The 72,089-nt window shown below is 34.8% G+C and overlaps 2 protein-coding genes across 5 annotated transcripts in view; one reads left to right on the plus strand and one right to left on the minus strand.

Annotated features, from left to right (window-relative positions):
* The first annotated feature begins 2,297 nt into the window (after window positions 1-2,297).
* Window positions 2,298-33,838, plus strand: LOC148952940 (farnesyl pyrophosphate synthase-like). Of its 2 annotated transcripts, XM_089087470.1 has the most exons (7): window positions 2,298-2,393; window positions 4,921-5,100; window positions 7,710-7,850; window positions 10,371-10,574; window positions 15,049-15,213; window positions 23,058-23,270; window positions 33,583-33,838. In XM_089087470.1, the coding sequence occupies exons 1-7, from the start codon at window positions 2,337-2,339 to the stop codon at window positions 33,781-33,783; spliced, it is 1,161 nt and encodes a 386-aa protein (XP_088943596.1). In that variant the 5' UTR covers window positions 2,298-2,336; the 3' UTR covers window positions 33,784-33,838. The 2 variants fall into 2 exon arrangements, with proteins under 2 accessions (XP_088943596.1, XP_088943595.1); XM_089087469.1 differs by lacking the exon at window positions 4,921-5,100 and having other exon boundaries at window positions 2,322-2,393.
* Window positions 33,839-42,806: 8,968 nt separating this feature from the next.
* The window catches only part of mura (ring finger protein murashka), a 176,278-nt gene continuing 146,995 nt past the window's right edge, over window positions 42,807-72,089 (minus strand). For all 3 annotated transcript variants that reach the window (XM_089088200.1, XM_089088199.1, XM_089088198.1), the window contains exons 6-12: window positions 70,200-70,376; window positions 68,059-68,286; window positions 64,727-64,903; window positions 60,353-60,543; window positions 49,594-49,791; window positions 47,933-48,068; window positions 42,807-45,978 (exon numbers count right to left, since the gene is read on the minus strand). In XM_089088200.1, the coding sequence (XP_088944326.1) occupies window positions 45,922-45,978; window positions 47,933-48,068; window positions 49,594-49,791; window positions 60,353-60,543; window positions 64,727-64,903; window positions 68,059-68,286; window positions 70,200-70,376 (1,164 nt within the window). In that variant the 3' untranslated portion in view covers window positions 42,807-45,921. The remainder of the gene's footprint in view (window positions 45,979-47,932; window positions 48,069-49,593; window positions 49,792-60,352; window positions 60,544-64,726; window positions 64,904-68,058; window positions 68,287-70,199; window positions 70,377-72,089) is intronic.

The raw sequence follows: 72,089 nt of genomic DNA on the forward strand, positions 1-72,089 counted from the left end.
TGCAAGACCATGTCTGCCCTGCCCTTTGAGTTGTGGATGGCAATTTTCTGGACAAGATGCTGTTCCTGTTGTTTCGAGCGCTTTCGTCGGGATGTTCACAACTCTTTTGTGAGTGTAGAAAAAAGTGCACCAATAACTGTAAATGCCTTCCTCGGTTTACTGACGTTTTGTGTGCTTGTACTGGAGAGTATGGTAATTCACTCGAAGAAGCACAACATATGCTTAATTTGTGGTCATTTTGTTTAAATTCTTATTCTCTCTCTTTTTTTTCATCAAAAGCTCTTCTTCTGCAGCTAATTTTTTATTTTGGTCCTACTTCTGTCGAGGCTAGGATTCAATATCTGTGCACTTTAATTTATTCGAAGTGGCTTCTGTTTTGACGCTCCAAACGGAATGGAGTTTCGAAGGTGTTGTCACCTTCCTGTGCAGTCCCAATTGCTCTGTTCCTCCCGCTTTGAACTCTTTGCAAGTACAGGAAATTTGGTTTCTGGTGTCACCACTTAGGTATGTTTTAATCATGTGCAGTTAGGAAGCAAGATCTGATTGTGCTCATCATTTTATCTTTTCTCTCTCGGTACATTGTTCTGTTTAACATTCTAAGTTTAAACCTCTCATCTAGGTCGAAAAACAGAAAATATAACTGATGACGTAATCGAATATGCAAATTAGGCGATATCTCCTTTGGTACACAAAATCTTCGTTGCAGCCGCCTATATTCGTTTTCAGCAACCAATTCTGCCCCTGATAAATCCCTCAGACCTTGTTTAGTTCGTTGAAGCCTGTGGTGTTAGAATTTCGTTGGCTTAGTCCCTGACTAAAACGCCCAAAATGTCTGGATCTTCATCACATTTTCCTATATTCTTTGAATAATTGACCCGTTTTGGGGTTTTAACACACTCCAGATTACCGCAAGTATCCCAACAGATTATAGATCAGCTCCACTCCGACATAAGTTCATCTGCAACATATGTAAGGTAAGCTGTATGTAAGGTGAGTAATTGTGTAAGGTAAGTATGAGTAGTTAAGTAAACGTACCTATATTGCTACAGGGGATTTGTGCTCAACTTTTATAAATATAAAACATTCAGGCGGTACTTGTGTCTTATAGCCACCACACTCAAGTTCTTGGTTAGGTTAATCATGCTGAAATGTACCAAAATATGATGAAAACATAATAGTTTAGTAACAAAATTATGGAAACTATAACAAAGAATTATGGAAGGGGCACCGCCCAGACCGCATTATACGAAATACGTAACCTAAACTAACCTAACCCAGCATAAACACTAACTAAAAATTTAATTAAAAGGTACTTGTGTCTTATAGCCACCACACTCAAGTTCTGTCGAGAAGCGAAGTTTGGTTGATGCTAATGAAATAAAGCAAAATATAATGAAAATATAACATTTTATCAAAAAAATTAAGAACATTACTGCAAAGAGTTATGGAAGGGGGGCCACCCTGACCGCATTGTATTTAATTTGTAACCTAAACTAACCTAACCTAACCAAAATATTAACTAAAGATTTAATTAAAACATAGCTACAATGTAGTTTTCCACCAAGCCGAAGCTAATATTCCCTGGTAAATAACCATGAAAACCGGTTATTGTCTCATGTTCGCGATACAAGATCTTGAGTATGGGGGCTATAAGACAAAAGTGTCATTCAAACTTTTCAATTCCGGATTTAAAATGAGACTTCGAATCACAGTTATGGTTTCTCTTTTGGTTTCACATTTTGTGTGCTTAGCATGCATACTGCCATAAAAACCTGGCCAATCACCCGTGTTTTTGACCTGACTTGGTGGCAGTATTAAAAATAATGCATAAACATAATTAAACAAAATAACATAAAACAAAATTAAACATAAAGCATAAACAGTATTAAACAAAACACAGCCATGAAAGACGCCACAGTCTAGAAGTGCCCTAACGTTGGCAATTTTTCTTTTCTAAAATTCGTATAGGTTTGCTGTTCCTATCTCCAATATAATAGGTTTCATTTGCGGACAAATTTATCCTGAAACATTTACCTTTACTTTTTTTCAACTCTAGAAAGCAACATTTAAATATACCAAGTAAAAACACCTTGATCTTATTTTCTTTTTATAATTTTCAAATATAGCAGCAGGAAAAATAAAATGCACCTTTAGGTCATACAAAACCACAAAGAAAGATATATAACTTAATCTCCATTTTTCCCGTCTTGTTGTTTAACTTTACGTTTTATTTGGCCAACTATATTGTAATCTTATTTCAAGAGATTCTCTTATCAGTTTTGTGGCTAATAAATCTATTCGAGATTTAGTCGCCGGTTTTAATCACAAGAGGAACTATGTTACCATCAAGGAAACTGTTGTACGATCTTTTCAAATCTTCGCTTAAACCAGTGGTAATATGATTTGTAAACCCAATAACATTTTGAAATCTATACTGATAGTCAAACTAGGCACGTATGCATGAATTTATTACAAGGAGGGGGGATTTTGGAAAGAACACTCGATGTTTACGTGTTATAGCGACCACACCCAAGAAGTGAAGTTGAATTATGGAAAGCAGGCTGCCAAAAACGCAATATATTATGTGTACATATATATTGAATATTCAATTAAAATATACCTGCATAGTACTTTATCTCACTGAGACTAAGCCTATTGTCTCCGAATACAGACAGAGAAAGACGTTTGACTCAGATCAAGAACAACAGTTTGGTCGCTACAACACGTAAGTACCCATTTCGGGAAAAAACGATCTATATGACGTTACATAAATATTCCTAATAGTTTTATACATGACTTCTCCCCCTCCCCCTAATGCGTGGATATAGCCCTAGGTTATATACAGAAGTTTGCTAATTTTTATGATTAGCCTTAACTGTTGCTTAATAATAACGATATGAAAAAAACAGTAATTTTTTATAGCCTAGGGCTATATCCAGGTAGTACAGGGGAGAGGATGAACCGGAACGAAGTTAAACTTAACGCGACTCTGAAAATCCTGTTTCTAGAGATTTCCTGAACCTTCAATATTAAAGAAATTAGTTCAGAAGAGCCAATGCGTCAGACTACTGCCAAAATAAATGAGGAATTAAGGGAAAACACATAGATATTTGAAGATTTCAGGGGTCACACGGACCCAAAAGCCCCCACACACCCAGCGTACCTGCCTAAGCCGATCCTTCACAATTCTGATGTAATGACGATCCAATTTTGTTTTCGCATGGAGGGTATAATAAAAGAAAAACCTTAAAAAGTTGCAACACCAAAACTCGGAATGACGAAAAGTCTCAAAAAAACAAATTTGTATGCATCACAGATCAAAACTAAAAACACCCAACAAAGGACAAAAGAAACCTTTCATCTAGAGAACAGTACCTGAAGTGCAAAAAAAAATTACTGCTAAAAAAAGGCTCTTGGAGGTTAGGTCGAAATATATATATAGCCTAAAGATGGAAAAAGTCATTTTACTTCGATATAAACTTACTGCTAATTTTAATACAATATTTTTTAAGAGACAATGAAGGAATCAACCATCTTTTTGTGTCTTCTGGAAGAAGAAAATAATACTTACTTTTGTTTTTTAATTGAAATGCATAGCCACTTGGAGAATTAATTAGGTTTCTTTTGGAAATAATGCATAATCATACTTTGGGGTAGGATAAAGATTCATCCTCCCTATAGTTTTACTTGAAGGAGCCTCCTGATAAATTTTAGATTTTAGGCAGTATTTTTTATGTTTAAATTCTCTCTCCCTAATGATAGGTCCTTTGACTTTTTGCTAGGGGACTGGGTTAATATTTTCAATTTTTCTATATCATTCTGTAAAATTTGCCTTTTATGGGTGGAAGTGCGAAGTTTTTGGGAGTTCTGATGAATGTTGCCATAGAAAGCTCTTGGAGGTATGTTCAAATTATTTAGAAATATTCATGTGGCAAAAGACGGGGTATTTATTAATTTCTAGCAGTATTGAGAAGGGATAACTGACGAGGAGATTTGAAGGAGATAAGATATTTTTTTAAATTGTGACGATACATTCAAAATAAATTGAAAAGTATTCTATAAAACAGTGATTGAAAAAAAGAATGTGAGCTTTCTTATGCATACTATGGTTTGAACTATTAAATAAAAAGTTTCAAACAGAAAAAAAAATGCTTCTGGAAAAACATCCTAAGCCGTCAAATACATGTTTTTAAAAAATCTAAAAAAAAAAAAATTCTAAAGAAAGGGAAAAATTTGAATATTGGCAAAAACTGACAACTGTAAAATATGACATCATATGAAGGCAAATTTGAGATTGTTATACATCAAAATGTAATACAAAAAATCCGCATATTGCTAAATGGCTTTCACAGTGATAAATGTTTGGAAAATACTTAAAGTAAGTTCAAGAGCTTACATACTCTGAAATTTAAATATGTTGGTATCATTTCGTGTTCAGAATAATTTCTGAAAATTCCAGGTTGAAATTATTACTGATAACATTGGTATGGGTAATTTAATGCTATTTAATGTATCCCTTTGTACTGGGAATGCTTCAAAGCCAAAAGAATAACATAAGAAAAAGGAATACATTGCTCGTATATAGATAATCCTTAGTAATAGTGAACTGAATAAAACAGAATGTTAAAAAACTATATTACAAATTTGTTTATTTATTTTCGGGGGAAGGGTTTCCAACTAAGGGAGACACCATTTATACCTATTGTTTCCTCAAACAATATATTCTTTTAGATTTTGGGTGAAAGCCCAAACCCCAACAGGTCAATATTATTGGAGTTGCACTGCTATGATAAATAAAAGATGCCTCTGGAAGAATATAGAATTCGAAAGGTTCTAATGCTTGCTCTTTCATATTTCTTTTTACCACAGGAGAAAATGAATTAGAATACTAATCTGTTTTCATTTTAACCTTCCCTTGAGGGGCTCCATTTTGAGGGGCTGGTGGCAACAAAAGCTGTCTCAGTTAGACATGGGAATACCAGTCAGAAGTACCAAACAAGGACTGATCTTGAAGCAGCGTTGCCAAGAATCATCAAAGAAGCAATTGTTGAAAACCCTATCTTTGATGGCCTCCCAATAGCGCAAGATTGGTATAAAACGGTATATTGTAATAGTAACATTCTCTCTGACAGATTTTAAAAAACACGTGTAGTAAATTTATGATGACACATAATAATCAAACCATTCTTGGTAGGGAATAGGAAGTAAACTATATCCCTCGTAAATAAAAATATAAATTAAAAAAAATGGAAAATAAATATGCAATCTAATACGCTTACCTTAATTCTGATTTCAATTAATTAAGTTTAATACTGCCTATGCACAGCTAAAAGCATATGAATGTTGATTCCGAGGTCAATTTTAATTTTGGAGGATCGATGTTAGAGGTTGAAGAAGAATTTGTGTATTTGGGTGTTAAGTTTAGTGCGTTAAGGGGGGGAGGTCTCTAGGCAGGTAGAAGATTGCAAGTTAAGGGGTAATAGGCTAATAAATATGATTTTGAGAAGTAATTTGGGTCAGCTAGCTGACATGAGGATCCAAAAAAGTGTGTTCCAGACAAAAGTAGCTTCTAGTCTACATTGGGGTTCTGAGGTTTGGGGTTTTGCTAAAGCAGCTAAGTTAGAAGTAGTTTAGCTAAGATATTTTAAGAAAATTTTAGGCTTGAAGGATTCACTTAGTTTAGTGGTACTGAAAAGAGTTTTTGGGCTTTTCACTTTAAGGAGTGTAAGATTGGTTAAAATGGTAAAGTTTTGGGAGAAACTAATTAGGCTATTTAGAGTTCGGGTTCTTAAGTCAGCTTATTTGGAGAGCTTGAAGGACGGTAGACGTGGTTCTTGGCCAAATCAGGTCAAGAAAATATTGGACCTTTGTGGCCTTTCGGAATTGTGGAATGAAAGATAAGACCAAATGGATGAAAGCGTGTCAGCATGGAAGGAAGTCCAGCGAACCCTAAATGACTAGAAATCGAAGAGTGACATGCTCATAAAGAACCAACCTATGTCTTTGAGGTTTTACTCCTAAGCTACAGAGTGTTGGGGGGATGAGTTTTATTTTAAATTTGGGTTGAATAAAGAGGAATTGAAGAATTTGTTGTTGGTAAGAGGGGATAGTTTGGATATAGGTGAGAAAAGGAAATTTTTAGGAAAGATTAGGCTGGCGGGTGGCCTCTACTTATGCCCTATGTGTGGATGTGTGAATGAGCGGATGGCTGAGAGGAACGCATGTGCTAATAAGTGGTTGTGTAAGTTTCTTCGTTTAGGGACTAAACATAGGGAATCATGTTTGAGGGCATAGATTGTTACGCTTTTTAGGATTTGAATTTTATTATGATTGGTGTTTGTCAGTTAAAATGTTGAACCTTGGTGTGCTTCTTTTTCTTTTTGTCTTTTTGTTGTTGCTTTTTTCTTCTTTTTATTTATAATATATAAAGCTTTGTTTGTAGACTTTATTCTGTGATGCTATGGCCCGCTGGCTTTTTGCAATAGATCTTATCTTAGCTATCTTATCTATGAAAATCATGCAAAATTTTAGAGAGAGTGCCTAAGCATTCCCAAAAAGGCAAGCAACCTCAGTTACATTTACACTATCAGTTTCAAAATGTATGGAAACCCTATACCTAAGATTTCTGGTATTAATCTACGAAAATGCCAAATTCGGATTTATTGTTGCGTGTTTATTAGTTGTTTTTTTCTTTGGGGTGTATTATCGAGATTGGGGAGGGATCATTTGAACGGAACTTGTTACCTCAAGTTCCCATTTAAAGTAACAACAAGCATTACGCCACAGCAAAGGCCATTTTGTACCACATTTGGCCCTTTGTGCCACAAATCAACGAATTTGACCCAGAATCTTCGTTTATAACACAGAAAATGTTTTGCTTCACACAAATACAGTGATGAAAGCGGTGGAATCATTTTTTTTCAAATCTAGATGACTATTTCGCTGCCCAAAGAGAAAAAATCTCTTTGTTGACATTTGTCACGGCCATTTATTTTATTGACGTTTGTTTACTTCACCCCGCATAACCATGCTTCTGGAGCTAATTACCTTGTTTTGTTTATTTTATACTTTTTTTGTCAGTACAGTAAACTGACTGATTGATACGAATTCTCAAAGCTATGAATTTCAACCAAGAAATATACTGCTAATAAAGCAACTAAGCCACCTAACAAAATTCTAAAATTCAATTAAGATGTGACATCTGCCTTTTCCAATTCTATAAAATGAAAAATGATGGAAAAGTAAAATAAAATTTCAAGAAGAAACTCTTGATGTCATGCAGATGAAAGGAAGGTCCTGTGGGCCTATACTCCCAACCCAAATTCATTTTTATTACTATTTTCCAATATTTTTTTATATTGTCTCTGTAATTCCACTCTCTTGGTGCATTTATACTCCTTAGGACCCTCCCCCTCCTCCAAACTCCTGCGCACGTGTCTGCTTGCTTCATAATCATTGCACACAAAAATGGAACAACATAATCCTCGACGTTTTTGTATTAATAAAGGTAAAGGTACGAGTGAGTGTTGGCTTGGAATGATAGCGTCTTCTATGTTCTTTTTCTTCCTGTTCAAAATCTTTCCGTTGCGTAATATTCTCTTTGGGTATTTACAATCCGAGGTGTAATGACAATAGTTATGTTCAAAAAATCTCAGTGTTGAAGTATGCTCCTTGTTTGTTGAACCTAGGATTACATTTTTTCCTTACAGGTGTTTGAGTATAACCTTATCGGTGGCAAGATGACCCGAGGACTACTGTTTTTAGATTCTTTCCACAAAATGGCTGATCCAACCATGATTAATGAAAGAACGATTTTTGAAGCACAGGCAATGGCATGGACCATTGAACTGGTAAATCATTCTTTGCTAATCAGTTACGACCCGTTTTCGTTTGAGGGTTTACAGAGTAACACGAAACGAATCAGCCAAAGGAAAAACCCGTTTTCCTTCGCTGTATTGACCATAAACGTATCATTATATTTAAAATTATAAATCTATGGTATTGACAGAAGAAATATCTTAGAGTCTCAATACTTGACTTACTCTCCGGTTTGTCCATGAAACTTCTAGTGAAAAAGGAGCTTAAGATACTTGTGCTTAAACAGTGGATAGTTGCAGGTTTGCAGTACTGTCATTAGACATTAGAAAACAATAATAAATACAAAATTGAATCATTATTTAATTTATTATTAAACATTAATAAATATTAAAAACATTTGTTATTAAGAAATAAAAAACATAAGTGCATATCCTTATCCTGTGCATAACCCACAGTATATAAATATAATACAATATGATCATTCCCTATCTCAGCCATCATACAAAGCCGGACCAAGATGCAAGTGCTCCGGAGAACATCTAAACAAGTATAAACATAAGCTACATTCGATATTTTTACGGGTAGACAAGTCAGATTTCTCTTGAACGCAAAACTTGGCTTCACCTTTGTAGCGCTTAATTTTAAAGAATCTTATCTTAAATTAATTTATTCAAATACATATATGAGAATCGGTAATTAGTAGTGTAATGTTGTTATTAGATGTTTTTATGGATTACAAGTAGGTTTTGAAGTCTCAATTTGGTTTCAAAGGCATTTTGAGAAAGTTTCTGCCAAAATACGTGTTCCAGTGTAATATACACTGGACCGGTGATGGTAGATTAAATGGGAGGAGCTGTTTGTACGCGCTGAGAATGTAGTAGTCAAAAATCACTAAGCCGTGATCTTACTTTTATATTATATATATACATACAATGTCCTAACCCAACAAATGCAAAATTTTGTTTTCTAATATCGTTGCCAGTCCCTTTTTTCTGCAAAGGTTTGAGAGTTTACATTTTATTGTTATTAATTGGTTTTGCCATTACTTTTGTGAAAGTTTAATTTTTGAAATTTAAGAAAGAATCCTACTTACTAGAAGAACTCTTAGAAAGAATATACTTACTCTTAAATGTAAGCATAGCATATTTTCATCATGACTTGAGAAAACCTTCCTTTTTACTTGGTTGTGTATATTCCACGTTTAATTTTTTAGCAAAAGATTAACTTTGCCGAAATCGCGATGTAAAAAGACTAGGTCTTTTGGCATAGGCTAAAACCAATATCACCTCAAGCGCTAAGTATATACAGAGGCGTCTTTTTACGGACATTAGAGGGGTTGAAATATATTTTTCAAAATCTTAAGGACAGTAATTTTTCAATAAAATACCAAAAAATAACACCCTTCAACGAAAAATTTTAAAAAAGTTACTTTTCTAAATTTATCAGGGAGGAAAAACCTTGGGGGGCAAGTGTCCTTTTCGCATTGACGCTACTGAGTTCATAATAGACCACACTGCCGTTCCATAACTGAGTTCCACACTGCCTTTCGCTACTGAGTTCATAATAGACCACATTGCCTTTCCATAACAGACAATGAAACACACTTGAAAACAATAGGGAAACTTTTCTCAAGACACTGGAATTCAATTCAGTTAAAATTTCGGCCCTATGTCTAAAGACGCTCCTCAGCACAACCCAAGTAAACATATAAACAAAAAACTTACGTTAAAATGTGAACTTTAAAACTAAGATTTTTTTTATAAAACATTGGTTTTGAAGTTCGCATTTTAATGTAAGTTTTTTTTTTATATGTTTGCTTGTGTTGTGCTGAGGACGGCCCTTGGACATAGGGTCGAAATATTCACTTTATTGAATTCCACTGTCTTGAGAAAAGTTACTCTATTGTTTCTAAGTGTGTTTCTTTGTTCGAGTTCATAATATGGAAATATTGCTGCCGTTTTGGATCAAAGTCAGAAAGTTTGTCTTAATTGCTGGTAAATTTGTGCTTAAAATGAACGGAAGCTTCCTGTTTATTCACTGGTGAAACTGTGTCACATATTTTCTTTTCATCAAAAATATCCGTCAGAATTTTCATAGTGATATTGGTAAGCCATTTTCACTTGAAATCTTTTGCCATCATCTGTCGTGGCTTGGACAAAATATTAAATAGACTGGGTGAGGAGGATCTGTATTGAGTCACTCCTACGGTACCAAAATATTTTTTTTTACTTCTCTGTCGGAATAGCATATTATCCCAATGTCAGATTTTTGGTGCTATATCAAAATTTTGTTAAAATATTTGTTTCTACATTAGGCCTGTTTCTACCTACATTCAATTTTAAATTTAAACGACAATAAGAAATGAAATTATTGATGTTTCTTAAGAATTTGGTTTCTTTTGTTTAAGGAAATAACTCGTACATCTGTGAGTGCTATGAATGCTATGAAATGTCTATGAATTCCGGATCTCTGCTGAAAATTCAATTTTTTTTATGGAGGGGGGGGACGTAAATATATATTATCTTATTTTAGAAACATTCTTTTCTTTATAGCTTTTGTCTGCAATTCTATTGATTGATGATATGATGGATGAAGCTTATACGCGAAGAGGACGTGACTGCTGGTATCGAACCAATAACCTTGGACCAAAAGCTACCAACGACGGATTATTTATGGAAGCAGCCATATTTGAATTTTTGAAGAAGTATTTTTATGAAAAACCATACTACATGAACGTTGTTAGAGTATTTGAAGAGGTGAGTTAGGTTACAGCAATTCAAAAGATGTTGGCAAAAAGCTCAATCAAAAAGTATGAGCAACTTACAAGAGTGGAAACTGGCGCTAGTGTCAACAAAACAACTGTCAACGCCATCAAGCGTGTGGTGACACTTGGCATTTTTTCAAGCTATGTAATCATCATTTTCTGTCAGAAACTAAGGTTAGATATTTATTATTGCCCTAATTTTACCAATTACACTAATTAAATTGATTATCCTTATTACACTGATAAAAATGCCAATTATCGCCAAACACTTGGTGGTGTTGATAGCTTTTTGCCGACACTAACACCAGTTTCCACTCTTATAAGTTACTCATACTCTTTAGGTTCAATTAAGGCATTGTGGGACTTTATATAGTGGGAACCAGAGAGTATGAGTAACTTATAAGAGTGAATATTGTCGCTAGTGTCGACAAAAATAACTGTCAACGCCATCTAGTGTTGGGAGAGACTTGGCATTTTTTCAAGCTTTGTAATCGTCTTTGGTCAGGAACTAAGATCAGACACTTATTAATTCCCTAAGTTTACAAATTGCTCTAATTAAATTAATCGTTCTTATTACTACACTGGAAAAAATTCGAAGTATCACTAGAAGCTAGATGGCGTTGATATTCTATTTTTGTCGACACTAGCACCAGTTACCACTCTTATAAGTTACCCATACTCTTTGGTGGGAACCACAGACATGTTAAGGTACACAATGCAGGTTTCCAACATGTCTTTGCTGCAATGTCAAACGAAACGGTCGGTTTTTAAGTGTGCCATGAAGCTATTTGTGATGATGTCCCTTTGTGTTGGAAGACAGGGTTGCCATGTTCATTAAACGATCAGTTTATTGAAATAATGAATATATGTTCGTTAATTTATATTTATTAAATATCGTGATAAGTAATCACAAGAAAAGTTATGATTATTTTGCAATTTATTCTAAATTAGCTTAAATTTCTATTTTACAGATATAACATTCGCAGATATAACATTAGCAGATATTACATCAAACGTACTTTTGATTAGCCAATACATTGGCCATATTCCGCTACAGCACTGCCATGTTGATTAATTCCTGTTTCACTCCCTTTTCCTTACCATCATAACTGGCTACTTAGCTTTCGTAATTAATTTGCGCGACTAAAGACAAACTTTATCCGCCGTTCGTGGTAATGAGCGATTACTAATAGAAACCAAAGTTGTAAAAAATAGAATCTCAGTAACAATACATGCATAAAAATAATTTGTTTTTATACTGTTTTCAGTAACTTGAAACTTACCTATAAAAACTTTTCTATAAGAAAATTCACATAATTTAGTGAACATGGGAGAAAATAAATCTAAAAGGGGTGCGATATGAATGGAAATTATAACATCAAATTGAATATCTTTGAGCTCCTTGAAGTTAAGACTACAGCTTTAAAATTTACGAAAATACAATATTTCATGTTTTTCTTGAAAAAACGGATGGGTGTTTATTTTGTTATGTTGTTTTGTTTGTGTTTTTTTTTTTTGGGGGGGGGGATAATCACGTCAAGCTATTGGTTGGAAAATATTGGGAGGAGACTTATTCGAGCAAAAATTCAACTCGCGTGACATTTTTAGGTAACAAAGGAGATCGCATCTCAGCTATGTGCCATCTTCGGTCATTTTGTACCCCGGCACGATTTTTGGCTCTAATAAGGTCAGAATACAAAATAAGTTGTTTTTTTTATTACAGGCTTCACTGCTCCATCACAAATGATGATTTGCCGCTAGTCCAGGTAGTTAACTCATTTTCTAACACTGAGGTACTTGTTATACCTTCTCTTGAACACGTCAAGGGAAGGATTTTTGGGGATTACCTCTGCCGGCAATCTATTCCATTTGGCAACCGATCGCTGGGCGAAACTCCTTTTCAGATATTCTTGGCAAAGAGTACCCTGCACAAGGTAGTCCTGACGAGCTGTACTTCGGCGAGTTGATCGCAAGGGTTTTGCTTTATCAGGAACGAGCTTTGATAGTTCCTCCGATGGAGGGTTAGACAAGTACTTATAGATAAAACCGACATGGATGCCACATCGAAACGTTCCTGGATCAGCTGTGGGGTTTTAGCTTTCGTGTTGCCAGAGGTTGCTGCACGCACTGCTCCATTTTGAATATGTTGGAGTGGAGTGATGAGGCTTTTTGGTGCACCAGCGAAGAGAGGACTTGCATATTCCATGACAGGTCTGATGCACGAATTGAAAAGTGGCAGAATGGAACCACCAGGGAGAAGATTTTTGCATCTTAGGATAACACCTAATTTTTTATTGCAAGAGGATCTAATTTTACTGAGTTGCTCAGTCCATGAGAGTTCCGAAGAGAAATTAATTCCAAGTAGGCGCAGTGTATCAACTCGCGTTATTACCTCTCCTTTGAAGACGAAATCAGGATGAGTCGGTTTGATAAAATCAAAACCATTGCGAAAAAACCTGTCAGTTTCTTAGGAATAACGACCACTAAATGGGCATTATGTTCCTAAACGTATATTTTGTCTATCTAAAGTGAAGGATTATTATAGACAATAATTCAAAAAATACATCTAAATCTGTTGATGATTTTAGTCTTCATTTATGTACAGTATTGTATACTTGGCAATCAGGAACATTTTTCCCGCGAGTCATGTGCTAGTTCATTCATTTTTGAAGTATTTAGATAAAAGAACTTGAATGTTTAGCGTAATAGTGGAGGACTAAAGAGTGTGACTGCACCTCTAGCATGTTTGATTATTTTGGTTTGATTGAAGGTTTAATATCGCTCTTTACTTTCATTCAAAAGATGTCCTTAAATGGCCTTAATTGAATAAAAAAAAAAAATTCAATCTAATTAATTGAAAGTAAGTTAACTAATATCAATAAGGATCATTGCGATGTTTTTTTTAAAGAAATATTCATTGCCTTGTGATTGTTGCTGTAAATTGTAAATTTCGTTATTTGATTTTGTTTTATATTTAACAGAATACTTTATAATATAATTCATTGATCAAAAGTTTCATTTTATTTGATTCTGTTTTTATGATTATTTATGTAATTATATATTATTTTTATGAAAATTCTATTTTGGAATTTCTGATGAAGTTGAAGGTTTTGACCAAATAGGAAAACGAGAGACTTATCCAAACTAATCTTTTAGTAGTGGTGAACTCGTCTACGGAAAATTGTACAGTATGCAAAATGACATTTGCGATTAAATAAGAGATAAAAGTAAAGTAAACACCTTTATTTAAAGGTATTGTCAATATCTATTTTATTTTGTTATTTTTTTTTACGTCGAGGCCGTTTTTATGACAATTCATAACTGAGAAGAGAACTTAGATAGCAGATAATGTGTTATTTTAGAATTTTGACTCCGCTCTGCCATCATAGTACAAACAATTAGGTTATAGCTGTGTCTACAAGGTTTTTCTCACAAAAGTTATTTTCATAATACTCAACTTTCTATACAGATGGTAGAAAGTGTGGAATAGGGTAGCACCAAATATGATTTTAAAATACCAGGAGGGCTGAACTGAAATGCAATTAAGAGATATATAGATAGTGAAATAATACATCTTTATTCTAAAATTATTTTTATTCATAAGAAAGTTAAAAATACAAAATCTTCGGACCAAAAAAGACTTTAGGGGCCCGAGAGAAATTCCCCCCTCCCCAACTTACTACACCCTCCCTCTTAGCTGCTCCCCTGACTAGATATCATGGTTTTAAATGACTGAATTCCGGATCTTTCATCCACACAAGTGAACAGTGACTAAACAGACATATAGTTTATCGTAATCTTTTAGTTGTTTTGGTAGAAGATGTGCGTTCTTGAACTCACCACACATTTAGAACGTTGCTGCACCAGGTGTGTATTGACAACAAATATACTTTGACTTCATTTGACTCACCTCTGCTGCTCTCTCCACCATGGTCAAACTTAGCTGTTGGCTCCGCCCCCTGGGACTGGACAAGCAAAAATTACTTGAGTAAATCTGGCGACAACTTCTGGATAAGTTACGCATAAAAAAAATCGGCCGATATCCAATAATTTTTTCCCGATATCCGATAATGACACTGACTCTGCATTGGCCTGATAATATCGGCCGGCCAATATATCGGTCAGGCCCTAATTTGGAGCACCAGTGTGAGAGTGCTAATTTGTCTGGAGGATCAATATTAGAACTGTCAAAGTTTGCAACGAATAAACTTCAACAATCGATTATTCATATAAGGTTTTGTCCCAAACAGATCTTGGTCTGGTACTTGATATGTACGCCTACATGACAGACGGTAAAACATATCTGTCAAAATTTATGAAGGAGCAACTGTCTCTCATTGCCACAGACAAAATATCTTACCTGACAGCATATATTCCTGTTATTCGGGCTATGAATTTAGAGTGCCAATATTAGAACCGTTCTAGATTACAATTAAAAATTTCTAAAAATATGTTATTAATTTTAGGTTTTGCACAAAACGAATCTTGGTCAAGTAATTGACATGCACGCCTACACGACAAATGGCAAAACAGATTTATCGAAAGTTACAAAAGAGCAAGTGTCTCTCATTGCTATATATAAAACATCTTACCTGACGACATATATTCCTGTTATTCTGGCTATGCATATGGTAAGTTTTGTACTAGCAAATGTGTCTTTTGTTTCAAAATTCTATTACCATATTTCATCCAAATACTCCTAATAATAATAATAATAGTGAAGAATAATTATAATAATTATAATTTGCTCATACCCCACATCATACAAGGAGTATTGCACTCATGGAGTAATTGAAAAAAATGACCCAGAAACAAAACTAAAAATCAACATAACTAAATCTTAAAAACTAAACATCTATTAATATTAGAAGCTAATTAAATCATGATGTGGCTAAAATTGAAGGATTCTGAGGCTGAAAATTTATTGTACATCGTGGTTAATATTGCTGTTAAATCTGGACATTATATTTCCTAAGAATTCTGCTGTTGTTATGTCAAGGAAGGATATAAAGTAAAACCTTAAAATTGTTCCAATAAAGTGAAAAAATTTTTTAACATCATTTTTTCTTAAAATGGAATAGTAACAAGAAGAGTAAGAGACGGAATGCCCACAAAAGCAGAATACAACCTACACAGGTCGTAACGTCACTTACGGTATGCGTGCTGTAGGGTGCATAAATTGAGAGGGGGGAGGGTGTTAATCGTTCCCCTAGATTCTTTCATGCCTCTCTCTCCTAGAGTTTGAAGACACCTTTTTTTTAGGTATTTTAGCTGAAAGGTGTCTTTTTTTGGTATTTTCGCTGAAAACATTGAAAAAAAATACCCTCAAGATTTAATAGAATATATTTAGCTATCCATCCCCTGCCTTTTTGTGAATTGGTCTTTAGTTCAGTTCAATTTAATTTTATGTGCAACCAAAACATACAGGAATTGAAACATGAATTTAAACTTGAAACATGAAATTATGAATTGAAAATCAAGAATTTTGCAGTAGGCATCAAGACATGGCTAATTGCAGAAAAATCCAAGACAGATAGTCCAAGTAATTGAGAGGCAAATGTTTAAATGGCACTGGTAAATGGCGGGATAAAGTATGACTTATTGGAACTTCCTGTACATTCGACTAAACTGCCAGTACCCGCCTAAAAAAAGTGTAAAAAGTATTTGCGACTTGGTGGGGCTATTCAACTAACTTTCTAACTATCAACCAACTAAACACAAAGAGAAAGAAAGACGAAACAAAAGATGACCTTCATCTTTCATCATCAACTCATAATAACTAATCAACTTCATCATAATCATAATCAACTTCATCTTCCTTCATCAACTCATAATAATAATGAGAAAAAGAATTTAAAAAACTCTGAGCCTCGACCTAACAAATACTTTTTCAACGTTTCAGTGACGGAGGTTATGAATTGAGCTTGCAACAGCAATACTTAACCTCTGAAAAGAGGGAATAGAAGCTATTCAGAAATTATGAAATACCGGACAAATATCAGAAAAGGTCATGCTATTGAAAGCCAGAACCTCAGATTTATCAATATTAAAAGAAAGACCAATATTAGGAAAAAAGCGGGAAAGTTTGGAAACCAAAGCTGGAAGACCTTGAACATTTTTACAAAGAAGTGGAAGATCATTAGCATAAGCAAAATAAGAAACATCCGTAAGCCAAATAAAATAAATTTATCTAAAACACTGGAAATGCACAATTCAAACACTGTGTGATAAAATCTCATGTTGCCTCACCCCATGATAGCAATGAACAGAGGGCGGAAAATACTAATGTGGAGGAAAGAATTCCTATACCAAAAGCGAATAAGGGCACTAATAAAAAGATTTATTCATAGAAAAGTTACAAATGAATGTGCATTGTCAGTTTAATATGCATATACTGATATTTAGTGATCAAAATATTAATATTATTTGATTTATTAAATTTATAAAAGTAAAAACATTTATATTCTTTTCAGTAAAGTGAAAATTTTGTTCTGGCCGTGGGAAGGCATAGGGGTTTTGCGCCCAACTTATGTTAATTTCTGCTCGTTTTGAGTTTGACTCGGTTATTTATTGTAATTTCTGTTTGTTTTGGGTTTCATTTATTTATCGATGTTGATTTGTGGTAGTTTCGAGCTCGGTAGATTATTCGATTTTATTTTTGCTCATTTTTTGTTTAATGGAGTTCTTTACTTTTCTTTGAAATACTTATTTTGTGGAAAAAGTTTTTTTTATTAATAAAATAAAAGAACAAAACACTTTAAATAAAAATTATTAGCACGTATGTCATTTATATAAAAAACCATGACGTAAGTTTCTTCGTGGCACTTTAAACGAAAAAAAAGGAAACTGGAATGATATGACACTGATTATGCAAATGCAGGAAAATCTTAGACCACAAATTACTGATGCTTACGCAGATACCCCACTCCCTGAAAAATAAATGGGCCGAAGTGATCCTGAATTACATTGGCTATCTATCAAAACTCGTTTGCCTGTGGAGTTTCGCATAATGGCGGTGGAATGGATAACGCGCCTCCCACGCTTGGATTGGATAACGCTCCGGCCCCGCAATCTCATTGGACGTCGTCAACCTTTAGGAAGGCAAATCATCTAGTTGGATGGTTTTTGAAGTTTTCGATTAATATTTATCTGGTGAACCCTAATAGATAATCTGCACTTAGATATTGGCTGGGAGGAATGAGAATGCTCTGAATAATATCTGTACCAAACTGAAATGAAAATCAAATCACTATCACTGCATATTCTTTCGACAGGAGGCTTTCACCGTACTTAGTTTCACTATGATTGGGGAAACAATAAAACGTTGGGGAAACAATATAACGAGAATAATGGAAAAAAAGACAATGTGTGTGTTAAAAACATCGAGGGATTCAAAAAATAACTTAGTTAGGTGCATAAAATCAAGGAGCTAGGTGGCTATGGGGTAGAAGAATAGTTCTTCTCTCCAGACCTGATTTTTTTGTTCCCACATTTTTGTATACTATCTCCAAGCAGTTTCAAGCCTAAATACCTTTGTATGAATATGTTTTTGATTTTGACTCTTCGATGTTGACTCTATCATTTGTACGTTATATACATTGTTGTCGCTAAAATATAAATTGACTACCAGTACTCCAATTTTGGCTGTTTATTTTAAAATGAATTTGCCCTCTGTATAATTTTTTCAAATTTAAAATTCTGTGAAATATGAACAGTGGCTGATAAGTGTAACTTGCTTTACTTTTTACTTTCGGCGGAAACCAGACGATGAACTGTCCTGCCCGGCACCAAAGGATCTTAGAATGACTTCTGACGACCACTTGGACTTGTCGGCTGCAGCTTCTCCGGTGATCTTCAGCCAGTCTCTGTCCCACCAACCGTGTCTCCTGAATCCTCCCCACGGTTCCAGGTCCTCCTTGTATTTTTGCCACAGGTTCTTCTTTTGTCCTCCTGGTTTACGTTTCCAGGAGGGGGCTGGTTCGCAGACAAGGACGTCTCGACATATCGTGCCTTCAGGACGACGCAATGTGTGGCCGAGGAGCTTCAGGTGACGTTTTTTAATGATAAGCGATAGCTCTTCTGATTGGCCACAGAGACTTTTTACTTCACTATTTGAAATCCAGTCCTGTCCTTTAATGCGGAAAATATAACGAAGGCAGCGGTGGTCAAACACATTCAAAGTTTTCGCTACTTCAGCCTCGTTCGGCCATGTCTCGCAAGCATAAAGTAGTACAGCTCGAACAGTTGCAACATAGATTCTGACTTTTGTTTTGGTTGAGATCTCCCGTCTGGTCCATAATGCTTTTTTCAGACTAGTAAAGACTCCCCAGGCTTTTGCTATGCGGGTAATCTTATACCCGCGGGTAATCCAAGTGTAACTTGGAGGTAATCTTATACCGCTGGGTATATTCTTGAGCGTAATTAAGGAACATGTTGAAATCATTGTAGGAGCCTTATAGGCTAGTGTTAACTAAATCAATTAATTCTGATTAGATTCAAAATTTCATTAACAGTTGTGATATTATTTTATTCTTGCGGTGATACTGTGGTATATTTTGCAACAAATATATCTTTTATCTTTGCATTTGCTCCGTTTATATATTCTGTTTATATATATAGGAATGAATTATCAATTTTTTTATTTATTTCATGTTTTTCTAAAGACCAGCAAGCATAGTAAATTATAAGATGTTTTTTTTCTTTTTTAATGCAGAAAAATTGAGAAAATCAAGAAAAATTCAAAATCTCCGTTGTTCTATTGACACAACCTCCTCATCGAGCGTCTTAATTTAACCTGTCATATAGTAGTAACAGGGTTGCCACCCGGTTAAAAAATCACTAGATTTTAGTGATTTTCTGGTTGATTTAGTGATTTTTTCAATTAATTTAGTGATTTATGCGCAAATTTAGTGATTTTTTGTTTAGGCAAAATAAAAAATCACAAGAAATAGTGATAAATCACTAGGGGTGGCAACCCTGAATAGTACTAACTCAAGCTACCTGATATAGCTTGAACACACCCTGAAGCAGTGACACCGACACAACTTCGATTAACCTGAGATAAATACTTCTCCTCCACAGTAGATTTCCTTTATACCCTGGGAATACTATAAAAATTAGGGATAAATAAATCGTCTCATTATAAAATTTATTTATTTCCATGGGCCTATTTAAAATAATTTTCATTTCGCATTCCCTAAAGTGTCATTAGCTATGACTTTGGTCTTTTGCGGTTATTTTTAGTGCTACGGAAGCATTCATTCGGAATTCCAATTTTCATTTTTCGGAAAAGGGGAACTATACCCTGAGTTATTGTTTTGAAGTTAATAGCCTAAATATAGAACAATAATGTAGTTTCATAATTACTTCGAAAAATTTAACGCAAGTATAGGTTTTACCTTTTGTTCAAGCAGTGGTCATTTATTATTTCGTGTTTTCTTTTTATTGGTTAAAATTTATATATTTTTTTTTAGATCTTGAAAGGAAGCTAGTATACTAATAAATGTAATAAATATAATTCCATAAAGTTATAAAAATATTAGCATACTAATAATAAAAATAATAGTATGCTAAATGAATAAGAAATGCAGAGAGAAAAGTACTTTTGAATAGCTTTGGGAACCTTAAAATCAGTCAAAAAATTGTGCCAGACCACCACTTCTTCGTTTATATGTTTTAGGAAACGAGTGAAGGAAATCTCATAGGGAGGTTCCTTACAGCGAGAGGAAAAATTCTTATTTCGAGCCTTCACCAATTCACCCTCGTGCTGATTCATTTGTGTACCATGTAATGAGCCTATTATACACTGTATATACTGTATATATGCAACGAATATCCAGTATTCGATTCAAATATTTACTACTACTACTACTACTAACAACTCACCGCAGCACCAAGCCACCTGAGGCAAACACAGCTACGCACGATCCTTCTCCACCCCAATCTATTCAAAGCCTCCCTTTTTACACCCGCCCACGAAGTTCCCATTTCCTTTAAATCTTTCTTTATGACGTCCTCCCACCCCAGACGGGGACGACCTGCTTTCCGTTTAGCCCTATATGGTTGGCCGAAAAGAACAATCTTCGGCAATCTGTCATCCTTCATCCGCACAACTTGCCCTAGCAACCTCAATCTTTCTCTCATTACATACAAAGAGAGCGGTATTGAACCGCATTTTTTCCAACAGCCTGTTTTTTGATATACGGTCAGTTAGCCGGGTAACCAGAACAATCTTTAAGAAATTTCTCTGGAAAACATCTAGCAAATCTTCATCCGCTTTTCGGAGTGTCCCTGCTTCAGAGCCATATTTGACCACTGTCATCAGAGAAATCACAGTTCTAATATTCTAATCTTGGTTTGCAGACTTATCTTCCTATTCTTCCAGACTTTTTTTAACTGTGAAAAAACACCCTGAGCCTTGGCTATTCTACGTTTAACATCTTCACTGTTCCCACCATCTCTACTAATAATACTACCAAGGTAAGTGAAGCTTCCCACTTGATCAACCTTGGCATTACCCAACGTCACCTTTTCATCTTCACTTATTCCTAGCCTTAGTGACATAGTCTTCTTAACATTAATTTTCAAACCTATTCTAGTACCCTGAACCCGCAAAACCTCTAAAACTTCATTCATTTTGCTCACACTTTCCTCTAGGATGCTTAAATCATCAGCATAATCCAAGTCCAGGAGACTTTTTCCTCCCCATTTGATTCCGTGGTCTCCCATTGCCTTTCCTGTGCTCCTTAAACAAAGTTCATCAAAATAATCCATATAAAGGGGGATAGAACACAGCCCTGCTTAAATCCTGATTTAGTACAAAACCAGCTGCTAACCTCATTTCCTACCTTAACCGCAGCAGTGTTATTCTCGTACATAGCACTAATCACTTTAATGTATTTGTCTGGTATACCGTACAATGATAAAACCTTTACTAAAGCTCTTCTATCAACAGAGTCGAACGCTTGCTCATAATCTAAAAAATGGAGGACCAAAGGTGTTTGAAAATTCAGGCACTTCTCAATTATCAGCCTAAAAGTAAAAATTTGGTCGACACATCCTCTGCCTTTTCTAAAACCGCAATGTTATTCTCCTAAAACTTTGTCTACGGCATCTCTTATTCTAAAAAGTATCATATTACATATTACTAAGTAATTTACTACCTACAGAGACCAGACTAATGCCTCGATAATTACCACACTCACTTTTATCACCTTTCTTATAAAGTGGCTTAATTAAGGTTTTCCTAAAATCGTTAGGTACTTCCCCCTTTTCAAAAATCATATTCATAATCTTCAGTAACTGATTTCTAACCTCAGAGCCACCGTATTTAAGAAACTCATTTACCACCCTATCAGCACCTGGGGCCTTATTTTTCTTTAATCCTTTTAGTACTGTTGCTAATTCCTCCTCACAAAACAAATCTTCCTTCACATCCAAAGTATCACAAACTTTTTCGTTTTCCTCTATATTTTTTCCTGCAACTTTATCTTGGTTAAGCAAGTTCTCAAAATGTTCGGCCAGAGGGGTAGCAATTTGGTTCCAGCAAATTTGAAACATCGTAGAGTAACGTGTAAATACAACAATTTTTAAATGTCGAAAAGTAAAAAAAAAAAACTTTTAGCGACAGTGCCATCTTTTCCAATTCGTCTGTTTAATTATCCAGACGCTATTAAGCAAGCGATATCTTTGTTGCATTGTATCACAGATATTGAACAATGAAACATCACGTATCATTGGTAAAAATATGAAGATATGAATTGCGAATAAAAAGATACTGGATTCGGGGCGGGCCTTAGCGTAAAGATCAACTATCAGGCTCCTATTACGTACCTTAATATAGGCGTGGGGGTAATCAAAATATGAGAAAAAGATGGACAAGGTAAAATATATTGTCTGGTTAAAATCAAAAATAATCTTGATAAGCTAATATTTTGTTGACATTCAAGATGTGATATAATATGCTATGTGAAAGGAACATATTGATTTTCCTTATTTTGCTCGGGGCCTGCCCCCCCCTTCTACAATCCTAAATGTTTTGTATTCTTAAGCACTTAAAAAAAATTCCAAAAGATTTTTAGTATTTTTAGAATTTCTTTAGTACTTTTTAATTTTTTTTAGATCAAACAGAACTTTCGATGGAAGAAGAACTTAACCGGTAAAATAGACCGTTAAACTACTCGAAAATGTTTCAAACATCTATTTTTTCCCTTTTGTTCAATGGAGACAACAATTTGATAAAGAAAAACATAGCACAAAGCAGCAAGGCCAGTAACCTGGTTTTGCATTAATACTCCAAAAAGACACTTTATTTACACCAGTGTATTCAGGTATAGACAAAAAAAAAAAAAAAAAAAAAAAAAAAAAAAAAAAAATTTGCGTGTAGGCAACAATCGATTACTAATCGAACATAATTTTTTCCAAAAAATTGTGCCTGTTGGATAAACCATATTTCTCGTATTTCGGTATTTTACAGGTTGGCCTTGGTGATCCCAAGTTTATTGACGCTGTCAAATACATTTTACTTGAGACAGGCGTCTACTTTCAAGCCCAAGACGATTTTATTGACTGTTTTGGGAAGGAATCCATAACTGGAAAATATGGAACAGATATTGAAGATGGAAAATGTACTTGGCTTCTAGCTACTGCCCTAGAAAAGGGAACACCTGACCAAATAGAAGTTCTTAAGGTAACGTATAGTCAAGACTATGATTGGAGAAAATATATTTGCGAATGTGCCTAAAAAATTATGAATAATCTCGATTTTTCAAAAATTAAACTTATTAAAATAAATTTCAGGAAAAGCTAAAATTATTTGCATTCAATTGTTTTGTAAACTTACCAAATATTCTAGGCATAGCTGAAGACAACTTACACTCCACCCCTCTAAAGAAAGAATGGAAAATTGAAAAAGGCATCAGCCTAAAGGACCCTCCCCCATGCATACTAGTACAAACAACCTTTCTATTTGTTATGTTATCAGAAAAGCTAAATCAACAATCATCAATAGAAAAAAAATTATAACTATTGTAATCTGTTGAGTAAGAAAATCAGGGAGGGGAATACAATTCAAATGACTTTCTAAATTGACAGCTGACACCCTTTTCCTTATTATTGTTCTTTGTTTGGGTCTAAGATTAAAGATTGTTAACATAAGAAAATTACAAAATTTCATCCTACTAAAATAATGGGGTTGAACTCTATTTCAGACAGCTCTAAATATCTTCATTAAAACTCCTTAGATTTAAGTTACCCAACATTTCTGTTTGATAAAGAAAATACAAGAGCAAAAAAAAATTCCCTTACAGCCTAAGCTTTAACTGGATATGATCTTCAATCAACGACCTATTTGTCTACGAATGCTAAGCAAATTAATCGCTTACTTAACTTCGAAAGAATTAAACAAAAAGAATTTTTTTGTCAAAATAAAGAGCAATGTTAGAACTTAAAACGAGCAGAAATCATCCCGTATATGAGGAGTGGCGTCATCTCCTTAGCCCCCTCCCCTTCTTTGCACTGAAGGTTTTTTACTGCTTTACTGAAAGTATTTATAAGTGCAACAAAGTTAGGTAATTGCAAGTGTTTTATCCACCGATTGATTTTGAGACATTTGAACCGAAAATCTTTTTATTTAAAGCAAAAGCGCAAAGCTTTTCCTTTTTTTGAGATATTGTAACGAATTATTTTAATTCTATTCCATTTGCCCTCGTGTTAGAGCAGTGATTATTAAAGCACTGGAGACTATAAGTAGTGAAAGTAGCAGTAGGCTAGTAGCATGTACATATTGCCTTTTAGTCAGTTGAAAACCTCCTTTATCATGCACTGAAAGTTTCAACTGAACGCCCTAAGCCGTTCCTGAGACATTGCTGATACGTCCTTTTGACAATGTGCATGCACATTGTGTGTCTTGGTTAGATATAACACTCCCCTCAGAATTCCCTGAAAGCTTCATCTTAATGCGCTTAGCCTTTTTGGAGACCTAGGATGAAACGTGCCCCTTTTTCCCACGCAAATCTTGCCCCAAGGGTTGTAGTGGGTCATGCCATCCCCAGAAGAATAGTTACTGAGCCTTTCAACTACGCTGAATAAAATGGCTATATACAAATTTTTATCGGTTCTCTTTGAAGGGGGAACAGCAAAAGGGGGCGTGGCTGCCTCCAATCACTTTTTAACCTTAAAAATGTTACTAGAACTTTCAATTTCTAATGGAATGAGCCCTTTCCAAAGTTTCTACGACAACTCCTTCCATATGAAGTGGCTTGGTGAAAAAAAGAATACATATAGCCCACATCGCTCTTTACTTAAGCAGTGTTATTGTGCTGCCTATGATAGTATAACTTATTAGTATCTGTTTAGTCTCCGGAGTGATAACATCATCTTTTTGGATCTAGTGAACTTTAAAACCAGCTGTGAAATTGTATTAATTCAGTGCCTTGAGCTATAATATATTCAGTGACCTTGAGGATTATTTCTGCTACGGATTATAATCTAAGGTAAACTTATTGATATGGACTAATTGCTTTGTTTGGATTTTTAATACGGTAGCAACAACAGTTCAAATTTTAAGGGAAAGAAAAAAAAGGAAAGAAAGAAAAAGGATTATTTGGCTAATAATAATAGTTTAATAGCCAAATTTTCATAATTTTTTCGCTGATTAGTGACAGCCTGTGCAGAAGAGAGCGGGAACAAACACAAGAGCCGTGTCGGTACCGGCCAGATATTGATCCTTAAACTGCTGGGGAAAGGCGATTTGGGTGCCGGCAATTCCCACTGGCTTTGTTACCTGTATCTCGTCAGCATTCATTCTGTGCAGTTCATTCAGCATTCATTCACCCAAGAAACGAGTAAATAGCCAGAGGCGATATGTATATTTTTGCGAATACTTTTTGGACCGGTTTTGGATGTGATTAAGGACTTGGATTGTTAATTTTTGTGACATCATTGGGTACGATTGGTCTTAATTTGGATAGATTATAAGCGAAGAAAAATGGCAAAAATCAAGCAATTATATAGCCCTTTTTTAAATTTCATCCAGCGTTCACTTAACTTCAAAGATATTCCCCATGAATTGGTTGCAAGCACTGCCGTGAGATTTTTTGACAAACAATCTATCACACAAGCCGGACGACTTATTTGAGATCAATTAGAGAAAGATGAAACCGTTTTGAAAGAGCATAGCAACACAATAAATGCACCTGCTTTTGCAGAAGATGCAATTCATGCAGTGAAGGAATTGGACGATAAGGGTGATTTCCATTTCAAATTCACTCGAAATCTATAAATCGTGCCAAAAGCAGAAAGAATTTCTTGATTCCAATGGTGCATCCGGAAAAGTACAGAAGGTAGTTACGAGAAGCGATACGCTGGTGTTGTATGTTAGAACCGAGCATGATGCAGAAGCTATAACTAATAGCATAAAATCGAATTCCGCGGCTGTAGATAAAGTCCATAAACCAAAATTCCTGGCAGTGGCTAAATTTGTCCCTGAAGATACGACAAACGAGGAGACTGAGTCTGCTATGGAAGGGATCCAAGAAGCGAAACGCTATGGTACTAGCAAGTCAGTCAAGCTAACATTCAGAGACAAAGAAGCTCTTGAAAAAGAACTAAAATATGGCGTTTACGTCGGTTTTTGCCATATCAAGGTGGACAAATATGTTGCCGCCCCTCTGAGGTGTTTTAAATATCATAAGTCTTACGACTTGGAAAAACTTTGCACTAACAATGCGAAGTGTTCCAGGTGCTCCTTTGATCACAAAAACCCTATAGAGAATCCGTGCGTTCCTGAAACCCAATGTACTAATTGCTCTGGAAAGCATCCATGTTATAGCGCGCAATACCCGGTTTATAAAAGACAATTAGAGGCTAGTTCAAACAAACGTAAGCAATGAATGCAACTATCTCGCTTTATAGCAGAAATATATACGGGCACGTTCCACACAAGCTGTCTCTTTTAAGTGATCTAGTAACCAAGCATAGCATAATATGCATTCAGGAACATTTGGTAACAGCCGATCATTCAGCAATCCTGGACCGATTTCCAGGAAAGGACTATTTTTTGCAGCCTGCTATCCGCAACAGCTCAGTTGGAAGGCCGAGTGGTGGAATCTTGATTATTGCAGACTCCAATTTGCAATGCACGCTAATTGATTCATGCGATTATTTTTCTGCGATCAGAGTTCCTGGTCCAAATGGCTTTATAGTCATATCAGTGTACCTCCCTACAAATTATCATGATGTCCTCTCAGAAAGGCGTTACACGAAGGCTTGTGCGAGACTCGGGAGGTTGGCTGAACAGTACAAGTCAGAAAAGATTATTATCTGTGGGGACTTCAACTGTCAGCTTCTGGATGATGATCGTTTTTTCACCATATTAAGGGGGTGTCTGCCAGACGCTGTGGCCCCGGTTCCAAAATCCCAGTCCTTCACGTTTGTCCACAGCGCATCCCTGGTTACATCAGATATCGATCACTTTTTCGTAAATTTCCTAATTCCGACCAGGATTAAAGCCATTGTTGACTCGGAACACAATTGTAGCGATCACCTTGGGATTAGCTTAATGGTACCATTCTCCACCTACAAGTGGTGCCCCGGGCGATCATGGTTTATCAAGAGTGAATGGCAAAGGATAGATCAGTCCTTGTACAAAGATATTCTTGACTCAACTCTTGCTAAAATCAAAGTACCGTTCCACCTGCTTACTCATGGCCAAAATGAAGACAGACTTGCCCTGAACATCTTTTGCTCCGAAATTGTTCATTTGATGAAGCTTGCGGAATCTGCCGCTGTTCCAGTGGCAAAAGTGTACTCCAACATTTGTAAAATGGGATGGGATAACCCAAATTTCAAGTTTGCCAAGAAGAGATCCAATTTCTGGTACGAATTGTGGAAGGACTGCGACAAACCCCGCTCTGGAGTAGTTTTTCAGTGCTTTTGACATGCCAAAAAAGAATTCAAACGTAATGTCGAGAATATGCAAGTCCAGAAAGTGGAGAAGTTGTCTTGTGATTGCAGGAGTGACCCAAATATCTTATGGAAGCGATTCCAATCTAACAGGGCCGACGCTGATGTGCAAAGTCCCATTCCCGATGAAAGTTGGGTAAACCATTACAAGGACGTGTTTGCGCCACCACCCAACGAGCTGGACTCCGTATATAAATCTGAGTTAGATATGCAATTAATCAGCGCAAAACTCCACCGCACTGATGTCATTGTTTCCAAATGGCATATTGAGATAATTGTGAGAAAATTGAAAAAGAACAAGTCTCCAGGGCTCGATGGGATCACTCCGAGGCACTTACAGCACGGCACAGAACGTCTACATGAGTACTTAGCCTTACTATTCAAAATGAGCATCGAGCAGGGACTCACACCTGCAAACTTTCATGGTTGCCGCACATCCAATATTCTGAAAAAGAATCGAGATCCCTTGCTTTGTAAAAGCTACAGACCAATCACAGTTTCATCGGTTATCAGCAAAGTATTTGAGAAGGTACTGTTGCCCCATATTACATCGCACGCTCTAATGGGAGACAAACAACTTGGATTCAGAAATAGGTTGGGCTGTGGACACGCCCATCGGCTACTAAGAAGAATAATGAGGTCTACATCTTTAGTTAAAAAGTCACTCTTTGCCTGCAGTGTCGACATGTCCGCTGCGTTCGATTCTGTCGTCCAATTGCAGGCACTGTGGTACCCCTTGGATTCAGGAGTCGACCCCTACACTGTCCTTGTTCTCCATGACTGGTACTCCCACATGAATATTCGTCTAACTTTGGGATGGGAAACAATTGCCGGTCACCGCAAGCAAAAGCTTTCTGAACCCATTCGGCTCTTCAAAGGAGTTCGGCAAGGATCTGCTCTAAGCCCTATCATCTTTAATTCTGCGATTTACTCTGTAACTAGATTCGTTCGTGGGACGTTCTTTTTGGAGGGCTTGGATCTAAGTTTAATTTCTTATGCAGATGACTTGTTGCTCCTAAGCAGCACGCTTAGGGGTCTACAAGAGAATCTTCGTCTTTTAGTGACCCTATACAGAAGAATAGGACTACGAGTGAACATAAAGAAAACCGAATTTATCGTTTTTAGCGGCACCAACTCGACCAATTCCAATCTTGTCCTTGACGGTCTCAGAATCCAGCAGTCCCAGTCCCTAAATTACCTTGGTATCACGTACGGCCAAACACCTAGGTCAACTAGAGGCTTGTTGGCTGAATCAGTCTGTAAATCTATCCGCTCAGCATATGGAAAAGCTGTCAAATGCAGGTGGTAATTTAATCGATTTATTAAGTCAAAAATATTCAACGCCGTCGTCTCTCCTGCCATCCGGTATATATCATCCTTGTGGGAAATGTTGTCCCTCACCGAGCGTCGAAAAATACGAACCACGTACTACAGATTTGCAAAATTTTTGCTGGGACTTCCACTGAGATTTTCTAACACGGAGATCTCATCCATATATGGAATCCTTGATCCATCAACCAAGGTGATTGATCTAGAACGGAGAGCCTCAAGACGATCCCTCAGTAAACTCTACGACTCACCGCTGACTCAACTGTTTCTGTGAATGAAATACCTGTATTTAATTTTTAGTGTTGAACATGTTTTTCTTCTTTTTTTTGTTTCATTTTGTACTCCGCTTTTTTTTCTCCATTTCTCCATTGTAAGCGGGCATAAATAAATATATATTAGACTTTTTAAGGCACAAGCCTCGTGTCAAATTGCCTAAGGATCGAATTTAATATTTTATTCTTGCTGTGGTCCTATCATTTGCTCTATTTGTATATTTTTAGAAATACATTATAAAATTTTTTATTTATTTCATGTTCTTCTAAAGACCAGCAAGCATAGTAAACTACAAGATCTTGTTTTTTTTGTCTTTTTTAATGCCGAGAAATTGAGAAAATAAAAAAAAAATTCAAAACCTGTGTTGTTCTATAGACACAACTTCATGATCCAGCGTCTTAATTTAACCTGTCATGTAATAATTACCAGGGTTGCCACCCGGTTACAAAAACAACCACTAGATTTTAATGATTTTTCAATTTAAGTCGAAGTTTAGCTGGTTATCCTACTATTACTTCACTCATCATTCTTTTTGAATAATCTGTGTTCGAACGAGCATAATGAACAGATGCTAACTAAAAAGACAACATTGAATTTGTTTATCTTTAACAGGTTAAAATTGAAAAGCTACTTTCCTTAAAGTGTCAAGACGATACTTGTTTTTGTTTTTTCGCTCATCTTACTGGTAATCCTTAAGCAACGTACTATATTGTTTGGCGTTTACCCAAAAATAATTCACCTTTTTTGAAAAAAAAATAAGGTTGCCATTCCTTTGCTCTTTGTCAGAGGCATCAATTGGGGGGGGGGGGGGGTAAATTTTGTCCCCTCCCTTAGATTTTGAAAAATATACATTTTTGGTATTTCTATTGAAAATTCCATTTTTGAGTATTTTTATTAAAAAAAAGAAAATGTAATTGAAATTATATTTTTATTCTAAATATGCTCTACACACTATTTTTGGATTGCTGAAAAAGTCATACAGGTAGGATAAAAAAGACGATGCTAGATTCTCACTCAGTGGTGTATATTCTTAGATAAAATTCCGAATATTTTGACGATGAAATACGACCATGAATTTTTGAGCCTACCAACATTTCGAACAATCCAAAATTTTAACCCAAACTAGGATAGGACCATTATCAAAATAGCTAATTTCTTTTTAGCTCTCTTTTAAAGCATTATAATATTTGTTACAAAATGAATATTAAAGCTTGGTATTTATTTTATAATAACACAATGAGTCAAATTGCCAATTGATTTTGTGCGACAAAATAAGCCTACAGCATAAAAGGGGGAAGACGAAATATCAATTAATGGGTTGCGGGATAATAGAATTCCTGGGGGAAAATTTGGAAGATATTTCTTCTAAAAATTTACAAATCTTTCTGGGTGAACTCATAAAACTGTGTCGAGGTTCAGGCCACAAAGACCCGGTGCCCCTCAAAAAAAAAAAAAAACTTAAAAATGTAGATGGTGCCACATGTAATTTTCAATTTGGCTTTTAGAAATTTTTTTAGAAATTCATTATTATTTCGTGCAAATGCTTTTTAGAAGCGTGTTTAATGCATTTATAATAATTTATGGTACTGGTTAGAATGTATTATATAATAATAAAGAGGTAATCCCAGAATCTCTATAAGGCATCTACGCAGGGTGGGGATTTTTCATATAATATTCATTCCTTTGCTGGCACTTATTATGACTCGCAAAATGTAGACGGCAATCCTTTTTATTTTTTTATACAACTTGGTAAATATTTATATATATATATATATATATATATATATATATATATATATATATATATATATATATATATATATATATATATATATATATATATATATATATATATATATATATATATATATATATATATATATATATATATATATATATATATATATATATATATATATATATATATATATATATATATATATATATATATATATATATATATATATATATATATATATATATATATATATATATATATATATATATATATATATATATATATATATATATATATATATATATATATATATATATATATATATATATATATATATATATATATATATATATATATATGTATATATATAACGGAGTTTTTCTAAGGACGAATTTGGATTTTCGGCTTAAACCGTAAAGCAAATAGCGTCAAGCATTTCACCTTTGTTGGCACATATTTTTAATCTATCACTTATGCATGGGGTTTTTCCTGAGCTTTTAAAAAAACCAAATGTTATAGCATTACCTAAAGCTGGGAGTTCAACTCACCCTTTATATTATCGAGGCATTTCTCTACTTTCGGTTTTCAGTGAAATCTTGGAAAAACTTGCAAATAGTCAATTACAAAAGTATATATTTGACATTAAGATTTTACATACGTCTCAATATGGTTTTATAAAAGTAAAGTCAACTGAACTCGCACTTCATGAGCTTTTACTAAATATTAATGATTCACTAGATGATGGTCAACAAGCGTTGGCAATTTTTCTTGATGTCGCCAAGGCGTTTGACACCGTAAATCATTCGTTGCTTCTTTTTAAACTAAAGTCTTATGTGTTTTCAAAACAAGATGTTAAATTTTTTTCATCTTACCTGTCTGGGAGATGACTAGATTGTGTTGATAAATCTCGTGATCTCTGTTCCGAAACTTTTCCAATTAATTACGGAGTGCCTCAGGGCTCTGTTCTTGGGCCTATTCTATTTATTCTTTTTATAAATGATTTGCCAGAAGTTTTGCCTCTTTGTAAAATTATGATGTAGTAATTTTTGCTTCTCATTGTGACCTATCAGTTCTTTTCCAGAACCTCGAAAGTACGCTACTAACTGTATCTGATTGGTATTCAAGGAATTTACTAGCTCTTAATGAAAAAAAATGCCAGTATATGTTATTTTTACGAACTGGATTAGTAGTGTCAGATACCTTCTCTCTTTTTTTGAATGTCTTGAATTGAGACGGGTAGATCCAAGAATAATATCTTGGGATTATTTTAGATGAAAATTTGTCGTTTCATAAATATGTAAAAACACTGTCGTTAAAAATTTCCCGAAATGTTGGCATGCTAACTCGTCTTTGTCACTTTTTTCCTAAAACTATTCTAAAATCTATTTATTATTCTTTCGTCCACCCATTTTTTCTCTATTGCATTTCGGTTTGGGCATCTACCTTTTCGTCTGTTTTCAAATCTCTCCAAATACTTCAGAATAAAGCAATGAGGATTCTTTTTAATGTTGATTGCAGAACTTCAGTTAGACACCTATATGGGACTTCAGGAATTTTTTATTTGGACCAACTTCATTTAATTTCTATCTCTAGTATTTGTCACGATTATCAATATAGTAATTTACCTGTAAATTTCTCTGGCATTTTCTCAACTAATTCTCAATTTCATAATTATCCTACTACGCATCGTTCAGACTTTTCGTGCGAAATTCGCCCGACATCGAGAGCGGGATTCAGCATCCGTCACATTGGCCCAAAAATCTGGAACTCAATTCCTGCCTCAGTTCGAGAATGCAGCAACAAGCGACATTTTCTAAGACTGGTGAAGAAATATCTTATGACATGCTAAGCATTTTGTACATAAGGGTTTTCTTTTTCGTTGTTGTAAAATTTAGTTAGAAAATGGCTGTGTATTTTCGTTGGCAATATTTTCTGCGCTAAAGTATGCCACCAGGCATGTGCGCTGTTTTGTGACATTTATTTATGTACGTGTTATAAATAAAAATATTCTACTCTACTCTACTCTCTACATATATGTATATATATATATATATATATATATATATATATATATATATATATATATATATATATATTTATATATATTTATATATATATGTATATATTACTAGTCCCATTTAGTTCCATCATTTAAGTTGCTTTCTCTACTATTTAATTTTTTCTTTTTAATCTAAATAGTCTTTCCTCTTAATAAATTCTCAATCTAATTAAGAACACGTAATTCAGAAAAAAAAAATATTTAAATGTCTGAACGGTTTGAGATGTTTTTAGCCGAAATAAAATATATTACTGATTTTAAGGATAAGTTAAACAAAACTAAAGACGGAGAGGTGTTTATAATCTGCACCAGGTCAGTAGCATCAATCAGAGGGGGAATTTGGATCCCCCCCCCAGAGCTTTTGAAAATTACCTCTTTTTGGTATTTTCATTGAAACAATGGCTTCTTTGCTGGTTTTCTTTGAAGAAAAAAAAGCCCTAAAAGCAAAAGAATTACCTCCCGTCTAGAATTTAAAAATACATTTTTGAGCCCCCTCCCCCTGGTGCGTTTTCTTGACTGAAGCCATTTCAATGGGTACTTCCTCAAAAGATTGGTAAGAAATGACATGGTTCTTTAGGCTACTTTTTCTTTCATCTTTGGTAGTATTCAGAAGTAGTTGGTTAATTATTTTTATTTTAGAAAAACTATGGAATCAAGGACAAGGAATGCCGAGCTATTGTAAAACAGTTATACAATGATATTGGAATGGTAGAAGAATTTAAAAAATACGAAGCGGAAATCCAGGAACGATTACGACGAGAAATTGGATTATTACCGATTGAAATCCCAAAAGGACCATTTGTAACAATCCTTGACAGACTCAGAGGAAGAAATCATTAATTTTTTTTAAATAATCACTTATAAATTTAAAGTAAAAAGATTATTCTTCGTCTAATTTTTTTTTAGTTTTTTTTTTACTAGGATTGATACATACAAGCTTATACTCATATGGCTGAGGTGTTCAAACCTTATAAAATCTTACAATAGATAATATTAAACTTCGAGTTATCAATGAGAAAAAAAAGTTTAGTACATCAGAGTTCGTCCTGGTCCAGCGAGACCAGTTTGTCGCAGAAGTATTGGCCTTTGTCGGTACAAGTACGGCAAAAAAGACAATCCAGTCCGTTAAGTCAGTTAACACCAGAAAAGGAATGAGGGGGAGAATAGATTTCTATGAAACCTAGATTTAACCAAGATTCAATTTTTGTTGCATATATGAGTAAAGGACAACCCACCCAAGTTTATGTTGGTCCTGCGTTGCCTGTTTTTCTGAGTGCTATTCACTCATCAAACCAGCCGCATAAACGGGGAGGGGCATATACCTTCAAGGGCCAAAATTCAAAGAGGGCGTTTGAATTTTTTTCATAAATTGAGTGTCCTCTGTGCGTAATTCCACAGTATATTTGCTACAGTCTTAAAGCTCTTTAAAAATACTTCTCGTTCAAAATCAAGTGCCCTTGTGTTTGAGTAGTATTTCCTAAAGAATCAGGACAGAGAGTCAAATTTTAGAGTAAAGAGCGAGGGTTGAGGAGCGGCAGCCCCCCTAATATAAAAAATAATTTCTTTTCGTTTTGTTTTAATGTTACTCTTTACTTTAAGTGGAAAAAAATTGGTTTCTCATTTAAATTTGATCTCTGAGTGCTTTTCAAATCATGCCAGGAAATCTCCCCCTCCCCATGTAAATTTCTCCCGGAAAAAAATCCCAGAAACTCCTCTTCATAGAAAATTCTCCCTGTGGAAAATACCGCCTCTCCACAGAAAAGAACCCTGATTTTTTTGTATATTTCTCAATAACAAATACTAAATGTGAGCAATATGGGCAAATTCCATAATAAACAGCTCTTTTCCCAATGACTGTGGAGGATCATGTCACCACAAAAAGCATATTTATTGGACCTTTCAACTATGCTGAATTAAAATGGCTATTTTAATATTTTGATTGAATGTCTTTGAGGAAAAAATGGACGTGGGAGGGGGGCTAGGTGCCCTTCAATCTTTTTGGTCACTTAAAAAAGGTCCCGATCTTCTAAGAACGTTGGTTCGAACGATCACCCCTAGGACAAAAAACAACAAATAAACATGCATCTGTGATCTTTCTTCTGCAAAAAAACACAAAACTCCACTTTTTTGTAGAAAGGAGCCTTGAAACCTATACAGAAGGGTTCTCCGATATGCTAAATCAGATGTCATTTTCGTTAAGATCGCTTGACTTTTTGGGGGTGTTTGCCCCCCCCCCCGCCTTCTTTTTTCGAAAATCAGGCAAATTTTCTCAGCCTCGTAGCTTTTGGTGAATAATCTTAAACTTAACGAACTTTATACATTTGGAATCAGCATAAAAAGCCAATCCTTTTAATGTAACCATTATTATCAAAATTCCGTGTTTGAGTCTTGGTTACTATTGGACCGAATCGCTCCTTACTTTACAGTTTCGTACCACGAAACTTTTTATGAATAAAATACAACCTATGCCTGTGTCTTCAGCGAAACATAATGCAGAAAAAAGTAACATATGATCTAAAAAACACAAAAATAAATTAAAATATATACAAAACCTTTGTTTCATTATTATGGCGGTTTTGATTTATTTATTTAATTACATTATTTTAGCACCTTTTAGTTCAACGTTTTTTTTTTTTAAGAAAAGTTTTGAGTGACTTAACTTCTTCTGTTTAGTATTTGCATTATATTTCTCTGTAGACGGCTATTACCTATTACAGTCCAATCTCGATAATCCAACATTTACCAATCCAGCACGTTCGGTAGTCCGACAAGCTCCCTATGGCCTTGGTAACCTTCTACCAATAGGGACGAAGCGGCTCCTTGGATTTCTGAGCTACTGGAGGCCGATTTAAACCCTGATTTAACGGATGAAGAAATAATTGACAAGATATTGGCAAGAAATGATGTAGTTCATTTCATACAGATCAAGCATAATTATAATATGGTAAGCAAACTGATGAAGATAGTTTTTGATGAGAATAAGAAATAACTGACGAAAAATTCGATAGCATAAGAAACCGAGAGTGCAGGACGAAGCCGCAAATTCCCGTACTGTTATGTTACGAGTAGAGCCCGACCGATATCGATTTTTGGAGCCCGATACCGATAAATCAGTATCGTACCAATATAATTTAGCGATAAATTCGCCTCCGGAAAAAAAAACATTACCTAAAGTTTAACCCCCCACCCTTCTCTGCCCATATTCATACTCACATGTGTCTTCCTGGGCTATTACACACTAAACAACGGCCTCAATAATTCACTGTGGATTCCAAAAATTAGGCTATTTACAAGAATTGTTTGATTGTCTTTACCTCTTCTGATCAGCAGCTTTTGAGCACTCAAACGAAATGGGGGATGTTGGCGAAACAAAAAGAAAATAATTTAGTCCAAGAAGCCGGTTTAGTTACATACACAAATACGTTAAAATCTTATTGAAAGAAGCGTAAGATATTTATTGAAACTGATAATTCAAAACCCGAATTTCAATAATGGGACTTTGAATTTTAATCCTTTACATTTTAATGTGAAAAATGTACTTTACATTTATATGAAATGATCTCTTACTAAGAAATCCATGCTAAGCAAACTAGAAACAGTAGTGCAGCTAGAGTTCTAAGTTTAGAGGAGGGGTTTAAAGAATGTCTCGACAAATCGTCCAGTATGCCGTGACACAAAGTAAATTTCAAAGGTAAATCTTCCATGGTGTTGGCACGCGGCGGCGTCAGCTTGGAACTCCCCCCTCCCCACATCTCCCCTTTAGCTGTGCCCCTGACTGGATATCATGGTTTTAACCGATTTAATCTTGGATCATTCACCCACGCAAGAAAATATTCATTAAACAAAAATGTATGGTTAATTACATTGTTTTGGTAGATGATGTACGTTCTTGAAGTCACCATATATTTAGAACATTCCTGCATAAGGTGTCTATTGACAAGTATTGACAACAAATATAATTTGATTTCATCTGACTCACCTCTGCTGCTCTCTCTACCATGAAGAGACTTAACTGGTGGCTCTCAAACCAAGGACTGGACACGCAAAAACTACCTGAGAAAATCTGGTACCATCTTCTGGACAAGTTGCGCATGAAAAAATAAACAAATAAATATATATATATATATACATATATATATATATATATATATCCGATAAATGACACTGACCCTCATATCGACCCGATAATATCAGTCGGGCCCTAGTCACGAGGTCTTCTGGGCTGCTACTTCTTCATTTATGTTTTTTATTTTGTATCGAACGCTGCAGTCCTAGCTTCCTCCTGTGTAGTCGCAAATTCCATTAAATGCTTTGTTATGACATCTTCGTGCTTGTTTGCAGACGTCCTCCTGCTTCTTGTCTGGCCCCTGATGCCTGGGGCAGATCTTTTTACAGATCTTATTGCTTGACATTCAGTCATTCAAACAAGTACTTAAAACTATAATAAGACAATTCCTCTACAAAAATTTCTAGCATATTTAAATTGCCCTTTCAAGCATCCACGCTCCAGAACCGTCAACATGACACAATCAACTCACATTATATTGTAAAGCATCAAACAAATCTTACTTTCAAGCCCCCACGTTACAGAACCGTCAGCACGACACATTCAATATTCATTCCTGACTCATAGTGTTAAGCATCTAGCTTATCTTCCTCACATTTTAAACACCCACGTCAGAGAACGGTCAACCTGACACATCCAATTATGGATCAAAATATTCCATATTATAGTATGCCCACTGTGTTTTCTAAAAGCTGAGACAACCCTTTCGACCTTTCCCTTTCAGCCTGTCCCACATTCAAACAATCAATATTTGTCATTTCAGAAGGATTAATATTGCAACAGACATGGTTTCATCGCAAGCTGAGAACAATATACAACGGATTTAAACAGGTGGATTTAGTTCTAAAAAGAATAACGGATGTTTTAAAGCCCTTCAGCAATCGTTGAAATACCTCAGCCGATGCGAAAACAGACCTTAGTTCATTGGCGTACTATTAGCATTAAGTTTCATAGGTGTTGGCGCTTTGAAAAAAAGACCGCTTAAACATTGAGCTTTTCAATTATCGATAATTAAATCAACCTAGAAATTATACAAGACAAATTGCGAAATATCTTTCAATAATTTTATTTGTGCAACTACAATTTAAAAATACAATTGTACACATAACTAAGCCAATACTTAAAATCACAGGAAATATTTTTTTTTAAAGGCTGAAAAATAAAAACAAATGCATACCCACCAATAGACACGGCACACATATAATAATTAGTAAACAGCAAATCACGTTTAGTTTGGATAACTTCCGGGTGCACTCCACATACAAGTGCACCAGGCCAGACGTCACAACCGAGGTGAACAATCCAACAATTTTTTTTTTTTTTCATGATGAAACAAAAATTTAATCAAATTATTTAGTCATTTTTAATTTAACAAAGTTCTTGCTTGTGCAGCAGACAATTTAAAGGGCTTATGCATAGACAACATTGACTGATCCCTGTTTGCCGAAAAAAAAAACAGGTTTAATCGTCTGACGAAAAACTGCAAACCACACCCGTTCGAAGCTCTCTAGAAATAACTTGATGCGATTTCGCCCACTGATGGCGTGATTTCCCCCAAAAAATTTAAAATGGTTATTTGCACAGATTCTAACACAAAACTTCTTGCCCCTCAAAAGAAATCCTGCGTCTGCTTCCATATAAGAAACATTAAAGGATACGAATGAATTAATGTACACAAAATAAAGCAAATTCAACTTCACTGAATAAGTTGATACCACGAGCCAAAAACAAAACTACTTTCAGTAAAAAAGCTCAAAAAAGTTAACCAAACCATCAGTAGTGGTTATTATTGAGGAAATTAATTTCAGGAAATTAATGATTGGAAATTAATGAGGAAATTAATATAGAAGTTGATCAATTTCTTCGTTTCATCATCGTTACACATAATTAATAAGAACAATAACAATCCATGAAACCTACAAAATGAACATCACAGGAAAATATACATTGCGATATTATAGCATAATCTGCATTTGCTTATTCCTCTCTTGGAGAAAAAAAAAGTATAATTGTAACATTAGCGCGAAACCAGTTTCATAAGCAAGCATAACCAGACACAGCACTGGTATGTCCACCCCCCCTCCCCCCAGAATTTTAAGCTTAAACAATCCTAATAATCCGCAAATTCACCTTTTCAAGAAACGCCACTTTATTTTTCGACGTAAATTCCAGCGTATTGAACTAATTCCAGAAATTCCAGCGTAATTCCAGCGTATCTAGATTGAACTATAAAGACAAAATTAAATATCGAGCCGGGGGTGTTTTTTTTCCTCATTGTGCAATTGTTTACTTACTCTTGCTTATGCTCAAAGTCCGACTAATTTAAGTTAATTATATATAAATCGAAACAAAAAAAGATTAACGTCTTCACGAGAAAGAAAATCAATGTTTCAAACTAAAGCATACACAATATAGAAGACAACTTATAAATATTTCAACATACAGAGTCTTTCAAAAGTGCCCATATTCAATTAACAAACACTGAATTCTTCAGCTAGTAGCAGGTAAAGCAGAACTTTTAATACTTGTAAGGGAAACCAGGTCAGTCCACAAAAGAAAATCACAAACGCCATCTAGCAAATTAGAAGGGCTAAAATCCGTGATTTTCAGGTCAAGTGTGGGACTAGCAGTTTTCCGAACCCGGCATTAGGTTTTCTAGCAACAAACTGACCATAATAGTTTCCTTCAATTAGTACAACTATATAGGTTAATACATACATACATATCAAGGACAGATTCATGATTTTGATGGGGGGGGGGGGGGGGGTAAAAAAAAAAAATCTTACAAAACGCATCAAAATTTGTTTATACACATTTCTGTTACGGTTTTAATCCCCCTGGATACGGTCTTGACACATATATAAACATTATTAATACACATTAAATATATATTAAAATTATATATATTTTATATTAGCCTATACGATCAGGAGAGACATTAATATGTGCTGGGTTTTCTAACCATCTAAGTTATTTTAAGTTTGATTTAAATTGGTAAATCTAAATTAATCTATTAAAATCTAATTAACTTTTTAACTAGTTAGTTAATGAAGGTTATTCTAAGTTTGTATATAGTTTTTTTCTCTTTTTGAACTTCGAAGACTTTCGAAAATAAGAAACAACTTTCATGCAAATATATATATATATATATATATATATATATATATATATATATATATATATATATATATATATATATATATATATATATATATATATATATATATATATATATATATATATATATATATATATATATACTTGACACACCTATTTTGTTAATCAGCATGTTGTTCAGCAAAAAAGGCAATAATAATGCAAAAAAGGTTCTGGGTTGGGTTTAAAAACTTGTCTATCAGATTCAATTATTTTCACATTTTCAGCTTGGAAATATATTACAATGCAGTACAAATTGAATATAGTAACTTTTCAGACACACTGTATTTTACATTGTATTAATATCTAAGCTCAAGCGGTGATCTTTAAATCCTAAGCATATTCATTGTACTTAAACACAAAAATACAAATACAAACAATTTGAAAAACTAATTTGTTAGCCCTTTTAGAAACTCCGTTTTAAAATAAGGAGTGTTTTCAGCAAAATGAAACAATTCAGCTTATATTTATCTCTAAAATTATTACCCACACCAAAATAACAGTCTGTTAAAGTAACAAATACACAATTTACAAAACATACAATCGAAGCTTTACTATAAAACAGTAATCACTAAACAATACCGAAAAAAAGGTCCCATCCACAATAAAAGGGACACAAAATAAGCAATAAACTATTTGGACCGGCGCCAATATAGAAATGAGGTATTTCCAACTTTTGGAAAGAAAAGGGGCATAAGGCAAGGGGTTTATAGTGATGAAGACCAATCTAAAGCTTAGTTCTAATAGAAGACGGAAATTATTCACGCTATAACAACCAAGCGATGTTACCATGCGCATTCTGGCTGATCATTCTGGCCATCACAAGCTTAGCTTTTCGTCTGTTGCTGATAGTTTTTTTTTTTATTTATTTATAAAAAATTATTCTACTACTGGTAATACTACTACTACCTGTTTGTATTACAAAATTTATTTTTCATTGATTAAGTGAGATATTAACAATGCAACATGCCGTTGCAAGCTTAGCTTTTGGTATCCTGCTGGTTAATGGCAGGACACCTTTGATTTTATCCACTATTTGCCTGCAGGATTTACATAGTCCTTTGTATTAGTAGTAGTACATTTTTTAAACGGTAAGTCTAAAACACAAACAAAATATTCTAACGGTAAGTCCGTTATATTGTAACGGTAAGAAAATTTTGAGGCAGAGATTTATAGGTAATCTTATATACACAAGTAGTCAAAAGGGTGTTTTTTTTCTGAAATATTTTTCTAAGCGAGCTTTTCTATGAAGACTTGGTAGAATATTGCTTTTAATGAGAAATGCCACATGAACTAAATATAGCGCCATCACTTGATCGATCTCAGTTGACAAAATTTACCGTCTTCTTTCAGAACTTGGCTTAAGGGTTGAAATTACCCTTAGGTTGGTAAATCACCCCAATGTTATTATGGAATGTGCTAAAAAATCTACCAGTTAATTGAGAATTAAACGCAGAACTCGAGATCTATATAAGCAGTTATTATTGAAGAGAAACAAGAAGGAAAAAGATAGAATTGGCAACGGTGTTTTCATTACTGCCAGAGCGATAACAATCGCGTATTGTGTTAACTGGCATTGAGGTTTCTTGATAAAAAGAAAAATAGACCCTTGAGGAACACCTAATGAAGACCTAAGCAATGAAAGCTTTAAGGTTATTTAGGATCAAGACACATCAACAAAAAAGAAAAAGAAAAAAAGGGAGAAGAGTAAATTTTAGAACGAGAAAACGAAGAATGAAGACGCAGCATACAAATTAAGTTAATTTGTACTTGATTTTGAAGTAAGCACAGAAAAGGCTTTAGAGGTATTCTAATGAATACTTGCCCTTTCAAGAACGCTTTTGCGTCCGCATTAGACGCCCATTGTAGCTTTTTATACGAAGAGGCGAAACATTCCGACTCGTCGAAGCGGATTTAATTAGTTTGAATTCCACTAGGGTATATACATTGTGCTACTAAATGAAAAACCGTGCTATGAAGCGGTTTACAACATAGAAAAAATTACTTTTCTAAGAAAAAACTCGGTGCAAAAAGCCTTTTCTAGACTGATGAGGGGGATGGGCACAAATATTATTTCCAGATTCCCTTTCTGTGTATGTAAAGACATAAAATCGGTCACCTAACTTCTAACACTTAAAAATAGGCTTCCCGTACAATCATTTTTAAGTATATATGATATACACAATTTCATTTATAATCCGAGTTAAATATAAGTCGTGTCCTTTTTATACAACCCAAAAGTTATCAGTATAAAGATGGTAATTTGCAAGGTAATTTGGTAATTAATAAGTACAATATTTGATAATAAAAAAAAAAAATCAAATTTAAACGATATAGTGTTTACTCATAGAAAAGGAAGATTTTCAATTCCTTTTCTTTCATGCAGTAATATTAAAAATTAAGCTGTTGAAGAAGAAACAATTATGGAAAAGATACTTCACAAATTTCACCACAAAAGCGAGAACGAGATATTCAAAATTATTATTACCTAAAAAAATGTTAAAATTTATTTGTAAATAAATAACATGACAGTGAAATTGTAAAGAGAAAAAAGAAAAATAGTGAGTTATTACATACAAAGCAGAAAGACAAAAATTCTTTTTGAATCGATAGTAGTAAATTTGTCTTCACGTACGATAAAATTTTAACTCAGAAACAAAATAATAAAAAGACAAAAACAAATCAGAACATAGTTGAATTCAAAACACAAAAGAATTTAGAAGTTTCAAACATCATCAGTTAAAATATAGTATCCATGCAACGAGCTTAATCTGAAAGACAGTATGGATATCAATCTACGAGAAAAGGGTACTATATTAACCGACCTTTCGAAAGATCAATGTGAAATTTAACATTGTTAATGTTAATTTCCATAAAAAAAAACAATAAATAAATCCTCATAGGTACACAACCATCCTACCCTTAGGGGGGATCCCGGCATTTTTTTTTCTTGAGAGGGAGGGGGTTGTTATAGTAACAAAAGAGTACAAATTGAGCCATAGAAGTCAAATCTGTTTGATTTTTTTTACGATTGATGCGTTTTACAATCAATCATTTTAAGGATCACGATCCCACAGCTTTTAGGAATTGTTTTTGTTAATACAGGGCTTACATATATTTTACAATCGACTTAACTGACTTCAGAAAAAAGTGGAGCAGAAGCAGCGCCAATGCTTATTATCAATCATATGACAAAATGAATATCAAGAATTTTTTAATTGGTTTTCTCGTGTATGTTCAGCGGCACCAAGTCACGAACATGAGGGGGAAGGATAGGGGGCGAGGATTTACATAACGTCAAACTTAAAACAGTGATCTTTCGCAGGGATGACTTTATTTAGGGAGTCTTTTCCTATTGCACAGATAAATATCGACTATTGGATAAAGCGAAGGGATCTTAAAACACTACCCAAACGCCCTTACAAATAGAGAATTTCCTTATCGAAGATGGCATCACTTGCTCATTTTAATCACAAAAGTTTTTGTTATATTTTTTTATATTATGAAATGATTTTAAATTACAGTTTGAAATTTTATACTTGGAAGTATAAACTAAATATTACGTCTTAGAACTAATATATACATAACTTCAGCCTTTGACAGCAAAACTTTTGTATAAAGATTTTTATAGTTATCGAGCTAAAGCAGATGAATTCAATACAAAAAAAAACTATGGAATTGCACGTAATGTCGGAGGCTCCTTCCCAACATGAATACAGGAGGAAAGTACGACTGTCTCGGAGCATAGTTATCAATGCCTACCGTAGTTTTAACCATCTTGCCAACAGTTTTCACATGATTGTCCTGTTTACTATCCCCTCTAGACATAACTGTAAATGTACGTATCTGATTTCTGTCACTTACTGATTAATCTACGGAACATAAGATTGTCCTGAATAACAACATCTATAAAAAAAAAGTAGATGTCAGTGATTGCAGACTGCTTTAAAACCACAAATGAATCATTTCAACAACTTAAAACATGACAAGCCCAAAAACCTGACAAAAAAATTCGTGTCGTGTTAACAAAAGACAAGCGTTTTAGTTGGTAGATCCAAACCCCATTGGATTAGAAATAGGGACAGGGGTATACATTGAATAGCAGGTTCACTTTTGGGTTAAGTATTATTATGCTTCATTTCTGTTACATATTCCCACCAGAATGTAGGTTCAAATGAACACCCAACGATTGACAAGTGTACAATCGGTTGGATCAGGAAAACTGATTATTGCCATGGGTTTTTTTCGTATTTAGCGCTTTAAATAAAATCCCCCCCCCCCCCACACACACACACAACCAAATGCAATGGTCGAATATTTTCTTTGAGTTCTTCTACCCAAGTCTAACTGATAATGTAAGATGGATAAATAACATAAATAAAGCTCAATTTGAGCACTATTCTGAAGGAACAATCCCCGACATTTTCCGATCCTTGGATTTATTGTACTATCCCTAGATTATCATATAGACAAAAAGCTATAGAAAACAAGACACGGCTAAAACTAAGTGTTATTACAATTTCAACAACTTTTTTTACACAATTTAAACAAAGTCCTGATACAACACATTTTCAATACTACATGAACTAAAAAAAAACTTAATTGCCTCCATTTAATCACGAAAATATCTGCTTTTACGCATCTATATTTTTCTATTTAATTATTTTATATTTAATTATTATGGAAAATAGTAATCTTTTATAAGAAGAGATAAACTATAAAAAGAACCGTTAGATATTTTATTTCCATTTCCTAATTCTAGATTCATTTTCAATTGGATACTTTTTGGATACACAAAACGGATTTGATATCAAAAATAACATATGATATCAACACTTGTTGACACGTTCAAAGATATTCAACAGAAATATCGGCACACACTCCTGAACTAAATAGGGAGACGGCTCAACAGGCTTGTTTTTTACAGTCAAACCCATTGATTTTTTAACTTTTCCAGTTTTCACTATCTAATTTTGGAATAAAAAAATTAACATCAGTCCCTTGAATAACGCTTTTAATGCTAATTACTTTCGAAATATATTTATGCTTTGTTTATTTTTGCTTTTATCCTTCATATTTTTGATAAATTCAGAATTTATCCATCAGAAGTGAGAGACTCTTAGAGTTATTCTAACCAAAAACATGCATTTTCTGGTTAAGGAAAATATTGTTTTGAATAGCAGCAGCATCTATAAAATAAAACTATCCCTAAAAATTAGATGTCAGCGCAAGGATTCCTTATACAATAATTTGCTTTAAAACTGAATGAAGTCATTTAAATAGTTTTAAACATGACAAGCCCAAAACATGACAAAAATATTCGTTTCACGTCAACAAAGGACCGAGTCGCCCCCCTCCCTATGAAAAATCTTTTAACTTGGGCTTTAATTCTCAGACGTCTTTTCGCTATCTCAATAGTTGAGTCACCAAAAAAAGAAGCTAATTTAGCAACAGAAATTCCAAAATCCTAGGGGGAACAGAAAAAATAGCGAAATTAAGGTAATAACTTCAGGATATCCTGTGGACAGTTAACACATGAAGAAGTAAATAATAGAAGAGAAATAGAGATAAAAATAAAATACTGCATAGTGGAAGACGCGAGATTATATAAATTGAAAACATGCTGACTAAAGGGTACGACTAAAAAATAAAGTTTGTAGAGACACAAGGTGATTTTAGCACTAAGTAACCCATTGGTAGGAGAGATAACACAGAAAATAGAGGAATCACAATACTATTTTCGCAGTTCCGGCTTTTCAATCGGCAAAAAAATCGGATGCATCACCTCGGCAAATCGGGCAGGTTCGATTTGACTAGAATAAAAGGAAACGATAATCAATAACAGGGATTAATTAATAACTAACAAAATAGCATAACAGAATAAGTCATAGAAAAACAAATTTAGTTTTATTCATTAGTCTTATATAAACTATCAGTAAACATTCAACTCGCAAGATTCAAGTTGAATTATTTTTAATATTAAAAACCTTTTATTTTGTTCTAGGCCGTCATTTCTTACGATGAATAATGTATTATTGTTCGATTTTATTCCAACTACTAAAAGCTTCGTTTTTCGAATTTAGATTCAGTGATTTTGTTTCAGACATTTCAATTCTCTTTCTGCCAGAAAACACTTTAAATCCAGTGGAGTTTAACAAGGTTTCACTCTCTAGGAAACACAAAATAATTTCACATTAGAGAACAGCAGACCAAACGATTGGCAAGGGCGTACCCCGCTCCTCAAAATTTTTGCCCGACTCATAAAAGTAACGAAAATACATAAAACACATTTTGAATTGCTTTGTAAAAGCACTCCCCGCCGTACCTGGAAACACCGGGCACTTTAGTTCAATCCTACCTGTTACATTGCCTTCTCCATAGAGAAGCAACAACCACAGAGGTATAGCCAAGTAACTGACACGGCTTTCCACTGTTGTGTTAACCGTAGGCAACATTTTGCGGAGAGAAGTTGTTTGTACTAGCAGTAAATTTCACCAAAGTTATATTAAGAAAAATTCAAGATTCAACAACTTTACTAAAAATGATTCATGCCGGCTTTACGACCGGTTACAAATAACCCTCCCGGCTAAACAACCCTCCTGTTTACTTTATCCAGAAGAATTTATAAGTTTATTTAATTATAAAAAAAAGGTAAAGAATACGGCATTGGACTTTACAGTCCCTACCGGCGGTGCTGATCTCCGTTTCTTGGCCCTACAGCCAGGAAGTGCAATGGGAGGTTGGGGGCCAGGCCAGCCATCCTGTGCTTCCGCACACCATTCCTGTTTATCTTCCCCAAATTACTCCAGGTACCCATTTAAAACTAGGTCGACTCTGGCTGGGCTTCCAGAGTCACACCACTGACTCCCGTCCCAAGCCAAATAAGTGGCTGTATTAGGATTCGAATCCCCGTCCCCTCAGACAAAGGATCGTAAATCCAGAGCACCAAATCCGCAAATCCGCTCGGCTAATTATAATTTAGATAAATCTATGTTTTCCCTGTAATGGTCTCTTTGAATCTTAGATTTTCGAGGTTATCTTTTTTCCAGTGGTATCAATTCATGGACATGAAGGGGGTGGGGCAAAATGTTTTTTTCCAAAAGTGAGGGAGGCAATTTTGATATATTTTTTCAATTTGTTCCACGAAAAAAAAAAAAAAAAAAAAAAAAAAAAAAAAAAGACTACTTATAGAAAATGTTGCGACACAACACTTCTCGTTGTTTTTACTGGCTTAAAATATCATACAAGAGGAGAATGGGTTAAAAAAGGCAGGGAGGGGGGGGGGTCATTTGAATTTTTTTTATATTCACTTAAGGAATAATCTGATTGACATGCGAAAACATTAAAAAAAAAAAAAAAAAAAAAAAAAAAAAAAAAAAACGGAATTGAAAAGCCCTTTTAAACCTAACCTACAACCCGAGCCAGTCTATTAGTTACATTGCCAGATGGCGTTAATGATAATCTGGCTTGAGTTTCAAATCTTATTAGTTGCTAGTATAAGGCCATATCCGGGACTTTCGTTCGTTTTTCTGTGGGGCGGGGGGGTACAAAAAAATAATAAACGCATCGAAAACTTGTTTATATTTTTTTTAAGTTTTTACGAGTCAGACAAAAATTTCGGAGAGAGGACCCCAGTGAATACGGCCCTGGCCAGTGGTAATCAACTACATAAAAACACAAAACGTTAAGAGCTTATGAAACTTATGAAATGTTTAAGTAGAAGCCGGCAGAAGAAACACTTTTAGTAAAATAATTTGCCATTCTTACCTTTAGCCATTTGTCGACACACCTGGCGTGGAACTCATGGCTACAGGGAAGGACTCTAAGCTGCTGTCTGGCTTCAAAGTCATTCATACACACTACGCAATTTGTCTGAGAGCCCTCCTCAAAATAACCACTAAATCTGCAACGGAAAAAAGATCATTAGTCCTGATTCAGTTTCAGATACCAAATAAACGCCTCCGTGATTTTCCCTTTTTTCTCAATCTTTTTCTTTTTTTGTGTTTTTGGATAGAAAATCACAACACGTAAATGTAATATTTTATAAAACTAGTATTTCAAAATAGCGAGAATTAAATATTTATATATAAGTGTTGATTAAGTATTATGTAATAACATTCTATAGAATTGGTATTTCAAAAAAGTAAGTGATTAAGACTAAAGCTATTAAAAGCTACTTTTATATAAAATATTTCATATTTACCTTCATCAGCCGGACTTCACGTTGGTTGAAAGTTTTTACAGAAAACCTTCTTAAATTTAATTAGGAAACCAACAAGAAAAGTCAATTTTCCCTCAAGCCAACAATACAAAGGGAAATAGTATTGCAAAAAAGTAAAACAGAAAGGCAAAGCTTAAAGCTAGATTTCGACAAGAGTCGAATTTCATGAATGTCAATATTTTAATTATTAGTTTTCAGGAGGGGGAATTTTCAATAAATTTTAGTAGGATAATTCTATATAGAGCCTAATTCCACAGTTGTCCCCAATATATATATATATATATATACATATATATATATATATATATATATATATATATATATATATATATATATATATATATATATATATATATATATATATGTATATATATATATATATAACATTTCTCTGAAGGGGGAAAACTCTGAACAATTGTGATGTGGTAATTCAGTATAAAGCTGACTTCCAGGGTTGTCATCCAAATTTTATTCCTATAAGATGTAAATATAGCATTATAAAAAACTAGTATTGACAAAATGGAAAGGTCATTAAAAATAATGTTAGATACTGACAGGAGTGCAATTTAGTTTAAGTCACCAAATTTCAGCGAATAGAGAAAAGATGCGTTCTTGTCAGGGAGTATTTGGTTCGCTTCTGTTTCGGATTAGAAAACTCGTTTGTTCACCAGACAGAATAAATTAAGACTTCGTAATTCAAAATTTTTATAAATAAAACCAATAAAAAAGGGTAATATAAACTAAACTCAAATAAATGAATAATAATATAATATAAAATTAAATTTAAAATAAATCATGAACTTAAATGAACACAATTTAAAATGAATAAAAGCTTCCTTTTGTGTACTGCGGAAAAAGCGCTTTCGGTATTCTATGTTAGACGGGTTTTTCAAATTAGTCTATCTTTAAAGAAATTTGCTAGATAGACAAGAATTCAAAAGTTTCCACACTTAGGTAAACGACATATTACATTTCCCTTTTTTTGTCTCAATATATTCCTTTTATTATTCACCAGAGCGAGAGAGAGAGAGAGAGCGAGAGAGAGAGAGAGAGAGAGAGAGAGAGAGAGAGAGAGAGAGAGAGAGAGAGAGAGAGAGAGAGAGAGAGAGAGAGAGAGAGAGAGAGAGAGAGAAGTAGTGGGAAAGGCAGGAAGAAAACAGATAAGTGGAAGGAAGAGAGAGAAAGAGAAATAAACGGTAAAACAAACCTATAACAAGGGAGTTGGTCTACTTGGGCTTTACTTAATCCCCTAGGTTTGGCTTCACCAAGTCTTTCAGCAAGGCTGAGAAGGGCCTCATAGTTTTCAGCAGCTTGCTCCGAATCTCCATTAGTTGCACTACCAGTTGAGGGATCCAAATGAGCTAGACCACTGAAAATCTGCGAGGGGTCCCGCAACATCGTGTTCCTACAAATTAAACACAATTATGACAAAAGAATTTCGTAGCAACTAAAATATGAACTATTCAGCTTAGGTAGCCTACATAAAATAGAACATATTTTCAGTCAAGAATCAAAACGCACCAAGTGGAAAATACGAGTTTTGAGGAATTACAGGGTGAAGTAACATGGTTTTAAGTGCTATGCACTGTGCATTGAGTTCAAACGAAGATACGTTTGAGGGAATTAGACCTTGGGAAGGGAAGGAGGGAACGAGGATAGAAAGTAGACCCGAAGAATCCGCCTTTTCATGTGTACCTATCTGGTAATACCCCGGATGACATTGATGGCCATAACAGATGAAGAATTACACTCAAAACCAAGAAAGATGTGCCCATCAATACCACTGACGTTTTCTTGTATAAGCATCATATGAGCTGCTACGATTTTTGGCGACGATAGTTGGTCAAATCAGGCAAAGTAGTGACCACCGTGAAAGAACGAAAGGATATTTTCCTCGATTTTCCTGCTTGAAGATTTTACATTGGTGTTTTCAAGTCAAATTATCATAATATTAGTGCGAAGTTGAATACTCTGAAGATACACTATTAAGAACTCTAAGTGTTTTTCTTAGACGATTGTATGCCACCTAAGTTAAAAATAATTTCTTATGATAAATAAAGCTTCAAATGAGCCTTCTTTCTACATTAAAATACAACTGTTTCAATACACCCTCGCTCCACCCGAATTATGGACCGACTAACAGTTCATAGAACAAGCAAGGGATAAAGATTGCAAAACATACATATCTTATTTTGATTTTAATATACAGATCATATTGTCAGTCCTTGATTGAGAGTTCAGAGGAGACCTTGATTGAGAGTTCAGAGGAGACACTTCTCCTGTGATTCATGTAATTTTGCAACCGAACCTGTGAACAAAAATGTAATTAATTAATGTTTTTGATAAGACTTCTCTTGTGAATTATTTATAATCTGGAAACCTGCAATTTTGCAACCTAACCGTTTAATAAACCGTGAATTAGTCCTCTCGTTGATAAGACTCGTGAATACTTCGACTTAATGTGACCCACTAATCTATTTAACTTTTTTAAAATAGTGAATATTTAATTTTTTGGCAACTGAATAGTAAACACTAAACCAGATTACTGGTACTTTTCTCGTTATTGTTGACTATTTTGAATTTATTGTAAAACAATTTCTAATTAGTGTTCGAATTTTTAAGTTTGAATAGCTCAAATGTTTGGAAAAAAGGAGCCTCCAAAACAACCTCCTGATAGGGATATGAGTAAGTCACCATTTCAACCATCTTCAAAAGCCCTTGCTAGAACCCCCCCTTCAAAAGCTGCGAATGTACCAGCGACCTCTCTGAAGAGTATTCATACCCTAAACATTGATACCATCCAATGTCCATCCCCCTCAACAACTGATACTTAAAAAGATGAAGAAGGCTTTAAGATAGTAAAGTTGGCTAAGCGTAGAAGACAGAGAACAAAAAGTCCACCAGATTCAGCAATAATACATCTAACCGATACCACGAACAACTCTTCAATAAATCCAGCCGATTCCCCGGTAATTATTCAACTAGGTCCCCAATCTGATAATCGCTTGTTTAACAACTGGGATCTACCAAAGTTGCGAGTTTCCCTTTTCAAGACCATTCGTTGCAACTTTAATATGAATATAAACAGATCAGGATCCCTAGATATCCTTTTGAACGATCCCACATCAGTGAAAAAGGTAATGGAGCTAAAAAGTGTTGAAAATGCTGTTGTCACAGCCCACCTGTGGTCCCCAAGCCCAATAAAAACAAAGATAGTGCTCTACAATATCCCTATATCATTTCTAAACACGGACCTGATGGAAGCATTGATGAATGAAAAAGGTGAATGCATTCCGGTCTCTAGTGTTCATACCCTTGGTCGCGAAACCACTGAAACCTCAAACTTTAAAACTGTTTTGTTTGAGCTTCAAGGACAATTTAATATTGACAAAGTGTTCCTCTTTGGCCAACAAAAATCTTTCAAGCCTTACAAAGAAAAACCATTACAGTGTATTAAATGTCTAAAGCTTGGTCACTCAGATAAATACTGTAGAGAGGATTCCAACATTTGTAAGATTTGCCTTGGCAAGGACCATAATGAGTCAAACTGTCAATTTGACCCAATATGTACTAATTGTAAGGGCAAACACCAGTCCCTAGATAAAGGAAGCTGTCCCAAATATAAACAAAGGGCAGGGATACTAAGAATAGCAAAAGAGCAACAACTTCCAATCCCTTTTGTAGCAATGCAAGTCCCAAGGACACCAAGAGTCCCCCGTCCCCAAACAGACCCCAGGCCACCACCCGCCCCTGAACCACCACCACGCCCCAGGCAACCAGCATCCCACAGGACACCAAGAGTTCCCAATGCTTCCCCTAGTGTTGAAAATTTTCAGAATAATCTCATCCGAGACAAAACTAATGCATGGTTCCCCTTGATAGCAAGTGCCCCCCAAAAAAACCTGAAGAACCCCCTTTCGGAAAATCCTACGCAAGGACAGACATCAAAACCGACAAAGCTACCTGGAATTACTCCCCACAGATTTCACACAGTTTCTCCAAATGCTTTGGAAGATGAATCAAACGTGTACTTTAAATTAGCCAGCTTTACAGTTACCTCTATGCTCATCTCCCAATTAGAGTTACCCAATCAGTTGAAATGCATTATTCTGAAGAATTTGGCAAAAACTCACTTTGGCGAGACCATAGTTTCCGAAGCAGAAATTCAAATTGAGAGTGTTTTAAGCCAACATAGGCTGATTGAGTCACAATCAGAACGCCTGACGACTATTTAATGTGTGACTTTTCGTTTTTAACTAATTTATCCCTTTGCAATAACATTGTTTTTAATTATCCCGATATAGATGATAATCAGCATGCCAACCCTATAAGCAGCCCCCTGGTACCTTAACAAATGCTAGTTGTAAATACCTTGATATTTTCGATTTTGCTACTAATGTGAAGCCAAAACTAGTAAATAATAATTCCCTTAATGTTCTTTGTTTCAACATCAGAAGCATCCGGGATAAGTGTCTCAAGTTTAAAGATTTAATTTCATTTAATGGTGTCTGCCCTTTTGATGTAATAGGATTAACAGAGACATGGCTTTCCAATAATGATGACACTAGTGATTTTTTACTCCCTGGTTACCAAATAATCCATATGCCCAGGAGATTGACTAAGTGTTCTGGGGGTATCTCACTCTATATCCGTTAGAATATAAATTTTACCAGGCTATCAGAGTGCGACTCTATTTTCTCTACACAACTAAATCTCAGATGTATTTATTCAATAATTGTAAACATAGTTATCGGCCAAAATTCCTATATGCTCTCCTTATTTTATAAACCTCCTCTATTTCCGACCTCATATTTTTGTAATCTATTTGATGATTTTTCTAATTTTATTAATCTACCCCATAAAAAGGCAATAGTTCTTGGGGACTTCAATTGCAACCTACTCAATGTTGGTAAAAATATTGAATCTGACACTTTTTTTGAATCGGTAACCGCGAGTGGTCTTCTATCCACAATTTTTTTTTCCCAGTAGAGTCGATCCTGTGAGATCAACTTCAACATTAATTGACAACATTTTTGTATCCATTTCCCTGGGAAATGACCTCTCCTCAAATATAATATTTTAGGATCTGTCAGACCATTTTCTTATTTACTTGTCTCTACCTTCGCAACCACTACCTCTACGGTCTAGAATTAATATCCCAACACCTACTCGAAACTACAGTTCTGCAAATATAAACCATTTCATCGATTGCCTAAGAACCACTGACTGGTCCGATGTCTTAAATTGTCACGAGGTAAATTCTGCCACAAATGGTTTTGCGCAAAGGCTAAGTGAGATTATCCATTCAACTTTTCCTATTCGTAAACCTAACCTGAAAAATATCCCTATTTGCCCCTGGATGTCACATAGCCTCATTGTCTCCTCATATCGTAAAAGCAAATTATATAAGTTAGCCTGTAAGACCAGTAGTGATATTGACCTATCTAATTATAAACATTATAAAAACTTATACACTAAACTCATCCGTGAAGAGAAGAAAAATTATTATTATACAAAAATTCTCAATTGCAAAGGAAATCTGAAAAAGATATGGTCCACCATTAATGATATACTTTCAAAAAATAGAAAATCAAAGTCTATACCTATTCGCCTTAAAGACACAAATGGTAGATTAATTGACCCTTTACATGCACCTGATGCATTTAATAATTATTTTTTGAATGTTCCTCATACTGACTCCCGCTCCTCCTCACAGGCTGTATTCCCTTGCTTCAATTTTAGATCCATGTTTTTTTGCCCAACTGATAGCAATGAGGTACTTCAAATCATCGGTTCTCTCCCTAATAGTTTTACTCCTGACTGTCTTGGATTAAGTAATAAGCTCCTGAAGACCATATCTCCTTTTGTCTACGAGCCATTAAGCATATTGCCAACCTATCTTTAACCCACGGAGTTTTCCCTGATTTACTAAAGTCAGCCATTGTTATTCCAGTTCTCAAAAAGGGCGATCCAACTGAGATAGGTAACTATCGTCCAATCTCAATTCTTCCTGTTATATCCAAAGTGCTCGAGAGAATCATCTTCAGACGTCTGTCTCCCTGTCTGTTTGACAGTCAGCATTCCGTATCCTTGATTTCTCCTCACCAATATGCCTTTAGGCCGAAATTTTCAACTTTTCATGATCTAATTGACTCCACACAGTTCATACACTCACAACTTGACCTTAAAAAAAACTGTATTGGGCTTATTTTTTGATTTTTCTAAGGCCTTTGACACGGTTGATAATAGTATTTTGATAAGTAAATTAAATATTTACGGTATTCGTGGTGTTCCCCTCTCTTGGTTTGATTCTTATCTATCTGGAAGGGTACAGAGTGTGAGCCTGGGTGGAGTATCCTCTCAGCCCTTACCTGTTCGGAGGGGTGTCCCGCAAGGCTCCGTTCTGGGCCCTATTTTATTTCTCCTGTATATCAATGATCTTGTTATAGACCTGGGCCCTTCAGTGTATCCTGTATTATTTGCTGATGACAGCAACTTCTTCATCACTGGCACCAATCTACCATTGGCAGTAACCTCTGCCCAAGTCCTTCTGAACAGAGTCCAGGCGTGGTGCCTTACGAATAACATGACCATTAATAGCAAAAAAAGTCAAATAGTGTTATTCAGAACCCCCTACAACAAAGACGTTATTCAACCTGCTCTTGGTCTCAGGTACTCCTCCGACATCATCCCACAAGTGGAGGTTGCCAAGTTTCTTGGTCTATTTATTGACTCATGCTTGTCCTTCTCTAATCATATTTCTTACATTACAGCAATAATTTTGAGACAAGTAGCTATGATTAACCATGTGAATTATTTTCTTCCTCCTGACATCCTAGTTACCCTCTATTATTCCTTACTTTTCTTATTGCGGATCAGTTTGGGGAAATACAAACCGGTCTTTCACTAAAAAACTCAAATTTGCCCAAAACCGCGCCATTAAAGCAGTTTTTCGGCTTCCCCGTCTATATACAACTCGTGATTTGTATTCAGATTTTGGCATAGCTCCACTTGATCAAATCATACAAAAACTAAATTTATCGCTTGCTTACTCTGCTTTCCACAATAATCTTCCACCTCAACTCCTAACCTATTATAATATTAATAATTCGGAAGCCCATTGTCTCTGTTCATCCAATAGAGCCTTTAAAATTCCTAAATGCGTTTCTAGTGCTGCCCAGCAATCTCCCATTTACAAATCTATTATTCAATGGAACAAAATTCCCTCCAGTGTTGAACTAGCCACAATTTTCTGCAAGTTGTATAAAAATTTAACAAAACTTGATGGTATAATTTAATATTTCCATTTTTAACAAATTTTCTCTAATTAGCCATGTTTTATTCTTCTATTATTTTTTTTTCTATTTCAGTGTTACTTTATTTTTTTTTTCTCTTTGTCATTAACAAGTTAACTTATAGGATATTTATTGTTATTAATGTTTTTGTTATGTTTTTATTCGAATAAATTGAATTGAATTGAATAATTGAATTTTGCACTTCAGCGATTACTGCAGCTGAATTTTGGACATTTTTTTTACTTGTATTTACACTAATGAAAAAAATTTTTGAACAAAAAACTTTGAGCATGGAGTGTGTGTAAAAGCGCATTCTAAGATAGACTGAATTGATTTCTAAGGTTATTGAGAGAGGGACATTGCATTTTTTTTTTGGGGGGGGGGTCAAAATGACGTAGCTAATCAGGCATGTCCTAAATAAAACAGCTGTACAAAAATCTCCACAAAGAAAAAGTCGATAAAGTAAATTTTGCATCGGAAAGGCTAATATAGCACAGATCAGTAGAAGCTGAAAGGTCTATTCAGAATGAGGTTTTTCTAACACCAAGATTCATCATATTCTAAAGTTTGACACATGCTGGTACTAGTGACTAGGTTTTAGTGCCCAACTTATCTTTGAAACCAGCCAATCCCACAACGTTCTCTAGCAATTCCCAAAATGGCAACCAATCAGAAATTTTGGGAGCAATATTCTTATTATAATATTGCTCTTATTATCTTATTAAATTATTATTATTATTATTCTGGCTAGTCGACCTTAACCAAGTTCAAATCAGTTTTTTTTAATCTAGTTGTAGATGCTAGATAAAAAAGATATGTTACGAACAGAAACAGGTTCAAGAGATTACTTTCCCAGAATCTCAGTATTAGTAAAATCTCGTTGTAACCTTAAGCTACTGATCCAAGGTGGTATAATGAACATAGTTATACTACTAACAGTACCCAAATACGTAAGCTATCATTATTTTATAATACACGAAGGCAAATTGTCCTGTCGCGTGAGCCATTACTATGAGAAATATCTATCAACTTCTGATCCTTAAAACTTCTGCAAAGACAAATTAATGCAAAACCTAACTTAAATTTAGGTTATTCTTGAGAATTTCTCAACTTGAGAACCCCTTCCTATTGCCTATATTAAAGACTTTAAGTATCCGTTTCTTCTAAACTTTGTCTCCTTTGCAACAAATCGCAAAAACTATTATTATTAAATATACAAAATGAACATTTCCTTTTGATTTATGAAGAACAAGCATTCATTGAACTTAGCAACTCTTTCGGTTCCCTTGAGCAACTATATTCATTATCGAACTGAAATTTTCCCTTCATATTTGGCTTTTCATAAAACTTGGCCCACACAAAGAAATACTCCAAATCTCTCAAAATATCCTCTAATTTCCTTGATACTACTTAAATACCATCAAATCTCTGAATATTCCAATGCCTCAAAAAAAGTGATTGCCCGACCAGCCCATGCATAATTTCGTCCCCCTCCCCCCCCAAAAAAACAGGTGAACTTGTCAAGCACTAGATGTCATATCCAGAGGAAGGGGCTACCGGGTGTGACCCCCCCTCCAAAAAAAAAAAAAAATTTTGTCCGGTTTTACGAAAACGTAACATAAATGTATATAAACAAATTTTTAATGCGAAGTCTTTTTACCAACCCCCCCCCCCCTCCACGGTATGCTATCAGTGCTGTACGGATAGAAAAGGATACCATGCAAAAAATATGTAGTCGTAATCACGAATAGCGAAAAAAAAACATTTAGAACAATCTAGAAAATTTTTAAGACTGCAAACGATAATTCAGGGGACAAAATTTGGTCAGGAGGGAGTAACTGCCTTTCCATCTACCCTATAGCAATTTATTTTCAAGGCCGTACCTGTGGAACTCAAAAGTCTGTCAGATCCTGTCGCCAGAAAGGGCTATATAAATTGTGTTCTGACTAAATCACAAGTAAATACAGCAATTTACACCCTTGGAAAAGTGTCGGATATAATTTCATCTGCTATATACCAAAATAAAATCCTGCTTTTGAGCTCCAACCACTAGTTTTAAAGATTCGTGGTATTAGAAAATCGAGGAAAACTATTCCCGCCCCCCCCCCCAAAAAAAAAAAACTGGAACTACATTTTCACTTTTCTGTAAAATAACCTTTGGTTTTGAGCAAAAATGATACTCTAAAGAAAACTAGACTATTAGTTAATGAAGTTGCATATAAAACCTTTAAAAAAAGCCTAACACAAAGAAAAAAGTAATATTTATATACCCCAATTAATTTTGTAAAATGCTTTAAATTTTAATTAATATTAAATTAATATTTATTTTTAATATTTATGTATTTTTAATTAATGTTTTAATTTTTGTTAAATTAATTTAAATTTTGTTCAATATTTATTAACTTTATTTAACTTAAATAATATTTAATTTACAATTAATTTTTAATTAAATTTCAATTCATTTAAAAAATGCTTTTATTGTTTAAACACCTATCTGGATAATACACTATTTTCCATCGAACAATTACGATAGTAAAAATTTATACAGACTAAAGTTCCAAAGTTTATTGTCCCAAAGAAATTATGTAACATGAAAAACACATTGTATCATCAAAGCCTAGAAGACTAAAAAAAGAGTCTGGTAAAAGGACCAGAAAATAAAATGAGACACACTTTCGCAACATTTGATCTGCGCAGCTGAAATTAAATAAAATCTTGTATACTCGAGTTTAAATTGCCAACATTTATTCGCCACGTACTCAAACACAATTTGAAGGGGACAGGAATTGGACTTACCCTACGCTTTCCTTCAAGATAGCGACAAAGGATTTTTTTTTTTTTTTTTTTTTTTTTTTTTTAAGAAAGAAAGATTTATTTAAAAAAAAAACATATCAACAAAAAATTCGCTTGGTAAAATAACCAATTGAATAAAAACGAAGTCAAAGAACCTAAAAGATACGATAAAAAAGGGACAAGGAGTTGGCCAGCATCCCTTAGTTTACAGAATATTCACAACACCTTAGTTTACAGGATATTCACAACAGAGGATATAAGATTATTAGCTTGGTAGAATTGCAAAACTGAATAAAAGTAATATATATATATATATATACATATATATATATATATATATATATATATACAACCATATAGGGTAATGGCTGACCGCCATTACCCCAGTCTCCCCTACATATATATATATATATATATATATATATATATATATATATATATATATATATATATATATATATTAAATATATATATATTTATATTACAATAATAATAATAAAAGGGGACAGAGATCGGGCTGACCTTCGATAGCGAAAAAAAGGCCATTCCCACCAAATGATATAAGGTCATTAGCTCGGTAGAATTGCCAACTGAATAAAAAAAACTCCCTTATTTCGCAGGGTAGAGAAAACAGACATGTATAGTAAAGGATATAAAATTAATTCGCTTGGAACAATTGCACACTAAAAAAAAGGAAATTAAAAAAAAGATCTGATAACGTAATGAAGGGGAAGAGGATCAGGCTGGCCTTACCGAAGTGTAAAGGAGGTCCGAGACAGTCAACCATTTTGATCAAAAACTTCGGTCACTCGACTGATTCAAGCATGAATGACCGTCTAGGAACCTGTTTGACGCTTGAGTCAAGCGTTGACGGTGATTGACCATCTTCACTAGTTTTGTTTGAAGTATTGCGTCAGTCACGCACCAAAAACAATGGAAGACACATCGGAAGTTAGCAAAAATGCGGAGCGTGAGTTTATCTGTTTATTAATTGAGTTATACCGGGATCACCCTGAGTTATGGAAAGTTAAAAGTAGAGACTATTATAACCGAAATAAGAAAAGTGTGGCATTTAACAGGATATCGCGGGCGGTAAAGACAATGAAACCAGATCATACAGTTTCCGAACTAAAACAGAAAATTAATGTTTTGAGAACAAATTCCAACCGCGAGTACTAGGCAATCGAACAGAAAAAGAAGCCTGGAGCGTCAGCAGATGACATCCCACAACCTCCCCTGTGGTACTACAATGATGGTACTTGCATTCTTTTTGTTTCCGCTTGAGTCCAGCCAAAGTACATGCAAGAAAAGCCGATTAGAATGCATTTTATACAAGGTAGACACTTCACTACCACCCGACTCTGAACTGAAACTAAAAATCTGGCCGTGAGTTAAAATTAAACTTGAAATTAGCTTCGGTCAAGATTGAAGGGTTGACTGAAGGTTGAATGGAGCACACATCAATCGATTGACGGAAGCTTTCAATAAAAATGATAGACCGTCCCGGGCCTCCTTAAAGGATAGCGAAAAAGATAATTATACGAAAGGATATAAGGTTATTTGCTTGATAAAATTACCAACTAAACAAAAAAATCTGATAAGATAGTGAAAGTAATAGTGAAAAAGAACGGGCTGACCCTATCAAAACGTAAATGATAGCAAAAGAATAATAATACCAGATGACAGAAAGGATAATCGCTTGGTAAAATTACCAACTATATATAAAACTAAGTTCAAAAAAAAATTTACAAACTTGTATTATTAGATTAGGATATGCACTTGAAGACTGAATCGATATGAGCTAACTGAATGTCGGTCAGTAAAATCATCAGCCGAACAAGAGTATATATATAAAAAAAAAAGAACAAAAGGACTTACAATATCTGCATAATTAGATTAGGATATGCATTTGAAGGCTGAACTGCTCTGAGCCGTCGGGTTGGATAATGAGACTGCGGTAAATGCCCAGCTGGAGGCTGCAGATGCACAACCCCTTGGAGATGAGCATTTTGAACTGGATTCTGCCTTGGTTGACTCCGAGAAGCTGGTATGTAAACATCCACTCGAGGCTGCAAAATAACAAAAATTATAGCTATGATTTACTTAAGCATTTTAAACAAACTTTATACACGAGGGCTATCCAGAAAGTAGTTTACGTTTTGCAATGAAAAATAAAAAAAAGGCATAAATTTTTTTTTATATGACATCCCTACTTAAAAACAACTTCAACATAGTTGCCACTCAGATTTTGGCATCTTAATGCAATACTGGCAGTGTGAAAGATAGGAACACAAAAAGAGCACGGAACTGATAACAGAGGACAAAGGAAGGAATTTTTTTTTTAGTTTTGGTTACTATTGGGCCGAGTCACTTCTTATTTACATTTCTTTAACACGAGGTATTTATTCTATCTCGCATCTTAATACAGTACTGGCAGTGCGAATGATAGGAATAGACAAAGAGCAGGGAAACTGATAACAGAGGAAATGGTACTTTTATATGGGTTTAATACGAATTACAATCAACCAAAGACCTGAAACCTGAACTTAAGCATAGATGTATATGGATATCTTAAAATTACCGGGATGCAACAAAGAACTTGACAAGAAAGCTTAATTTAAGAAGTAATGAACACGGATATCCTGAGCGGATAACACCCTCTCCTATTATTCAAAGAAAAGGCATCTACATTAATTTTTGCATTAAAAGTAACAGATAAAAAGACCATAATTCTAAGTACTTAAATATGGATAATTTATATCGTAGATACTAAAAAAATTAACAACATTCATTTATTCTGCAAATCATGGCAAAAATGTTCACCTGTAGAATTTGTGGTTTTTAGTTCCAATTTCGAAGGAGCTTGCTAATTCAGACTTTTAACGGATAACTTTACTAGTTAATTGATTAACTTCTATTATCCCTGAACACACATCAAACCATAATGGCTATCATAATGTTGTCGTCTAGGAAAGGTCCTTTTTTATTTTTCATTTATTTGTTTTGTTATTTGTAGGACTAGAAAAAAAGGTCCTGTTGCACTTAATGGTACACACGAAAGACGTCAAGTTTGGTTAATGTTAATCAAAAAAACAAAATAGGATGAATATATAATAGTTTAGAAATAAATTTGAGCTATATATTTGCACATTAGGGAGGTGGAGGATAAAGCATAGCATATATTAAATATGTAACTAACCAAACCTAGGTACCCTTTTCCCCCCTAAACCCCAAAAAACAACAGTTTAAATATTGTAAATTCAATGAGAAATCACGCTTTGCGATCAATTTAGATAGCAATTACCCGCTTTACGGGTCTCATGACTGCATTCCTTGGACAGTATTGCGCTGCGTACCAATTAGTGCAACAGTACCGAAAAAATATAATTCCTAAATTCCCTAGACAATTAGTCAACTTTCCAACAGGGAATCATCTGTCTCCCTGTATTTTATCGATTTTTTTTCCAGGGGAAAGGAATATATCCCCTTGCGGATTTACACTGAACTACTCTAGTATCGACCTGTTTAGAACTTTTAAGAGCTGACCTGTTTCTCTATCTTACCAACAGGAGGGATATTTGAGAATACCAGAAATAGGGTAAAAATGTTTTTATATAAATAGATGGTAAACCATTGAGGAATTTTGTTCTCTAAGATAATTTAAATGTCTAATTAAACTCTCTAAGAGTTTTATAATCAAATGAACATATAGACAGAATAATGTTTATTTCATGCATAGAAAACTTTGAATAACCAGTCTCCTGTCCTCTGCCAAAACTTAGTATGAAACAAAAATATGTACACGTCTGTAATAATATGTACATGTACATGTGTACTAGTGTATGCATGTATATGAGGCTTGGCAGAACAAGTCACCTGTCCCCTGCCAAAAGTTTGAACAATAAAATATGTACAGATATGTACTAGTATGTAGGCATATGTACTGATACGTACTAGCATGTTCACGTATAGGACACTTTGAAGAACAAGTCACCTGTCCTCAGCCAAAACTTAGTATGTACACATATGTACCATCATGTACATGTATGTACTAAAATGTACATTTACGTAATATGTGCACGTATAAAAAGCTTAGAAGAAAGTCACCTATCCTCTGCCAAAACCAAATATGTACACAAATTTCAATTTTGAGTTAAGGATGAGCATCCCCTAATTCCGACACGGCGATTTCAGTGGCAAATATCAGAATGTTATTTATGATATACGACCTAATGTCTACAGGGACACAGATATCAAGCGTCTTTCACAGCCAAAGTATAGCACTAGAATTAAGAATGATTACGAGTACTTACGCTAGAGAAAAAGAATAGCGAAGAGAGGAAGAAAATGGACTTGGGGATAAAGTATTGACGAAAATTTTGCAGCTTCACTTTCTTGTTCCAAAAATTAAAAATCGGTTTTCTGAAAAACTTTTCAGAGTTTTTGGTTCAAGTTTTTGGTATAGGAGAACCTAAGCCATAGAAACATAAAATACCTTGCCTGGAAGATTGACCCTCTACCTCCGAAATGTGAGAAACAACATTAAAACATATACATTAAATACAACATAGATTGAATTTTCAGTTATTTAATTAATGAATCGACCAATTTCCATTGTTTAAAGCCTTCTCCCCCCAATAGTTAAATTCTCAACCAAAAATACTGTGTATATACCTGATAGATAACATTATCAATAAAGCTGATGTACATTATATCGATTGAGTCAGGAAATACAAATTCCAAAATACAGGCTTCATATAATTCATCTACATGTTCTTGTGTTCTGCCCCCACCCCCAAAAAAATTCTTACACATTTGCAAAGTTGCTTAGGATACAAGAAAATTGCATTAACATGCCCGGTCCAAACCATTTATCTGAGCTCGAAGTACCTTGGGAGATGGGAGTCTCCAAGCAATTCTTTGTGGGTTGTCTCCCCGTCCCATGAGCAAGCAGGTCTCTGGGTATAGTCAGAGTATGGGTGTATTCAATGGAACCCTTGCCACACATGTTGAAAATCAGCAATAAAATACACACAGATACACTACAACCTGATAATGGAAACAGAGCGCTTTCATATCATGCCACCTTGGTTGGTTCAATCCACTGGTCCCTGGATGAGTTGGATTCATTATCATTCCATAATGTCTCCTTCCGAGTGTTTCTTCCAAAGGGAGGGCAGTGGGGATCTCCAGTGTCTAAAGTTTAATTAGCCTATTTAAAATAAAATTAATTAGCCTAAGATTTTGAAAAACCGTCTTAAAATTTTCAAATCACAAGTCAGAAAAACAATGAATTGTATGAATAATAGTAGACCATTTCCGTGGTTGTTACTCTGTATTTTTTTATACACATAACGTGTTAATGAAACTCATTGCTCCAAAATGAGTTTCAATTTAACAGGCTGAAAAGTGGAAGATATTAACGAACTGAATTAGGAATTCTGCCCTGGTTTCCAGAAGAGGCTGTTAATTTTTTATTGCTCTGGGCCCAGCCTGGATTTTATTATCATCCCAATGATTGTCTCCCTATTCCATGAGCAAGTAGATCCTAGTATACGTATATTCGATGAAAGCCTTGCCAAATATCTTGAAAATTGATGAAAACATACACACTTATGATACAACCATGGCCGCATCCAGGAGGGGTCCAGGGCTTGAACCCTCTCCCTCGAAATTTGTGTCTCGTTTATAAAAACGTAACAAAGATGCATTTAAACAAACGCCGGACGTAAATATTTACCAAATCATATTATTGAGTTACGACTAAAGTGAATATACCACTCGATGCCTTTTTTTATGCTCTTTAAAAATATAATAATCATTTTTTTCCGGAAATGAATGTTAGCCCCCATCCCTATATATACCAATTCAGGGAATATATTTGCACATTAGGGGGGTGGGGGGAAAGTTTAAACTTACCTCTCATTTACATCAGAAATAAAATTACCCCCACCCCCCTAATGTGCAAATATGTACACTGAATTGGTATATATAGGGTGGGGGATAAAATTCATTTCCGGAAAAAAATGATTATTATATTTGTAAAGAGCATAAAAAAGGGCACCGAGTGGTAGATTCACTTGTCGTAACTCAATAATATGATTTGGTAAATATTTACCACGCCAGATACTTTTTTAAGCTTCTTTTTGTAAGCCCCTCCCTTCGAAAAAAAACCCTGGGTACGCCCTTGACTACAACGCGCTTTGCAGTAGCTTTCCAAACAATGATAATAGCAAATGAAAAAGGTTTTACCTCTGGCCAGGCTTGTTGGTTCAATCCACTGGGCCCCGGATGGCTTGGATTCATAGGCATCATGGGAGTTAAGTTCTCATGAAACATTTGTTGATATGCAGCAGAGGCAAGACGATTATATTCTGCTGCTGCAGCCGCATAAAAAACGGCGTTCCTGCCATCTTCAGGCCGCGATGGCTGCAAAAGAATAAATGAAATTCATGATTTTGACTTCACCAACACTAAGAAAGTAACTTCTTATATTAAAATAATACTCTAAGCCCCATTTTATAGTCTACTTTAACTTTTTGATTGACAACATGGATTGAACGAAAGATCTAGTTATATATTTTTTGTTTACAACTTTTACGTAGTAGATTTTTATCTACTTTATGTATAGCGTAACGTTATAAAACATTACATTTTCCATATATTTTCATGCATTAGCAATTAAATATCAGTTAAATATAAACTTGTGTTCAATACATCAATTTATCATAGAACTATAATTTAGAGAAATATGATCAGAAATAACCAGTCAGATCAAGAAAAAGCTATAATACGTTTAAGTATCGTCGTAGTAAAGACGAAACATAGCTCATAACAACAACAAAAAATAATAAAAAGCACGCTAAAGAAAAACTGACAAGTGAGAAAAAATTGTCATTTTTAGCTGATTCAGGAGCGGTAACTATTATCTAAATTAGTCTAAATAGTAAAACGTTATTTTGGAAAATTTAAGGGAATTTCAAAAAACTACCTGAAACCCCCTAAAAAATGGCGTCGGATCAATGCAAAAAGCAAGCCACTGGAATCACTGTAGCCGAAAGTCCTATTTAAGGAAAATTACAGTCCCCTGGAACAACAAGGAGAATCAGAAGAGGCTGAAGCACCTCTCTAGTGGACTCATGTGTTGCTAGAAGTATCATGCATATCACAGAATAACTACTTGTTCTTCTGACAAAAGAAGAATTTTCGGTACTTGCAATAAATACCCTCTACCTAATATTCTTTAACTGAGTAGAGCCTCTAAGTATAACCGGTTTTTGTGTCGATATTTTTTTAACAAACCAATTTGGGCTATACAAGTATATTTGCACATTAGGGGGTGCAAATAGCTCTAGTTTCCATAATCTGGTTAATAAACTATTATATTTTCATCATATTCTTTGATATTTCATTAGGATTGAGCGTCAGAGAAACAGACCCGCTATGCTTTACCCCCCCCCCCCCCAATGTGCAAACACATATCCCAAATTTGTTTCTAAAGTACTATATTTTAATCTTACTTTGGTATATTTCATTAGGATTGAGCGTGCGTCAGAGAAACATATATGAAGAATATTAGGTAGGGGGTATTTCATACAAGTACCGAATTTTCAAAGATGGTAAGTTTCCTACGTAAATGAAGTCTATGGTTATGCGAGGTATACAATACTAGGAAAAAAAAACCATACTCAATGGCGCCAAGCCATGAAAACGTAGGAAGGGGCAAGGGTATTTTTAAAACGAAGATAAATATAAAGTTGTATTTCAATATCGGGAAAAGAGAAGTTGTACTTGTTCGGAAAGGGGGGGAGGTGCACAAAAAAATTAAAAACGCATCAAAACACATGCCTTTTTTACGCTTTTACGGGCCGGTCAAAAAATTGGGGGCGGGTAGTTAAAACCCTTACACCGCTATGGATAAGGCATTGTTCCAAAATAAAATTGAAACTAAAATAAACGTGCGAAAAAAATACATGTGTAAAAATGATAGTTTTAAAAGTAAAGTACTTTCTCTTGTCCATGTACCTGGATTTTATTAATAACCCAGTTTCATTAACTTGTTTTGTTTCTGTATGATGTGAATGCAAGCACGAATTTAAAAATAAATTGCATAAGAAACATGAACTATCCAATATCGTAAGTAGTAAATTGGAAACTAGGCTAGAAAGACGAGTTTCATTTCAAGTCAAATGCTTGTGAAGATTGAACTGATTTCCAGAAAATAGCAATGGCACCAAGGGCGGATTCAGGGTTACTGTTCGAGTATTTGGGGAGGGTGTACAAGAAAAAACTTTAAAAATGCATCAAAAATTTGATTAAATGCACTTTTGTTACGTTTTTACGAGTCGGGCAAAATTTCGGAAGGTGAAACCTTGACCCATCCCCCCGAGATAAGACCTTAAATGACACCAAGAAAAACAAAATCTTACAGTATCGCACAGGGGCATCATCAGACAAGGGGGGAGGGGTCAAGAACCTTCTATTAATTCCCAGAAAGAGGTGGACAAATTTTTCTTCAAGTCAAATACCGTGAAGATGGAATTGTTCAAGGAAATAACAACAGAAATTAAACAAGTAATGATAGGTAGTGCAACACGGAACAGGAACAACATTAGTGGAGGTAGAAGGGAACCATAGTACTTTTAAAGGCAGTGGCAAAGCCTTGAAAAAGGGCAGGTTTAAGACTCCCTCCTAATAAATCGCCACCAGAAATTGTTACATATACAAATTAGAACGGGCAATGACAGTACGGGTTGGCCTAAATTTGGCCTTCACTTAAATAAGCGCTAGAATGCCCCCCCTACCCCCAGACAACTTTCTTTTCCTCCCTAAAGATTAAAATGCTTTGCGTTCACGATTGTTTTGGTTGTGAAATTATGCCCGTTTTCTCAGTTTATCAAAATAAGCCCTACCTGAGATTAACTGTACGATCATTTACCAAAATATTTGACTTTGAATGACAAGCTGATCATTCGCACTTTTTCCCTCGATCATTTCTACTTTAATCTTATTCATATATTTGGTATTGGATAGTAAATAGTCTATGAACGGGGGACTTCTCCAGCTATAAAAAAAAAATTCCTAGTCTGAGTTCCGCCCTTTGTACAAGAGTAATAAAAATGCATGTACGCAAAATTTTTTTCGGGGTTTTGTAACCCCCCCCCCCCCCGAACAAAAATCTGGGATACGGCTCTGACTTCTATACATTAAATAAACACTAAAAGAGATAAATGAGTAATAGCGCCAAGGTTATCATAGAGAAGGTAGAAACGTTAAATCATTATGTTCATATTTACGGTTTCTAGTTAGGCATTCCATGAGGCATTTCATATCAGGCGACATAGCTAAGGACAGTTTTACAATTTGTTCTCGTTAAAAACACAACTCGTAGGCTATCTACCAAAGGTTGCCTCCATACCATGCAGTTCTAGCCTGCCTCACCTCAGATTTTCTTTTTTTAACTTCAACGGGACTAAGAAAAGTTGACAGTCACAACTAAAATCACAAACAAAAGAACCCGACTTCAAGATCGTTTTCACTTACAGAAGCAGAAATCATACATTAGATAAAATTTTCAATCCTACCTGTTGTGGCTGAGGTGGCGGTATAAAAGGGCCAGGAATTCCCATGGGCACAAAACCCACTCCAATAGGCATTGGCATCGTCTGAACCCTAGATGATTGGGGATGTATATGCTGGTGATGTGGCGCTGTTTGTAGATTGCCATTTACATTATGTGACGGAGGGGGTTGCGTATACGAGTGTTGTGTTGGATGCGGAGGTCCAGGTTGCGAAACTCGAGAAGATGCAACCTAAAAAGATGTTGTTCAATAAGTCATGAAAAATAGTAAGTAAATCAACACCTATCTATACCTTCCCTGTTTAGTGCAGAATCAAAGTATATGAAACCGTTTCACATTATTTTTCTGTTTTTTGAAGAAAAAAGTTGAACGATGATATTCAAATCACGAAACAACGTCTTCAACTAAGAGAATTATATTTAAAGCTATCAAATAATAAGAAAAGAGATGGAATCAATTCTTACAGAGGCACTGTCAAAACTTCCGAGAATGTCCCTACTTCAAACTCTTTGGATGTCATTCACAGGATCAGAATCAGGTCTGGAACCAGGTTTTCGAATTGGGGGATTAAAAAATTTCCGGGGAAAGAGGAAATTAAACTATGGAAATGACTTGTCTGACTAGTCCTCGAAGCGTGCATTATTACGAATTTTCTACATTTCAGGTTGAAGAAGTATGGGGGAGGGGTCAAACACACGAACCATAGTTGGACACCGCCTTGGCTACAAGTTTATGCATAATTAGTCATTTGTCAAGATGTTGTCATGATGTAAATAGGGGTTCCATCTTTGCATACAATTAGTAACGCTATACTAATGCTAGCAAGCCATAGCAGAAAATTCAAAATAAGTTCTCGCATTCCATTTAATTTTTCATTAGATTTAATGGGGAAGGGGGGGGGGCAAATTAAAAAACAGTTGAACTATATAAAATAAAGCAATTAGTGGGGGAATCATAAAAACACTTGGTGGAAGAGGCAGACCCGAATACTCCCCTTTCCTGCGTACCTGACTTGGATGAACACAGCAAGGCTTGTTGAAGGTTAAGGACTTTTTGTACGAGCCGGGAAAAAATTAGGCGAGAGGGGGGGGGGGTGTAAAATTGGGCAACCACCCCCCAGATACAGCCATGCCCTGGAGTCGAACCCAGTCGCCATAATATTTTTCATGGCCACACAGTAGTTATTGCAGTTACTGAATGTAATTTTTGAGCCAACGCAAACCAGCAGCACTCCGCATGTCACTCCGCTATCGGTAAATAGGTCATGTGGAACAGTGATTGCTTGTATAGTCTGGAAACTTTTCAAAAACATCTTGTATAGCCTATAATCCAATCAAGCAGCAAGAATCCAATTTAGTGAATCTGTTCTTCCCAATGAGTAATACTAACATTTTTCACAGCTGTTTCATAATCACTATAGCTAAATAAACCATGTAGATACAACGGAATCCTTTGTTTTTTATTGCAAATTTGCACTTAGTAACAATTGGTCAAAAGTGGGACCGTAGCCAGGATTTTGCGTGGGGGAGGGAGGGGAGCAGGAGCTATAACCCATTTTTATATTATTTTTTTTTGTCACTAATAACCAAATCACGCATCCACGAAAATTTTTGAGGAGTAATCAACCTTCAAGATTCACGTACATCAGCTGGCACGTGCATAGCGAGGGCGCCAATCGCGGCGGAGCTGTGCGAAGTGTAGCGAAAATGTGTGACACAAGTGGCGCTTGAAGATTGTACACCAGACAGCGAAAAGGGAGTGACCCCTCAGTAACTTTAAAGCTTCAGGAGGATTATATCATAGGTAAAACCACCCTCCCCTGAGCCTACCCCGGTTTTACGAATTCACATTGCTTTGACTAGCTTGAAAATCGTTACCCAGAACTGAAATTCAGCAACACACAAATTTGCGCTTATTACGCACTGAACATTTTTGTACGATTATCGAACTTATATGCAGACGTATTTTATGTTCCTTAATCCATGCTATAACGTTGTCGTTTTCTAATAACGATACCTCTCTATTATTTTGAGAATTAACCAAGCTCTAGACTTATTCTAGCCAGTACATTATACAGACATCAGTACAGTAACAATACTGGTAACACCAATAAAAGGATTATGCAATATTAAAAATCAACTCACTGGAATTGCGGTGGGATATGGTGGGGTGGGTCCTGTGAAAACATACGTAGGATGTCCATTTGGGCAAGGGGGCCCTTGTTGAGGGGGAGGTCCTGTAAACTGAGCTGTCTGCGGCTGAGGCACAGGGATCCCATACGGCGTCGATGTTGCTGGATATATTGGTATGGATACGGGGACCTGAATAAAAATAGATATTTTTTATAATTCAAATTACTATTGATTTGACTTTTTATTAGATTCCTTATTTTAAAAATTATTGTACAGATTACTACTAAAAATACAACACTGACTCGTACATTATAGCAGAAATAAAAGTTTAGGCTAAGCCTTTACACAACTATCCAATGAAATTAAAATATTTACTTATTTTGATTAACATACTTTTAATGTCACTTTTTAATCACTCATTTATTTATTTTTTATAATGATCCATCCCCACAATAAAAGTAAGACTAAACTAACAAATAAAGAGAATAAAATAGCATAACTCGGATACTAGATGCCATACGATCGACCTTAAAACACTCGAACTAGACTTTGACCCTATTATTATCATTTTCCGGTAATTTTCTACTTTTAAAAAGAATTTCTGATTAAACAGAAGTTTCCCCGGAACATAGACGAAAAACCATACAAAACGAGCATCTTTCAGGCCTCAAATTCTTTTAAACAAGTTTCCCTGAAAAAATAATTGATTCACATTCCAATCTCACAAAACTAGACTCACATTCCTTTAGACGTTTCTTTTTTTACTTTTTTGCAGTACTAATCTTAAGAAATTATAAAAGATAACTTATTTAAAAACTTACAAAGATATAATAGTATAACATTTGCTTTTTTTTTCTCATAAAATCTAAATGAGATAGGCGACCGGATTCCAAGGCCGAAATTTCAGCGTGGAGAAATTATCATCGTTTTTTTTTCTATAAGGGTAGCCAGGCCCCATCCCCTCCCACGTCTGAACCAGATGTGGACGCATATCCCAAGCGCATCATTTGGAATACATCTATAGTGTGATTGGCTTTACGATTAAAATAAAAACTTCCTTTCAAAATGATTATGCAAAGCAACAAATAAGAACAAGGGATTAAACCATATGAAGATAAGGTTTTTAGGTTAACTGTCACCCACCAAGTAACTAACAGCCACTTGAGTCAAAATGTAGCCCGTTAAATCAATCAAGTTCTAAAAGCTGCAATACAAATACCTGATAGAAATTGCGTTCTGGTTTGCAAGACAAACATGAGCTATCTCACGTAATCCTATATATCCACCTTGTCTATAGCGTACATGAAATATACAGATTTTTTATACCAAGTATTGGAGCTCTTCCATACAAAAAAAGAAGAACGGTAGAATTGTAACAGGTTTTAATGACGGCTATACTTACATGAGACTTGACACCGTTGAGAAGTATATATATATATATATATATATATATATATATATATATATATATATATATAATCGCTTTAACTTCCAGGACCAGAGGACCGAGCTTCAAGAAAGATAGTTCGTTCGTTTTATCTCTTTAAGAAAATAACTTTGATTTCAGCATATTTGCTATGGAAAGCAAAACCATTAGGGTACTGGACGTCAGGGTGTTTGTGACGTCATTCATACAATTTTTTTTTTTTTTTTTTTTTTTTTCAAAATTAAGATCCTAAACAAAATTTTCCCAAAAGCCGTCACGAATACAGATCGTTTTTTCACACAAGAAAATGGACGACTATCTTATTACAAAAAATCTTATTAAAAGAGCATATTTGGTCTCTTGTTTATAAATTATTATTGTGATCTTTCTGCAGCAATGCGCGACCTTTAATGCGAAACAATTAAGAATCCGGGACTCAGTTCACAGCTATCAAAGGGGATTGTCTTTCTCTAAAA

Source organism: Artemia sp. Qi Xiang Cuo, chromosome 4 (assembly GCF_049724085.1).
Source record: "Artemia sp. Qi Xiang Cuo chromosome 4, ASM4972408v1, whole genome shotgun sequence".
NCBI lineage: Eukaryota > Metazoa > Arthropoda > Branchiopoda > Anostraca > Artemiidae > Artemia > Artemia sp. Qi Xiang Cuo.

Excerpts from the sequence above, each read along its gene's own strand:
- LOC148952940 (XM_089087470.1), top strand. The coding sequence starts at position 2,337 with ATGTTACCATCAAGGAAACTGTTGTACGATCTTTTCAAATCTTCGCTT. Across the intron at positions 10,575-15,048 it reads TTGTTAGAGTATTTGAAGAG|GTTTTGCACAAAACGAATCT; the intron begins GTGAGTTAGGTT and ends TATTAATTTTAG. Across the intron at positions 23,271-33,582 it reads ACCAAATAGAAGTTCTTAAG|AAAAACTATGGAATCAAGGA; the intron begins GTAACGTATAGT and ends TTTTTATTTTAG.